General features: G+C 34.3%; 2 protein-coding genes and 1 long non-coding RNA gene across 4 annotated transcripts; 1 reads left to right on the top strand and 2 right to left on the bottom strand.

Moving 5' to 3' along the window:
- Nucleotides 1-16,592: 16,592 nt before the first annotated feature.
- LOC107861925 (flavonol synthase/flavanone 3-hydroxylase) lies at nucleotides 16,593-18,245 on the bottom strand. Its single transcript, XM_016707319.2, has 3 exons — nucleotides 17,740-18,245; nucleotides 17,275-17,596; nucleotides 16,593-17,045 (listed from the first exon to the last, which is right to left on the bottom strand). The coding sequence occupies exons 1-3, from the start codon at nucleotides 18,078-18,080 to the stop codon at nucleotides 16,794-16,796; spliced, it is 915 nt and encodes a 304-aa protein (XP_016562805.1). The 5' UTR covers nucleotides 18,081-18,245; the 3' UTR covers nucleotides 16,593-16,793.
- Nucleotides 18,246-25,537: 7,292 nt separating this feature from the next.
- LOC124897208 lies at nucleotides 25,538-37,057 on the top strand. 2 transcript variants are annotated; one of them, XR_007053896.1, is made up of 3 exons: nucleotides 25,778-26,445; nucleotides 33,443-36,264; nucleotides 36,764-37,057. It is a non-coding gene; the product is annotated as an uncharacterized LOC124897208 (long non-coding RNA). The 2 variants fall into 2 exon arrangements; XR_007053895.1 differs by lacking the exon at nucleotides 36,764-37,057 and having other exon boundaries at nucleotides 25,538-26,445; nucleotides 33,443-36,440.
- A 13,523-nt stretch (nucleotides 37,058-50,580) lies between these two features.
- On the bottom strand, nucleotides 50,581-52,354 carry LOC107861923 (1-aminocyclopropane-1-carboxylate oxidase 5). The gene is made up of 3 exons (XM_016707314.2): nucleotides 51,604-52,354; nucleotides 51,091-51,412; nucleotides 50,581-50,995 (listed from the first exon to the last, which is right to left on the bottom strand). Exons 1-3 carry the CDS (start codon nucleotides 52,026-52,028, stop codon nucleotides 50,726-50,728), a joined length of 1,017 nt encoding a protein of 338 aa, XP_016562800.1. The 5' UTR covers nucleotides 52,029-52,354; the 3' UTR covers nucleotides 50,581-50,725.
- Between the last annotated feature and the right edge of the window lie 16,446 nt (nucleotides 52,355-68,800).

The raw sequence follows: 68,800 nt of genomic DNA, 5'->3' as shown, positions 1-68,800 counted from the left end.
TAAAAGTCTCTACATTACTGTAAAATGTGAACACTCCATCATCACTCTACACCTTCCTCTCGGTCAACAGAATTTCTTACCCGACCTTTTATTTTCGCAGACCAAAATAAAGAGTCATTTTCTTTTGATTAGGGATTCAATAAGGTGACTTGGAACACCATAACTCAATTCCAAGTGGCGACTCTGTTAGTAAACTAATCTCTATTCAATATCGTCACTTTAATTGGAAAAATCCTTCGACCTCGAAGTCTCGAACGAAAAAGGGGTGTGACACGCACATGTCAAAAGCTACGCACGGAGTTGGGACTTGGCTATCAGGTATGTAAGGTGTTTTCAAATCTAGGGTCAAAATTAAGAGTAATATTAAAGTGGGTTAAGGTGATATGTTGGGTGCGAGTGGATTCTTTTTAATGGATCAAAATTTTAAAAAAATGACGTGGATCTCTAATAAGAGGCCACGTGGCAGAGCAGTTTTTAGAAAACCAACGTTAAAAAGTAATGGCATGGATGAATCGGTTTTATTACAGTGATGACATGAATGAGCCCAACTTTTAACGGATGACATAAATGAGTCATTTCTGATAGTTCAGTGTCATATTTGAGCCTTTTCCCTTAAAACAATTAAAAAAAAAAAACATACCCCTCCCCCCTCCCCCACCTATCATTGTAGCCCAAGGCTGCCATGACCATTGCCATTAGAGCCCCCTCACCATCACCAGCACCACCGCAGCCCAAGATTGCCATTGCCATTAGAGCCCCCCACCCCACCCTTTAAGTGTTTGGTATAGAAAAATGTTCTATTTCGCGGCGTAAACATTACATTTCTCTTCCTCAATTTGCCATCCACTCCTTCTGGAAATGCTATTTCCATGGCAAAGAGCCCCCCGGCTACAGCTCCTACCATTTTACTTTTTCAATTTTTTTTTTAGGATTAATTTTACAACTTTTACAAATAAACAACTTTTACAAATTATTAAAGATATTTAAATTTGAAAGTTGAAAATTCATTATGTTTGTATATGTGAATTTATAGTTAAAACTTTAAATTAATTGGAGAGTAATTTCAATTATTTGAAATGAATTTGATGTTTAATTTGTGAGCAAACATCAAGAACATGATTATTGAATTTTTTCTACAATTTGTAAAAGTTGTTTATTTAATTAAATTTATTTTAATATTTAATTTTTATGTGGCATTTAAAAATAACAGGTGAATTTAAATTTTCTTTCCCTTCGATTGAGATTTTTTTTTTTTTTTTGCAAACTAATTTCTCAATATAAAATTTTTCATGTTTTTTTAGGATTAAAATTTGAACTTGAATCGAAAGTGAGTGATAGTAGATATTGAAAAATTAGTAAACTCTATGCATAAGCTTGAAAAACTTGAAGTCCAATTTTGAAGAGCAATAAATGAATTTTTGTGATTAAAAATTAAAAAATTTATTGTGTTTGTGTATTTGAATTTATAGTTGAAAATTTAAATTAATTGAAGAGGAATTTTAACTATTTGGAATAAAATTAAATTTTTTCTATAATTTGCAAAAAAAATTTATTTAATTAATTTTTTAATATTTAATTTCTTATGTGGCATTTTGAAAATAACGTGGAATTTAAATGCAACATTTAAAAATGATGTGAAACCTGACGTGGCAGCAATTGTGTTACACACATCGAAATAGGGTTTAAAATATTGAGTTGAGTGGTTCAGATGACAAAAGTTTAAGTAGAGACATTCACGTTACAAACTCGGACACACCCTATGTATCCTCCTAAACAAGTACTAAGATGATATGTGGCCTTCTCAACCTCCCTTTTCCCGCGTAGGTTTTCTCCCAAAAACCTTCTGCTGTATAATAGTCTCCTCCAACAACCCATCCATATAAATTTAGACCAGGGAAATTTCTATTGGTTCTATCGTTGTTTGCTGCATTGCGAGGCTTCGAAGGCCTTTCAAGAAGTCCATTATGCCATTAAAATCGGTCCAATCACTATTGGATATTTACACTGCCGCCAAAAACTTGAACCCTTCCCCAAACTTGACACAAAAACATGAGCATAAACCGTCATTAAATTGTAACGGGATATCGACACCACAGTCTTGGTCCCTCAGCCTTGCCAGTTCGAACCTAACAATCTTAACTGTAAAATTTCATATCTTGTTTGAAGAATTATTGCCTAATAGATAAATAACAAACCTTCACAAAATCATTGTACTAGATGTGTGTTTTCATGATAAGTTGATCAGTAATACATACCTCCCACATATGAAGTGGTTCCATCTGCAAGCAGCTTATTCCTCCGAACCCATCTTTACTCTAGCCTTTAATGCTGGCCGGGCAAAAGTGGATCCAATTTCACTTTCTTTTGTCTGCAAACAAGAGAAATACATTTGATGTCAAACAAGAGAAGAACAAAAAGACCATTACAAAAGGGTAACACAAAATTGAGTGAATCAACAGATGACCAATATGATGCAACAGATTACCCATCTATTCAACCGATGAGGCATCGTTTGCAAAGGATGGATGACATGTTGCAACAGATGGGCCATCTGTTGGAATAAATCAAATCAGCCTTGCTACTGGTTTGATTTCTTCAAAAAGTTGCTCCGTCTGTTCTAACAGCTAATTCATCAGTTGCAACAGTTGAGGAAACTGTTGCAACACCACCACCAACAGCATCAACAATAAAGAAATAAACAAAATAACACCATATTTTCCAACACCATCCACAACACAAACATCATATGTTCCAACACAACCACCACCCCCAACAACAGCACCACTAAAGTACCAAACAAAAGACATAAAAAAAAAACTATACTGATAACAAGGCTTTTTAAGTTCTCCCAACAGATGACTTTTTTCGCATATTTTAATAAAAATAACGGTTCGTTCATTCAAGACTTAAAAGTCACCTTTCCTTCAATTTTCTCAATAAATAGCAAATTGGTAATGGGTAAATCATTGATAGCAACAGATGTAAATAACTAATTTAAATGACATACAAAGAAGAAGATGAGATAAAAAGAGCAGCTTTGAACCATACCTGCAATGTCAAAAAAGCAAACGGATCAGAACATCCAGTTCAGTCGAGAAAATATATTGATTGGTTGAGATCCCAAAGGATCCTCATCCGAAAGATGAGAGAAAAGAGAGGAAAAAAAACAAAGATAATTGAGAATAAAGAATAAAGAAGAGTTACGAGTTAAGTCAGATAATTGAGAATAAAGAATAAAGAAGAGTTATGAGTTAAGTCTAGTCTAGACTACTTTATGGCTGAAAGAGAGAGAGTTCTAGATATGGGAGGTTTTAAATATTCATTAATAACTTTTGAGGGGCACGAGGAGACGGTGACATTGATAATGTGACTGATTTATTCACCAAATCTTCTCCAATTGCAACTTTCAAAAAGATGCTGCACAAGATCGAGATGCAAAGGCCAAGCATGTTCTCATTAGGGGGAGTTAATACGCATTGTACTCTTTTTCCCTTACGAGGTTTTGTCCCACTGGATTTTCCTTGTAATGTTTTTAATGAGGCAGCCGAAATGCGTATTATTAGAGATGTGTACTCTTTTTCCTTCACTGGATTTTTTTCCTACTGGGTTTTTTTCTAGTAAGATTTTAACGAGGAACATTATCTACCACTTAGACATCCAAGGGGGAGTGTTATAAATGTATTTACATTATTGTGAATGTCTATCAAGATCTATCAAGATCTACTTTGATATCTATTAGGATTTGAAGCATCCGTCTTTTACTCAGACTAGGAGTAAATTTTTCCTATAAATAGAGGGATTTTGTTCATTGTATTAACAATCATATAATCTCTCATCCTTAAGAGAAGAAATAAGAATTACTCTCTCTTCTCTCTCTACTCTTGTTCTTTATTCTTTCTTGCTTTATAACATTTCCATCTTATTTTTTTATTTTTATTTTTTTCTTTTTCATTTTTTTCTTTCCACTTTATTTTCACTTTTCTATTTCTCTTTTTTTTTTTTTTTTTTTTTCTTTTTTTTTTTTTTTCTTTTTTTTTTCCATTTTTAATTCTTCTATCTCTAATTTTTATTTTGAAAAGACAAATATGTACATCACATGTACATATTAAAAAAAACAAACAAAATAAATAGTCATACAGATCTGAATATGTATTTCAGTACAAAACATATATATGTATTTATGAAATACATATCATATTCATATTAAACAGTAACAAACATAACTGTACTATATATATCTTCATATGTATTTGCGAAATACAAAGGTGACTCATATAAAATAAGAATATACATATGGATCAGGTATGTATTCTGTAAATACATATGTAGAGCTTATGTATTTTATACGGTGTTGAATTTGTCTTTGAACTCACATACTATGTTATTTTAGAGGGTAACATATGTACTTATTTGTTTTCTTTTACTGTTTAAGATTTGTTATAGAGATTTTCTGTCCTATATGTTTATATATACATGTGAGTCAGATATGTATTTTTGTAAATACATATGCAGATATATATGTATGTTTTTTTTACCATAAATACATATGCAGATCTGTATGTCTATTTATTTTGTATATTTTTTGAATATGTATATATGATATAGATGTGTCTTTTAAAAATAAAAGATAGAGATTGAAGAATAACAAAAAAAATAGAAAAAACAAAAATGAAAAATAAAAATTCAAAAAAAAAGAAGTGAAAAAGAAAAAAAAGAAGAAAGAGAAATAGAAACTAGAAATAGAAGTGTAAAAAAGAAGCGAAAAAAAAATTAAAAAGAAAGAAAGAAGAAGAAAACGGAAAAAAAATGAGAAAAGGAAAAAAATAAAATGAAAATAAATAAATAAATAAATAAAGAAATGAAAAAAATAAAAAACGAAAAAGGAAAAAAAAAGAAGTAGAAGAGAGAAAATAAAGTGGAAAGAAAAAAATAAAAAAAGAAGAGGAAATTAAAATAAAAAAAAGATTAAAAAAATGAAAAAAACTAACAAGAAAAAATAGTTAGAGATATAAGAGAATGATATTTTGAAATTTTGAAGATGATGGAAATAATAATATTCATATTTAAGTTTGATTGGAAAAGGAATCTACTAATTTAAATAAGAGTAATTTATGAGAATTTAATTAGATGGATAATTATTCCTTATTTAACTCAACTAATTTGAGTAAAACAGGGACAGTAAATCTTGTTGTATATGTATTTGTATAGCAACAGTTTAATTAAATATAAATTACAATTTGTTATTTTTCGTAATTATAAAACTATTGCTATAAAAGTTACAATTAAGGTTCTATAGTTGTTATTTCTGAAATTTTTCCTTTTTAAAATCATAATTAATAAATTTATTTATTATGTGTCACTTTTCTATTAATTATAAATTAAATTATTTAAAATATTACTATCTTATAACAAAATTTAGACCTAACTAAACCTATTCAATCCAAACTCGACAATACCTATCCCAACCAATTAAATAAAAGTGATCCAACTAAAACTACTCAACTCATAGCTGGAAAAGTGATCCAACTAAAACTACTCAACTCATAGCTGGATTGTTCTTTGATTACTTTGCATTGAATAAAACACCATGTGTATTTTGCTATGCTTGGTTTGTGGGTGTTTAGAGTGGACAACTAAAATATTCCTTCACTTTAAATAAATAATATAACTATGTCATGGATATAAAAAATAACTAAAATAGGCTTAGTATACTTTTTTTATACACTATATATATATATATATATATATATATATATATATATGTATTAACGGAATGAGGTTAACAACGTCAAAAATGAATAGTACACTATTTGTGTGCACCATCTATATTTTTTTTTATAAAAAGTAACATAAATTCCAACCTTATTAAAATTATTTACACTCCCTCCCACTTTCTTAATTACTTTACTCACTCTCCCGATTTATATACATAACAAGACCGACATATATATAGAAATTTTTGTATATAAGAAGGCCGACATATACATGACAAGACCGATTCATATACATAACAAGTATGACAAGATCGGCATATACATAACAAGGCCGACATATATATAACAAAATCGATTCATATACATAACAGGACCAACATATACATAGAAAGCTATGTATATGTAATCTTAGAGAAAAATGAGATTTTTGTAATATATTTGGAGAGATGAGATTTTTTGTAATAAGTGAAACTTAAGTTGTGGGTTTGTGTAATTTTTAATTATTTTATATAGTATACTATTTTTTGTGCATTGTGTAATTTATTTCATATAGTGTACTATTTTAGTTTATTATTCATTTTTTCATATAATATATAGTGTGCAAAATAAGTGCACATATATAAAAAAAGTTGATAGTGCACAAAAATAATGCAATATATCCTTTCTGCTTAATCCCTAAATCTCAATCTTCATCTTCTCACTGCCATCCCCGTTTAATTTGGTATAGAGAATGTACTAAAAAAAGTGTTTCTTATCAATATTTTCTTCATTTTCATCACTCAAATTCAATATTTTTTATTAAGAATAAAGAGATCTCATATTATATCACACTCGGTGGTATTAAAACATCAATACAATATTTTATAAGAGCTAAAACTTAGATCTAATTAAACCTTATATTTCTGACTTGATATCACGATAAGAAAAGAGAATGAGGTCGAGCTAACTCGACTCTAAAAATTGATTTAAAAAATGAGAATTGTTGAAAGGATCAAAGATGAATTTCAAGATGAATACAAGACTACAAGGCAGAAGGAGCCAAGAAACAGTGTTTAGATTCGTGGTCCTTGATTTGTCTGGAAATTAAGTCCATCCATTCTTTCTTCTTAATACCAAGAAACTATCTTCTTATAAGAAAAATAAAGGCCTTGAGGCAAGCACACTAAAATTTACCTTTTTATTTTTCAGAGAGGAAGTGTTTGTGTGTGGGAGGGGGCCGATGGTGAGAAAGATAAAGATCTGAGATTACCTTTTGTTTGGATTGTGGTTTCTCATGGTATGGTATGGTATGGTTAGTAATAGTACCATGTTTGTTTCGATTGTTTCTCAAAATATATGGTATAGTATGGTTTAATTTCACGGTTAAGGTACCATGAAAACCCTCACTTTTTTGAACCACCAATTTGATGGTATCTCATGATTTAGTTATTTTTTTCAGTTATACCCTTATATGAAATTATCTAATACTATTTTACCCTTTTACCCTATATTACTTTTAATCCTATTATATATTTATGACGGAATACATATACAGGCCCCTGAAATATTTCACTTTTTTCGTATAGGCACCTTAATTAATAAAGGTACCTATTGAACCCTTTACTCCTTAAGAAATGGTTTCAATTGAGCCCAATTCTCCGACGTGGCTGTTTGCGTGTACTCACGTCTGGGAGGCGCGTGAAATGTCATGGAACCAGCTTATGTGGCACCCAACGGATCTCCCTTTTTTTATACCCAATTTCTTATAAAAAAAAAACCTTAATTCCCACTTTCTTCCTCTTTTTATACTCAATTTTCCACCATTTTTATCTCCTAAATTCTCCTTGTCCTCTTAAATTCCTTTTCAAGCTTTTCTCTTTCTCCGCTTAAACTCTCCTACTCTTATTAATTTCTTCTTCTTAATCATTTTTAGTAGTAATGTCCAATTCATCTTTTTCATTGTCTTCATCTTCTTCAATTCCAAAAGGAGTATGTTTATGTGGGGTGAAAGCTGAAATTAAGACGTCGTGAACACAACTCAACACTGGTCGGAGATTCTTTTGCTGCAAAACTTCAAAGGTATTCATCTTTTGCTGCTTTATTGGACAAAATGCAATTACTTCGATTAGTAAATGCAATTTTTTAGTTTAATTTGTTCTTTAAACCTGTAGGAGAGAGGTGAATGCAATTACTTTGATTGGTATGATGATGAAATGCCTCCTCAAGCAAAGAGGGTGATGTGGGGTTTATTGAAAAAAGTCAAATCATTTGAAGAAGAAAGGAATCGATCAAGAAAATTTAAAGTGATATGCGTTGGGGAGATAGTGATTTTGGCTACATGGAATTTCTTCAAGAAATGTTCTTAGATTTTGGCAAATATTGGCTTAAGTTTCTTATATATGGGACTCTTTTGATTTGGCTAATTCTGAAATATATTAGTTGTATTGGGACTGTTTTGCTTTGGCTTTCCTGTTGTAGTAGGATTTTTGTGTATGAAACAATTAAGAAGGAATGAAGATAAGTTGCGAATTGTTAATCTCTTACTATGTTTTGATTTTGCTTTACTGTTGTAATTGGTTTAGGTAGATTACTGTACTCTGTTTTTTTAGAGTTCAAATGATTCATTTAAATGATTCAAAGCTGTCAAATGTTTAACACAAAAGAAACCACCATTCAATAATTATATAAAGCACAAGAGCATAAATGCAACTGATCGACATTTTACACATAATAATCTACCATTCAACTGCTCAAAATGAGCTCCAACCATACATCAAATGTTCATCCAAAACTATGTAAATAGACCACCAAAAATAGTTTAGAATTTTCAAAAATCCCAACAAAATACCAAAGTAGCCATACAACTAATCACCAAAATATACATTGTACTAAAAACACAATCAATTCAACAACTTCATATTCCTCCTGGTGCACTAGAACTTTCAAGTTGGCTTCTTTTTTGACTGACTCATACTCTGCACTTGAGAAGTTGTGACAGCATTGTTTCCCTCCCACTTCATTCCTCGAGGCTTATAACCAATATCAATATTTGTTTGAGTTGCATCTTTGTAAATACCCGAAGTGACAACTGTTTTACCTCTAGTTCCAGGCTGCATAAAATGAAGTAAAATTAGATTTGTCAAAAGATAATTAAAAATTACATGAATTGAAGTTGTAATTCACACTTACATTTAATGTTTTACTGTCACTCATTTGATCAGTGTAGATACCAAAACCTATTGTCTTTGACCTCTTTTGTCCTATTGATGATGTTGATGCTCCAATGGTCCTTTTTTTTTCAAGTTGCTGATCAGATTTACTTTCTTTTCCTCTACCTCTGCCAGTGCCTCTTCCAGATCCTTTGATTTTGCTAGCTTCCCTACCTTTGTCAGTGCCTCTACCTCTTCCAGCTGCCTGCACTCTTATAACTGTTGAGGTATCAACACACATAGAACTGTTGAAGCTTAGTTGCTGGCTGAAACTTTGTGGCATATTAAAGCTTGGTGGTTGGCTGAAGCTTGGTGGCCTGGTAGAGCTTGGTGGCTGACTGAAGCTTGGTGGCCTGGTAGAGCTTGGTGGCCTGCTAGAACTTGCTGCCTGGCTAGAGCTTCCAAGTTGTCCCATTCCATCCTAATAATAAAGGTTATTAAATATATATTATAAATATCAGAATTTAATTATTGATTTAAAAGATACGAGTGCATTACTTGAGCTTTACAGAGAGTTATGTTATGACCAATTTGATGACATTTGGAGCAAGAAATTTTCAGTCCTTTCCTGGATAGCTTCCCATACTTCTTCTTAGGCTCATTCTTCCCTTTTTTTCTATTCTTTCCTGGTCTGTCAGGCATTGATCTAGGCTCAGGAGGATCAATCACTACATCACTTGTGTTAGGCCACATTTTCATATTAGGTATTGGCTGAAGAAAGTAGTCATAAGCCTTCAAGAATGTATCTTTCTTATACCACTCTTCCACATAAAATTCAGGATCTATACCTTTATGCTGATAAGCCAATATAGCATGTTGACATGGTATGCCTCTCAATTGCCAGCTTCTACAAGTGCAAGTCCTTGCCCTAATATCAACTAGATGCCTATAAGGACCATTTAAAATTTCATACCCAATCTGTCCATTGAACCTAACTGTGGAATTTCTAGCCATATCTTTGTTTTCTTCAAGTACCAGCAGAGCCATAGGAGAGATGTATGAAATCCAGGTATCAACAAACTTTCTCATTTCAACATTTCTATCCATTATCTTGTGTCTAATCTCCTCTAACATACTGATTATAGATTTATATCTAGCAGCTAAAATCCATGAATTAAAAGTCTCACACAATTATTCTCAACAATGTCACATTTAGAATGCTCCCTAAAATATGTCCTGCACCATTATTTTTTTTCATAATGTAATAAGTCCTCACAAATATCCTTACCAAGTTGACTGAGTTTGCCCATCTCATCCAAAAACTTCACTTCAAAACTGGATTTAGCACACCTCCAAAATTATTTTCTTCTTTCTTCTCCTCTCCAGCTCTGATGCCAATTGGACCAGATATGTCTTGCACACCACCTCATTTCACAATCTGGTAGCAACTCAAGTATAGTAGGTACAAGACCCTACATCAGCATAAATACAAAATCAAAACACAAAATATATGAACATAGACTGTATAGTAAATAAATAGAAGACATCAAAATTAAAGTTTAGAAAGTAGGCTAACCTTTTGCATATCTGACATGACAATCAGTCCATGTCCAGTGCCTAAGTTCAAATCTTGAATCAAGTGGTTAATGAAGAAACTCCAGCTATGTTTTGCCTCTTGATCAACCACTGCCCAGGATATTGGATACATTTGATTATTTTTATTTCTCCCAATTGCAACTAACAATTCACACTTGTAAGAACCTTTCAAAAAACAACCATCTAACCCAATAATTTTTCTGCACCTTGCCAGCCAGCCTCTCTTTAATGCATCAAAGCACAAATAAAAATAAACAAATAGATTTTTTTCAAGTTGAGACTCTCTATCTATCCTCACCCAAAAAGAAGTGCCAGGATTAGTATATTTTATCATGTCTGCATAGTTAGACAACCTTGAAAATTCCATCTTCCAATCACCCAAGAATTCTTTAATGATTCTATGTTTTGCCCTGCTACAAACAGTTTTTTCCCACATACATACCCAATTTTTTTCTCACCAATTCCTGAATTTCCCACAGTTTTATATAAGGTTGTAAAGTTATTTCATCCTTGAACTTACTTGCAATAAACTTAGATGTGCACAACTTATTTTTTGTAGTAGTAGTGCATACATGTACAGGATAGTAGTGCTTGAAAAAAAGTCACCAGAATGCTTATCAATACTAGCAAACAACAACCATTTACATTTCATGTCCTCACACCTAACTCTAACTCTATGTTTCTCATTAGGCTTAAGCTCAATCTAACTTTGTATTCAACAGCATACTCAGCCACAACCTTTCTAAATTGCTTAGCATTTTCAAATATTATACCAAGCTCAAATATAGCCACAACACAATCAGGATCAAATCTTACCTTTTTACTTTTCCTTCTTGTTGGTAAATCAACACCCTTGACAGCTTCAGGTTCCATTCCATCAGTACTGTCATCACTATCAACTTTTGAGCTATCTATATACTCCTTATCTCCCCCTAATATTCCACTGTATATAGCAGCCTTATTTCTTCCAATATCTTCAAATCCCCTATCAACACCTGCTGATCCAAGTTTTATTTCTTCATTTTGGATAGGTTTCTTATGTTTCACACAGTTTCTCCTTTCATTTCTAAGAGTTCTTAACTCTTCATCAACCTCAAAATTATCATCTTCTGGTATATTAAACTCTTCAGAATCAACACTACTATCAAGATTTGTTTCAGCCCCTTCTAGATCTGAGAGTTCATCTGCATCTGTTTCAGCCCCTTCTAGATCTGAGAGTTCATCTGCACCAGATTCTCTATCTATGTTGTCAGTTTGGGTAGGTTCCTCATGTAACCCTTCAACATTAATATCATGAACTGTTGATATGTTCTCACCCACATTACTATTTTCACCAACCACATTACTACTTTGATCACCTACTGTACCACAAAGAAAATCAGATGGGACCCCATTTTCTACCACTTCTAACTCATCCACAACATGGTTCACATACAAGTCTAAAAAGTCCCCATCTTTTAGGTCTTCAACAAGACTTACCAAAGTCAAGTCATTTCCTACTTCAATAAAGACTTTCTTTTTAGGGTCTTTAAAGTAGAACCCACCAACAGTCATATACCCAAATTCTTTAGTATAATAAAGCAACTCGAATATATAAAAGTGGTCCTTGTCCATACTTACATATTCCACCTCACTTTCTCCTATGTAGCGTGGACCATATTCTTCATCAGAAATAAACTTGCCACCGTGGTGAAAACGAGTTGTAATAATAATATTAGCCATCAGATTTCTGAAACAAAACCCCAAAAATACCTGACAAGTTATGAATAGTAAAAACCCTAGCTTTTTTCAGATATTTCCAAACTACCATTATTAACGTAATATACTAACAAAGAACTAATAAACCGTTTAGAACTACAATACATGACAAAAATGTGACAATATTGACAATTAAACATACCTGAGTGCGATTCAAACACAAAACAACAACAATTCTTGAGATCCAACTCCAGATTCTTCGCAACCAGTAAAGAAATGTTGAAATCAGTGTCAAACTTGAATTAATCACTCAAAAATACTATGTAACTCTTCATTATACAACAAACGAAGCATAAATTAGTAGTATTAGGAATGAAATCGCGATTTTAGGGTTTCTGATAGATTTGGGAATGGGTATGAGGGATTTGACGTTATAGGGAGCGGGGGGTGGGGGTGGGGGTGGGGGGGAATGGAGTGGAAATTATATTGTATTAATTAAAATAAAAGGTGAGGTGTAAAATATAATTGGCTATAATTGGTCAAAATTTACACGTAGGCGGCGACTATATACACGCGCTTAACACGTTAAAAAAAAGGCTTTAAAAATGTGCCACGTCGGACAATTGGGCTCAATTGAAACCATTTGTGAAGTGGTAAAGGGTTCAATAGGTATCTGTATTAGTTGAGGTGCCTATACGGGAAAAGTGAAATAGTTAAGGGGTCTCTATATGTATTTAGCCTATGTTTATTTTCATGCTTTTCTGATTCTTATTCCAACTGTAAATTCCTCATCATAGAACATCTTGTATTTCGTATGTTTACCTAGTCAATCATTTGTTCTTTTGACATTCATTAGGCTTCTTGGTAATTCGAAGCATCTTTTCACTATGATATATTTTTTTTGAGGTAATAACTGCATACAACTTTGATGGACAACTCATGTGCCCTTTAGCAGCCTGCTAAAATATTCTGTGTAAATAGAAGGCGAAGGAAAAGAGAACTAGAACACGAAAAGTTCAGTTCTGAGTCAGAAAGGCAGCAAACATATTTTGTAGTTAAAATAACTTCGTTTGGTGACTAAAATTTTATTAATACCAAAGTGAATAGGACTGACCACTTGTTTCTCAAAACTGTAAAAAAGAATAGGACTCAATACTTGTAATTTGCAAGAGGGAGCTATCACAATGTAAACTAATTATAAGCCAATACATATCATTATAGAACAATTAGTTTAGCTAGATTATCAGTTTGTTCCCTTGTCTAAAGTCTCATGATATAACTAGTAGAAGAAAGGTGCAGGTTATACCTTTTAGAACTCTTTGGTAGATCAGGGTTGTACTGCACATGAAGATCTTCAATTTCAATTCTTCCTTTGGCCAATTAGTTTTTTTTTATTAATAATTTTTGATAAATTAAAAATTTATAATAATTAGGGGCATTTTAGTAAATTTACCTATTACGATACAGTACCATACCATCAAACCAAACAAAAAAACTGTTATTAAACCGCAGTAAACAATACAATCCATCCAAACATTGTATTGTACCATACTATACTGTACCATGCCATACTATACTGTACCGTACATTATGAAATCATAACAAACACCATCCAAATAAAGACTAGGGTTTGTCACTATTCAATTTTTATATAATGCACTTATTTTATACACTATATACTATATGAAAAAAAAAATAGATAGTGCACTAAAAAACAAATTAGATAATGTATAATTTCTTGTACACTATATGAAAAAAAATGAATAGTGCACAAAAATAGTGCACTATCCATTTTTAACGTTGTTAACCTCATTTTGTTAAAAGAAAAGTATATAGTGCACACAAAAAAAAATGCACTAAGTTTATTCTGATTACTTTTTATATCCATGACAAAAGAAAAGTATATACTGCACAAAAAAAAGTGCACTAAGTCTACTCTGATTACTTTTTATATCCCTATCATAATTATGTCATTATTTAAAGTGTCGGTGGGAACTTTACTGGTGACATAAATTTAATATCTAGTGTATCTCACTTTCAGAGAATGTTGACTGCCCTTTCTGGGAGCATAACTTCATTCTCTTTTGCTGCTCTTTTGGCTCTGTTTGCAATATCGAGATATTAACAATGACTTATTTTCAATAAAACATTACACTCCAACTAGGATTTTCTGTTGCTTTTAGTGCTACATCATTGTTGCAACTAGCAACACCTTGTGTATAGTGAATATCATCATTTTTGCCTTGTTTTCTATTACATCAATCACCTGAAGAGAATAAACTGTAGGGTTGGGGGCTCTCGGGTTGAGGTTAGATAGTTTTAGTTGGGTTCGAATTTGATTATAAGATAATAACATTTTAATTAATTCAATTTGCAATTAATAGAAAACTGTCACGTAATAAATAAAATTTTTAATTATAATTTACAAAAAAGGTGTTAGTTGTAAGAGTATATTTGAGTCGTAAAGGTGAATAGAGAGATATTTTTGACCTCATAGATAAATGAAGAATATTTTTGAATCAATTCAATACTTAAAAGATATTTCTGACCCAATATAATTTTCTTTACATCTCCGTGCAAGTTGAGCGAATTCCCTAAATAATCACTCAAGTTTTGAAAATCTCCTTCAAATATCACTTATATTTAATTTAGGACCACAATATCACTCAATTATCATTTTTTTTCCTCAAAAAATACTAAACATCTCAAAAGTATTCTTCAATCGGAATTGACATGCCATGTCATTAAAATCATATTTTTTATAAAAATAATAAATTATTAATTCATCAAACTTATAACCAAAATTATAATTTTTTTCTGTGAAAAAAATGCATTGGTTTAATTTTCATGCTTAGGAATTCTTTACCACACCTAATCTTTACCATATTATTTTACATGCAAATTAAAATCTCTAGATAGCTTATCCAATTTAATGATATTATTTTTTAAAAAAAATAGTTGATCTTTGTAGGCAATTATAAATGAAAACCTGAATGATCATCTAGGAAAATAACTCCAGAAAAAAAATATAAATAACTAAGTATGAGAATTTCTTTTTGGTAAATTAATCTATACCTTTTTTAAAACAAAAGATCATAATTTTAGTTAAATGAGTTTGATGAGTTACTATGTTTATTTATTTTTTTAAATGATAATTTACTAATATGACATGCTAATTAAAAGAGGAGGAACTCTTGCTTTTAGTGATTTTTGAGAAAAATATTGATAACTAAGTGATATTACTGTCTTAGAAAAGATAAAAGTAATTTTTATAAGTAACTTCAAAAACATGAATAACAATCTAAAAAATAACTTTAGGAATAATCAAAGTTTAATTAATGGTAAAAGATTTCTAAGCATGAAAATTCCTTCTTATTAAATTAATATATTTTTTTAAAAAAACTAAGAATATAATTTTGACTAAATAAGTTTGATGAGTTAAATGGGTCTATTATTAAAAAATAATTTAATGATATGATATACCAATTAGAAGAGAAAGAAACATATGAGATATTTAGTTTTTTTTTAGAATAATAGTGATAGTTTAATCATATTATTATCTCTAAAAAAAAAAATTAATTTTTGTAGGCAATTCAAAAAATATGAGTGACCATTCAGAAAAATAACCCTTGAAAAAATATATATCAAGCTTTAGTATCGATAAAATTTTTCTAAGTATAAAAATTTATTTTTAATAAACTATTGCATGTTTTCATAAAAAAGAGAATAAAACGATATTTTGGTTAAATGAGTTTGATGAATTCATTGGTTTATTATTTTTAAGAAAATGAGGTTTTAATGACATGGCATGGCATACCAAGTAAGAGGAAGAAGACTTTTGAATTATTTAGTATTTTTTAAGAAAAAAAGTGATAATTGAGTGACATTGTGGTCCTAAATGAAACATAATTGATATTTGAAGAAATTTTCTAAACTTAGAATGACTCTTCAGGGAATTCACTCTTAGAAGTTCCCATCTTTTTACTTCCTTGATGATTTAAATCCACAACCTTAGAGTTGGAGGTGTAAACCGGTTACCATCTGAGCAACCTCGCTTGTCCATTAGTCTGATATATACTTTTTGCACTATCAAGGATTTGTTCGAAAATATCTCAATACTCTAGATTCCACCTGCCTTTAATAGGGAACTAAAATTTATAAAACAGATGCTTTGGTATCTAAAACTAGAGTAAACAATATGACTGAGTACTAAACGATGTTCGAAGAAAGAAATAAAGAAGAGGAAACAAGATTGCAGTTACTACAGTTTGGGTATTTCAAACTTGAACGCAGACTAACTTTCCTTCGCATCTCACTCTTTGTGCAAAGAATCATTCTTTCTGACAGCTATCTAATACCGATCAAGAGCTGCCATTGGACGAACTTTCATCAATTCTCTTTCCGGTTTGATTTTCAAGAGGTGTCAACCATAAAAAAAGGACAAAACACAAAGCTATAAATCGAGGATTCCTCTTCAAAGAATCAGACTTGTACTATGAGAGACAAGTGGAACAAATTAAGAAAATAGTTGTGTGCTCTCTAATAGATGAGATTTTTAAATGCACTTCACATACCTAATATTGCTATATTTCTTTCAACATAGAGAGAAAATCTTTGATCACATAAGACTTGCTCTAACTAGAAATTAAGTATTGGGTTATATGGATGAGGAGAGATCTTCAGGTCTAGCTGGTGGATGAGTCACGTTTCTAAGTCTCAACTGCAGATATTCTTCGAAGAGGAATCCTCTGTACTTGGGCGACTCGCCAATTTCCTTGGTGAACTGTGGTAATGGATCGATCCACTTGTCTCTTTGCATGTCATAGAAGAACGCGTATGAGCAATGATTTGTTTCTCTTGCTCTGACCAACTTGTGAGTTGCACTCTTGAATTTATAGTTGCTTAGCACCTTTCATATGTCAACATCAAAAAAGAAAAGGTTGATTCATCAACTAAGCGGTTTCCTACTTTTAGAATCCATCTGGCTTTAATAGAGAGTTAAACTTTATTACTTTATAAAACAGATACAGTGGTGTCTAAAACTAGAGTAAACAATATGAAGGAGTAAATGACGTTATTCGGAAAAGAAAAAAGGTTAGAAAGAAACCAGATTAATAAAAAAGGTTATAAAAAATTACCTGGATCACATCACCAATGTTAACAACTAGTTTGTCTCTGGAAGGCGCTATAGGAATCCACTGTCCATCTTTTTGCACCTGAAGGCCTCCAACTTCATACTGGTAGACAATGGTGAAGCAGCCAGGATCTTCATGTGCGGGTTTTCCTGTGTTGTCATCTTCTTTCGCCGGAAAGTAGTTGAGGCCCATCAATGCATCCCGAGACCGCTCATTTGTGTAGTTTGCTAGGAAGTCAGGAGGGAGGCCCAAACACTCGCTGATGATTCTCTCCGACACAACTCCTAATTTTGTGAAATGGGAAGCCATCTCTTCCAATACTTTTCTAAGAATAGGAAGTCATATTTGAAGTCATACTAGTTCTTATTGGATACACCATAACAAGGATTTCAACTAAACTAGAAGCAGTTGATTTATGATGCAATGAAGAACAAATAGGCCTATAACAGATATAGATTAAACTATTACCTGAATTGAGGTGGATTGTTGGGGCAAACATCGAAGGCAGAGGATGATGAAAGACGAACCCACAAGTGCTCAAAAGTCCCAGCTGACTTCTGTGTGCTCTTTAAATAATTATGAGGTATAGAGAGTTTTTCTTCATCTGAAGAAGCAAAGAAAGTCTTATACATATCCATGGTTCTGCTCAACAACTCCAAAGGAATTCCATGATTCGCAATATGGAAGAAGCCATAGGTAACACAGGCTTCTCTAATTTTCTCCATAGCCTTCTTTTTCCCCTCTTCATTTTCCTGATCTGATTTAAAATAAGGAGAAACATCAATTGTTGGTATATCAGAACTAGCCATGATATTTTCCTTATTTCTCTTCACTCTCAATGTTGTTCTCAACCACTTAATATACAAAAATATCAAACGAGAAGTCCATTATTGATTTCCGCATCATGTGGCAATATAAATATTCTGGATTGTTAGCTCTTTCATAAATTAAAAAAATCAAGTGCGTATTGCATGCTATAGTTTAAGAATTTTATAGTTTTGTATTAATCCAAAAAAAGACCCAATAACGTGCTAAGACTTTTTTCTAATAAATATATACAGTATTAGTTAAAGGGTCTCTTCACAGCATTGAGGACGACAAGTATTATTATTGATGTTAGGTGTATATACCACAAAATAAATTACAGTTGAAAGTAACAAAATAAGATTAAGGGATAAATAAAAATTCAAGTCGAGTAGCAGATATCTCATTCTCTTTAATGAGTTTCATATCAAGCGCAATATAATTTACACTGATCCAATAGCATAAATTTGACTTATTCCCTGTAGGAAACATCAATCCAACAACGTCGTATAATTCAAACAACTCGAATTAATCGAAAAGTTCAAAGATTCACGAAAAGTATGCCTTTCTGCAAAATAAAATTACTCTCTTTTGTGGAAAATAAGTCGGGGAGATATAATTTTTTTGGTCTCAGCTCTCTCTTTCACTACACTAACCTCAAAATATAAACACCAGATAATACTCCTCATTTTTTTTTTTTCATGTATTTTAACACAAGGAAGCAAACATCTTTTATATTAGGTGTAGGTTTCTACAAATAAATGCGAAGAATATGAATAGTCATTTCAGGATTAATGAGACAATTAGTAGGAGAAAATGAGCAGAACATGTCATTATAGTTACATGAATCACAAAGAATCATAACACTACTTTATAATGAAAGACGCATTGACTTAAAATTTTTCGAAAAAGGGACAAATATAGTCTCAAATTATAATAAATGATACGTATATATCCTTCGTCATACTGCGGATACTCATATGCTTCTACCGTTAATGAAATGGTACATATATGCCCTCACACTAACGTTAGGGGCATATATATGCGTATCCAAATTATGATGAAGGATATATACATATCATTTATCATAATTCAGGGTATATTTATCTCTTTTTCATTTTAATTTTTTTATCTCATACAATTAACTCTTACCCACTACCGGACCCAGTAAACCCATCAAAATCGATTTCAAACCAACTCGATCAGACCTCTACATTTTGTTTCAAACCTAATATTTTCTCTATTTTTCTCTTAAACGTGAGCTCCAATCAAATTGCAGTGATTGGTCGTTGCTGCTACTTGATGTTTCCTGGTTGGAGGCAATGGAGATTAAACCGGAGATGGTCGGAGCTAAGGGTGTGACGAAGGTTCATTGGTGGGGGTATTTTCAAATTAACGGAGATGGTGGATATGTGGTGTTGACTGATGCTGGATAGTGTTTTTTCGATGAAATTTCGTTGAAAATTGAAACACGAGGAGTTCAATTTATTTGGTGTTGTTTTGAGGTGTTATGAGTTAAAAAAAAAAATTTCAAAAAAAAAAAATGATAATAGTGAGTGTTACAATATTGTGTGTACATCGATATAGGGGAGAAAAAATGCGTCTGTTAAATAGTCATCTCGGATTTAGGTTAATTATTTGGAATAAAAAAATTTAAAGGAAAAAGAGATAAATATATCCCTAAATTATGATAAATGATACGTATATATCCTTCAACATACTTTGGGTATATATATGGTCGTACTATAAGTGTGAAGGATACATACATAATTTCATTAAGGCTTAAGCCATCGACAGACCCTTAAACTTGTTTCGAAAATTCACTTAAACCCCTCAACTAAGACTTGTATTTATTAGGCCCCTACCCCCCCCCCCCTACCCCTCCACGAATTTTGATCCAATTGAACCTTTTTTACCTACATAGCACACCGCGTGTTATACACTCGCTTAGGCGTGTGATGAGTTTTTTTTACTAAAGCACGAATGAAAACGTGCCACGTGGCAGTGAGGGGCCAAAAAATATTTATTAAAAAAATTATATTTAAATTATTTTACTATTATAATTTCTTAATTTTCTTTTTTATAAAAACAACTCCTCCCCCGCACATCATCTTCTTCACAACACCCCACCCCCACCAACCCCCCGCACCTTCAACCCCACCCCACCCCCGCTTCTTCACAGCACCCCACCCCCACCCGTCATCGTCGTCTTCAATTCATTAATTAAAGTTTTTTATTAATGGAAATGATGGATTTTAAAAATTAATGAAAATAGCGGATCTGAACTCGTTCATAATGGATTTGATCAATTTGTTTTTGGAAAATCATTTATGGGCTGATGTAATAAAACAACTTTAGAATTTTGGAGTTGATTTTCCGGCGAGTCTTGCGGGAAAATGTTGACTGTGTTGCTGCTCTCTTGTGTGTGTGTGAGTGAACTCTGTGTGTGTTTGAACTATGTGTGTGTGAGTGAATATGTGTGTTTGTGTGTGATTTTTTTTTTGTCGATGAAAAAACATTATTTGCATTTAGGTTACAAAGCGTCCATCATCTTTATCATTCAACAGAAATCAACTTCAAATATAAATCCAGCAACTAGTACTTGACGATTCTCTGGATTACCGGAGACCTCTGACAATTTTCATCTCCCTAAGCAGTAGAAAACTAGGCATTTGCAGTTTTAGGAATGAGCGGAATGGATTGTGTTCCCTTTTGCTTCATCCGTGCTTCTTCTTCATGGATCTTTTGCAGTTGAAGCATCCTTTCAATAACAAGTTCATAGGCACACTTTTCATATGTATAACGTTCGTCTTCGCATTTCCATGGGAGGTAAAATTCGAATTGACGACACTTGTTCAATGGGATCAATAGGTGTGCGCACTGATCTCAATAAGCTAATGGCACTTTGTTCTCCATCATTTCTGCTTGTGTTGCTATCATCTTCTTCGATGAACCTAGTACCTCTATTTTCGTCTTCCAATTTTGCTTATGCGTGAGAGAACTATGAAATGTCGGAGGAGGGGTAGTGTGAAGATGACGACTGGTGGGGTGGGGGGTGCTTTTTTCTTTTTTAATTAAAATTATTATTAAATAAATAATTAAATAGAAAAATAGAAAAAAATAGTAATTTCACATATTATTTTTATTTGCCACGTGTTTTTTTCTAATTGGTTAATTTTGTCACGTTAGGCGACTGTATTACACAAACTTTATGCCTGGTGTTGATTAGGCAAAAAAGATCCAATTGAATCAAAATTCGGAAGAGTTTAGGGATCTGATAGATACAGACATTAAGACTTTTCGATGATTTAAACCTTTCATTAATGATAAAGAGCATATTTATATGTATGCTCTTGAGGCGGCAATACCTGAGAAGTATTCTGTACTCGTCTGAAGAGTATACAAATGAATAGAAATAGGAAACAATTTATTTGTCTATGTATTGGGCCGGTTCGGGTATTGGGCTTTGTTCCACAATGTAATAATGGACTGTAACGGAGTATTGATTGATCAGGAAATTGTACGACATAGATTCAAATATGAGTGACTTCAGCTATTTGATCCCAATAAGAAATGTCTTTAAAAAATAATCTTTCTTGGGTCAATAAGAAATGTCTTTAAAAACTAATCTTTCTTACTTTTTAAGTATAGTACAAGTATCATTTTACCCTTCTACACTTTAAATATATTTTTTAAACTCTCCATACTTATTTGTCTCTCAAATTTTATTTTTTATTATTTTCACTTTTTATTTTTTCTTTAATTTTGTTATTCTATTTTTTATTATTTTCACTTTTTTATTTTTTCCTTTAATTTTATTATTTTATTTTTTATTATTTTAACTTTTTATTTTCATGTTTTAATTTATTTGTCTCAACCTTTATTTTTTTCCCTTTTTCTCAAGTATTATCTATTTCTTTTTTTTTTTCCTTTTTTTAATTTATTTGTCTTAAAACTTTATTTTCTTTTATTTTTGTTTTTTATCAGTTTTTTTTTTCCCACATTTTTCTCAAACTTTATTTTTATTTTTTCCTCTCATTTTTTATTTTCTCATTTTTTTTAATTCTTCACTTTCTTTCTTAATCTTTATTTTTTTCTTGCCTCTTTTTTTCTCACTCTTTTTTTTAATTTTTTCTATTTTGTTTGATCGTTTTTTTCTTTTTTCAGTTATCTTTTTTCCCTCATTTTTTTCAAACTTTAGTTTTATTTTTCCTCTCATTTTTATTTTTCTCAATTTTTTTAATTTTTCGCTTTTTTCTTGATCTTTATTTTTTTTCTTTTCTATTTTTCTCAATCTTTTTTTTTATTTCTCTATTTTGTTTGATCGTTTTTTTCTTTTTTTTTCTCAACTTTTATTATATTTTGCTAATAAATAAAAAATTAGATAATCTGCAAAGGTATCTTTTTTTTTTGACATCAAAGCAAATTTAAGGGCATGAATTGTTGTTACGAAGTTCTTTGAAAATTCTTGAGATAAGTCATGTCTCTAAGGCGAGAGATGTAGAATATCTCAAAAATAAAGGTATAATGTGGTAGTGTCAACTCTTGCCCGTGGGGCATAGATTATTATTTGAAAGTCCTTGAGCTAAGTCTTGCCTTTAAGGCAACAGTTGTAGAACATTTCATAAATAAAGACATACCGTGGTAGTGTCAACTCTTGCCCGTGGGGCATAATTTTTTGTTTGAAAGTCCTTGAGATAAGTCTTGCCTCTAAGGCAATAGTTGTAGAACATCTCATAAATGAAAAAACATAACGTGGTAGAGTCAACTCTTGCCCGTGGGACATAATTTGTAGTTTGATTAAGTCTTGCCTCTAAGACAAGAGTTGTAGAACATCTCATAAATGAAAACATAACGTGGTAGTGTCTGTCACGCCTTGTTTTTGCCAAGGTTAAGCAAAACGTGACTTATTGACTCTAAAGAATTGGAATTTTGTATAGAGTCGCCACCTAATTTTTAAAGGAAAATAAGGAAACCTATTTATTTGTTAATACGTATAATTAATATTTTAGTCTGCGAAAACCTATTGAGACTCAAGGTAAGGGTTCAAATTATCCCAAAGAGAAGGGGTTAGGCACCCTTCAGGATTTCCGAATGTGGTACTCGGCTAGACTAAACTTATCAATGAGGGAGGAGGTATAATATTTAAATAATGTAAAAGGGTATATGCATTAAGTATAAAATCATTCTTTTGAAAAATGTAAATGTAAAACCATGTAAAAGTATATGTATATTAAATATACAAATAAAATTTATTGTTATAAAAATATGTAAAAAAGATATGTGTAAAAATGTATAAATTGTATGTGAAAAGAAAATATATTGAGATGTATGAAAAGAAATGTATTTTGATGTGCCATGAAAAGAAAAATATTTACAAGTAATATTTTTTATGTGATTAAAATTACGGAGAAAAGTAAAGGTTTATTTGAGAAGAAAAAACTACATAATATCTAAATTACTTGATTAACTCAATGCTTTTGTGTAAGTATTAACGGCCTAAGTTTTGCCTAAAAGCGATGAGAATTATGTAAATAAAAAATATCCTCGCCCAGCACCACAAAAAATAAAGTTTTCACTATATATTTTTTTATCTTTATGTACAATTATATAGATGAGAAATAAAAATGAACATAAATGTCAGGACCCCCTCTTCAAATAGCACCTCGGAATGTGTTACCAAGAACATGTACAAATATTTAATGAAAATATTAAAAATAAATAAATAGTCATTAAATAAATGGAATCATGTGCGCGTATATGTAAAAATAGAATTTTATTATAAGGTGGGCTCAAATTATATTTTAGACGCGCAACGACTACGAAGTGGTTGCTCGATTTATCAGCCATCCTAAATCGTCTTGTCAAGATGTGCATCATTAAACCCTTCGTGTTGTCGTGATATTTTTAAGATTTCATCATCGCCTATTATTTATTTTTATTACGTATTTGTATACGTAATGTCCGTCATTTTATTTATGAAGGCCTCGAAAATCGACGGCGAATTTCTTCATCGGCCATTGTATTGATACTTGATATGAATAAATAAACTTGAGAAAAATAAAATCCGTCTTTGTAATGGGGTGGCCTCAAATATTTGACGGAGAGATAATTTCATTGGTTGTTATCATATGGTATCCTGTTCTTTATCATTCAAATAAAGTGTAAATGACAAAAATTATCCAAAATCAATGTCTGATGCAAAACAACAGCAAACTCAGTGACAAAATAATCAGAACGGAGCAAAATAGTAGTAACAACAAAAGTAAGCAACCATCAGCAAAATAAATTATTTAAGGAAACTCATGGCCAACTCCGGTCGAATCTAAACAAATCAGACAAGAACAAGAATAATAAGAATATTATCAAGTATAAAAAATAAACAAAGGCACCAACCAACACCGCTACTTCGACGACGATGAAATGCCGGAGCAACGAGTCTTTTGTGCCAAGTTCGCGGCAATTCTACGAGTGAAGGGATGTCTCGCCGGAGCTCTTCCCGGAGGAGAAATAGCAACGCAAATGGAGGGAAAAAAAGGAGGTTTTCGTGGCTGGTGGTTTATGGTTGAAGGGGGTGGTGGCACATGAGATTGAGAGAGAGAAGTGAGGTATGGTGGTGGTGCTGTGGAGGGACGAAGAGAGGCTGTCACCGGTCACAGCCTCCGGCAAACAGCGGCGCGAAAGAGAGACTAGAGGGAGAGGAGGAGGCTTGACAGAGGGGGAAGAAAAGGTGGTGGAACGGCGGCAATAGCCGTGTTGGCCGGAGCCTGTTTGCCGAAGCTTCGACAGTGATGGCAGTGAAAAAGCATGCATGTGTGTGTATTTTGAAAAAAGAATCTAGATTTGATATATGGTGTTAGTGTGTATATTGGACATTTACCCCCTCTATTTATTTATATTAAAAATTAACACCCCTTATTATCCAATAAATAAAGGGGTGTTCTTACTTTTTATTAACATCACATTCTTTGGTCCTTGTCATTGAGCTGTTATTGTCGGATGTGATAAGGCATCAAATTATTAGACTGTATAAAAATAATTTATTCGACTTAGCATTTACGGACTGTAAAAAATATATAAAATGCAGGTATTAAATTGTAATTATGAAAAAATATATAAGAAAATTAAAAATATAATTAATTAAAAAAATATATATTATAAAAATGTGATTTCATATCGTGCACGTGTGCAGATGATTGTGAAAGCACGACAACAAATTGATAACAATCCTAAAGTAAGGATTATTATCAACAATTTATCAAAAATTATAAAAAAAATGTGAAAATTATAATTTGTGCAGGATGATTATCAATAATTTATCAAAAATTATAAAAAAAAATGTTAAAATTGTAATTTGTGCCCTTTAACGATCAGAAAACCGACGTTAATTTTAAGCATAGAGAGCAAAAATTGGGTGTCAACAGTTGCCCTTTTCGTTTGAGGATGATGTATATGTAGACACGTAATTTTGTCCCTCCTGATAACCCAATTCATCCATTTTTTTTAACCTCACGTTACCTTACACCCCACCCGTGTGATTATGCCCCACAAAAATAATAAAATTTTAATAAATTCCTAATATTTTCTTATCCTAACAAATTTTATCACAACACATCACTACCCCATACCACCTCACTACCATACTCCTCGTATTTTATTCCACTTTGTTGAGGACCTCACCATTTCCATTGATATACAAGACAACATTCACATGGGGGGACCCACATCATTATTATTATTATATTCTCACCATAGAAAATACATACAGAAAGAAAGGGAACAATTCTCCATCATCATCATCAATATTCCCCTTCACAAGATATACCAACACATAGGCTTTCCATCACCATATTCACATATAGAGCACACACAGATCTCTCAGATAACACTCACCAGTGACATTAATATGCAGAGACGCGAAAGAAAGAATAGATTATAGAGGGAGAAGATGACAACAAAGAGAGGAGAGGCAAAGAGGATGTGAGAAAGAGAATAGATTAGAGAAAGGGGATATTAGTCACCACCGTTAAGCTCGCCGAAGCTCCGGCGATGCAACAACAGTCACTGGAGAACTCCACTGGTAGCAAGTCCGGCGACCAAAGCCTCACGGAATCCCAAAACTCCATCACCATCGGCAAAATTCGCCGATAAAATCCCGTTAACCACCACTCCAGTCAGCTCAAATCACCGGCGAACAAATGCATGGCAGTTCGTCCAGCTCCCCTTCTCATGACCCACATAAAAATACAGAGAGAAAATGGGTCTGGGTAAATAGAATTTGGAGTCGAGATTTTCTAATTGGGTTTTGATGTCAAGGTTCGTTGGTTCATGTGCTCTGATCCATCGCTAATTGTTCGAAATAAAATTAAGGTCCATTTCTTATCCCGTTCTTGATTAATCTTTATCGTTTGATACCTTATGTGTTGAAATTGGTGATAGGTGTGAGCCTTGTTTTGTTTGACCATGACCTATTTGAATCATCATAAGTGTTTTTTGATATCGATTGATTATTTGAGGTGAATAATTGTATGATTGAGAATCGAGTAATTGCGTAATCGATAATAAATTAGGGAGGGATTGATCTTGATCAAGTGAACTCGGATTAATTTTGTTTCATTGATTGAGTTGATTTGAAATGTTTATTAACCTTATTGAATGTGGTAGTATCATGATTAGGACGTCAAATAGATAGGTAAATAGTAGGGTCGGTAAGGCAAATTTAGAACTCTTCAAATGTTGAATGTTGAAAAATGTGTGTTGAATGGCTTGTTTTTATGGTTTTTTTTATATCAAAGTATCATTTGGCCGAGGAATGCCCCGAAATATTTATGTTTATTCGCTGGGAAATGCCCCAAAGTATTTTATATCCGGAGGACATTCGTGATGAAGGCCCGAGGCATCGGGTAGAGCATTAGTCTAGGATTAGTTTAGAATAGGATTTATTTTTACGCATTTTTCTATTTTTGGATTGTATAATTGGACTGGACTTTATTTATTTTTTTTGGATGCATTTTGTTTGATTTGTTTATTGTTTGTTTTATGTGGTTTGTACACTCATAGTGTTAAATTAACCGATACGCTCTACCAAGTGACCGTGGTCGAACCACGGGATCGAGGGGTGCCTAACACCTTCCCTTCGGTCAATAGAATTCCTTAGCCGGAATCTCTGTTCGTAAACCAGTTTTAAAGAGTCAAAATAGTTTTGAAAAGAATTTTCCAAAGGTGACTTGACACACTAGATTATGCCAAGTGGCGACTCTGAGATTTGAATATAAAAAGTCCTTTTCGGAACAAATCTTCATTTTGTCACTTTAAATAAAAACCCTTTCAAACTTTAAATCAATCTTTCTTTTTGGTGTTAAAAAGTGGGTGTGACAGCTCTGGCGACTCTGCTGGGAATTTTTCAGAATTTGAGCTTATTTTGGAGTTGTATCGGCTTAGTTTGGTAATATAGGTGTAGACATTTTGTTTGTGTTGTTTTGTGTTATTGTTTATCATTGTTGAGTGCCTACGTACTTTTTGTTTACAGTTTTTACTTTATGTGTTACCCGCTTTATATCTGGCATCATATGCATAACTCGAGTCTTTTTTTTTCTGCAACAAGTCCGTAGTACACGTGTGTACACGACCTATAGTTGAGTCACCTTTATTTAAGGAGGGGGATCCGTTGGGTTGTATGGAGTAGGTGGACAGCTAAAGCAATCCACTATCAACCATACGCTCCCCCGAACAGCCTTGTTAGTGGACCCCAGCGTAGGTCAACCTTTAGGTCATGCTTATCTGCATCATATTGAGACCTAGCGAAACCAACGTGGCCTTTTGTAGGAGACTCATCTCTAAAGCATCTCTACGTGCTAAATGTTGTATCTTTGAGGGTAACGTGGTCATTTGATGGACTGATTTGGGGAAAGCATGTGTTAGAAGTAAAGTGCGTAGGCAAGAAATGTTGAAAAAAATAGAAAAAAAAAAGAAAGGAGTGAAAAAAAATAGTTTCGTAATTATTAGAGTTCTTTATGGCTTTTATTTTTTCACAATCCAAAAATTCAAAATGATTTTCTTACTTTTTCACGCATTTACTGAAAAACAAAACCTCAAAAAGATTTTTCCTTTATCTCCTTTAGCATGCAGTCACAATTTAAAAATTCCAAAAATCATTTTTTAGGAGCTTTTTATAAAAGGAAAATTCAAAAAAAAAAACATGGTAGAAGTTTTGTACATTTCATATAATGAAAATATCAAAAAAAAAAAATTCTTTCATAGTTGTTGATGTAAGTTTTATGTGAAGTGTCTGATTAAAACCCTAAAAAGATTTTATTTGTCTGTCTTTGGTCGTGTCTCTTAAGTTAGGGTCAATCTGTCATTTAATTCTTAATTGTCCTATCTGGACGAACTACGCACCCCTGATTCTCCTCTCTCGGGAGTGAGATACGTAGGCAGCCTATTGTTGGTTCGGGGACCCTATTTGAAAAATTCAAAAAAAAAAAAGATTTTCTTCACTCTTTATTAGAGTAGGTGTCATATATTTCTTTAAAAGAAAACTGCAAAAAGATTTTTCTTTAATAGTTTCAATTTTCATTTTCATATGAAATTCGAAATTGAAAATTCAAAAAGATTTTCTTTGGTAATCATAGGTTTTATTTTGTATAGGAATATGAAAAAAAAATCCTAAAAAGATTTTTTTTTCACTCTTCATTTAGAGTAGGTGTGTCATATACATCTTCGAAAAGAAAACCACAAAAAGATTTTCCTCTAATAGTTTCAAGTTTCATTTTCATATGAAATTTAGAATCGAAAATTCAAAAAATGATTTTTCTTTGGTTGTCATAGGTTTCATTTTGTATAGGAAATTTAAATCTGAAAAATGCAAAAATGATTTTCGTCAATTCTTTTGATAATTTGTTATTTTCTTTTCTTCTTAAAGTTTCAAGAAAAAAGAAAAAGAAAAAGATTTTAATTGGCCATTTTGGCAAGACTTCACGAACTACGCACACTTGATTCTCCCCTTTTGGGGGCGAGATACGTAGGCGTGCTTCTTGGGTTCGGTGATCTTATCAAGAAAAAAAAAAGGTTTTGAAAAAATGTTGAACTCTAACGCATTTACTATCTCTTATCCAGTTAGTTTAAGGTGGTTGGTTTATGGCATTTTGGATGGGCCTCCATATTGCACCAAGTCATAAAGAAATTTATGGCCAACAAGGATACCGAGTTTGTTGTCACTAATCAGACAGGGAGTTCGGGAAATGAGAATTTAGGAGCTAATGAAGAGATTTGGAAATTAAGGCAGCAAATGATAGAAATGCATCGAGCTTGGGCTAATACGTTGTCACCTCCTCCAGTTCCCACTGATAATTTGGAATATCTTTCTAGCTTTCCTCCCGTGTCATATGCACAATTTCCCATTTTTGTTGATATGCCACAATATGCATCAGGATCGACTCTGGGGCGATAATATCCAACCTTTTCCAATGTTCATTTCCTCACTCCCCAATCCAAGACTACCATATGCTCGGCTCCACCTGTTGTTCATATTTTTGCGGCGCAACCTCCACCTGAAGCTCCTACTTTTGATGTTCTTCCATAAGTTGTGGCTCACTACTCTACAAGAGAGCCTGCATTAAATATTACAGGTGATCAGCGTTACACTTCTGAGCCTACATTCAAGTTGACTGGTCTTTACGGTGATACTCGCCTGCCTGAATTTCCTCCTAACACTGAGAAGCCTGTTATGACAGAAGAACAAGAGGAAATGACCAAAAAATTAAGAAGTTTGGAACTGACTATGAAGAACTTGCAAAGACTTAGGGGTTACAAAAGTATCTCATATAAGGACTTATGCATGTTTCCAGGTGTTAACCTTCTTCCTGGCTTTAAAATACCAAAGTTTAAGAAATACGATGGACATGGAGACCTAGTGGCATATTTAAAGCGCTATTGTAACCAATTAAGGGGCGCTGGAGGAAAGGAAGAACCACTCATGGCTTATTTTGGGGAGAGTCTTTCAGGCCTAGCTTTGGAATGGTTTGTTGACCAAGACATTGACAAGTGGATTAGTTGGGATGGCCTAGCTAATGGATTTGTGCAACAATTTCAATACAATGTCGAGTTGATCCCTGACGAAAAATACCTAACTATTATAAAAAAGAAGAATACTGAGAGTTTCAGAGAGTATGCAATCAGATGGTGCGAACAAACTGCTAGAGTAAAACCACCAATGAAAGAAAGAAAAATAGTGGAGGTGTTTATTCAAGCACAGGATGAAACATATTATTAACACTTGTTACCTGCATTAGGTAAGTCATTTATTGAGGCCCTTAAAATGGGGGAGATGATAGAAGAGGGAATTAAGACTGGTTGCATTGTGAGTTTTGCAACATTCAAAGTGGTAACTCAAGTAATTCAAAAGGGTTCAGGAAGTGTTGGGGAGACACTGAATGAGGAAGATGCATCTTCTATTATAGTTGGACAGCGGGCACGGTCAAGAAGACCCCGTTGTCATTACTCTCAGGCTCAAACCCAAGTTCATGCCCAAGCTCCACATAATCACTCCCAAAATTTATTATACTTTGTTTCTCCACCCCCGTATCCAGTTTATAACGCACAACCACATGTTTAACCCCCATGTTACCCACAGTGGAATACACCAACTCCTCAGAGTCTTCCTCTAACTCCACAAATATACCAAAACTCTTCTAAGCCTGATTTTTGATCCAATCCAAATGATGAAATAAGGAAAAAGTCAAAAGATAGCTTCACACCAATTGGAGAGTCGTATGCCAGTTTATTTCAGAGATTGGTACAATGGGATATGATCACTCTTCTCCTTAGGTGTACTCTTAATCGGCGTTCCAGAAATTTTGATCCTAATGTACGATGTGCGTATTATTCTGATGCTCAGGCTCATAGTATTGAAGATTGTCGAGATTTGAAAAGAGAAATTGAAAATATGATTCAAGATGGATCAATAATGGTGCAGAACATTGATAGTGAGGGAAAATCTAGTCATGCTGACATGCAAACCAGTGGCTAAGATGTCAGGTTAAGCAATTGAGAAGTCATCCCTCTCCCTACTACGAAGAGGTCTGATAGTTTGTTTTGTTTTATTTTTTGTTATCCGAATTATTTCAGGGTTGTAGTTCGAGATCTATCTTATTTTGTCCTTTTGTCGTTTATGTTCAAACTCTTCTATCTTTTGTTTCAACTAAATGAAGTGTCCTATTTTCCTTTGTGTTTTAAATATGTGTTGTTTGTTTGTTTTCTTTACATTGTACATTTTATGTTGACTCTAGTGATATGACATGCTAGTGAAATTTTCTATCAGATCTTAAAATCCACTTTAAGCATGAGCATTGAATCAGAGGGTTAAAGTTAGAAAAAGAAAGCGTCTGAGAAAATAGATAAGTGTTGGGGCATTTGGTGATCAAGTTGAAGCCTTCTTTAAAAATTAAGGCAATTATTTTGAGAATCGTGAGAATAACTTGGTCAGCATTGAAAGACATGTCTCAATTAGGTCAAATAGTGGATGGTGATCCCACATAAAAAGGAATAGAAAAATTAGCTCCACGAAAGCATGAGAAATGTACAACAAAGATGGAGTTTGCAGAACAAGTAGCGACGCACAGTCTCAGTTAAAATTAGTGTTGTAAAAATATCACAAATGATCTTCATCTCTCACTTTTATATTGCATAATATGTACTTGCATTTTCAAGGATTGATATGACGAAGGCATTTCATTCTGCTATCCAAACATTGTGTCATCCTTTGTTTACCCCATTTGAGATTTAGTCCTATTTTCCTTCATGCCCCTCTTTTAGAATCAAGATAGATTCAACAAACCTCAAAAAAAAAAAAAACTATCGAGCAAAACAATAGAGTCAGAAAGTTTCAAAAAGAAACGAGAGAAAAAATGTGTCCAAAAGAAGGAAAAGAAAAGAGCGTCCATAAAAAAATAGAGTTAGAAGGTCCCAAAAAGAAAAAAAAAGTCAATAAAAGAGGCAATAAAAGAAAAAAAATCAGAATCAAGCAAAAGAACAAGCCACCGAAACTACGTGTGACCTGATTCTCCTCTTTCGGGGGTGAGATACATAGGCTGCCCTACTCCGGGCTTGGTCCAACCAAATAAATAATTTAGAATTGTGCAGTAAAAAAAAACTGGGGCATTAGTTAATCCTCATTGTTTGAGTTGATTCCAAAAGTTGTAAGTCCTACCCTACTTTAAGTGTTATTTGGGCCCCATGCCATCCTTTCTTTCTAACCCTATCCAAAAGCCAAGTTACAACCAAAGAAAGACCTCAAATCAATCTTTGAAGATGTTAAGGCTAAGCATGCAAGGGATATGGTGATGTATTTGGGAACTACTTGTCTTCCTCAGCATAAGAAATCAGGAGAGAAATAAAAATGAGAGAGTCTTATTGGTAAAAACTCTCACGGGTATCGTAAGATAATGATAAGTTGAGAGAGATAAAAATGAGAGAGTTTTATCGGTGAAAACTCCCACGGGCACCGTAAGACAACTGTGAGTTAAGGGAAATGAAGATAAGAGAGTCTCATTAGTGGAAAACCCTTACAGACACCATAAGGCAATGGTGAACTGAGGAAAAGAAAATGAGAGAAGCTTGTTGGCAAAAACCCTTCAAGGCGCCACTAGCTGAATGGGGTCTTAAATACAATTTACCTAAGGAAGAAACTCAGTTTCAAGGCCATTAGCTCAACAACAATGGGTAGAAAGTTTGGATGAAAAGATCAAGCTGCTTAATCCGAAATGCATGGCATAATCATTAGTGTTGACTGTCATTTTTAGATGAATTTTTTGTTTCTTTATTTCAAAAGGGGACATTCGTTGTCTTTTCTTTCTTCTTTTTATTTTTATTTTATCTTTCTTGAGTCAGTTATCCAAATAAAAATTGTCATTGAGTCAGTTATCCAAACAAAAATTGTCATTCTTTTTTTTAGTTTCTTGTCTTTGAGTCAAGTCCATGTCAAAACAAGTGAGAAAAGATTTCAAAAATGGCTACCAGCTTCTTTAATTGCACAAAGCAAGACAAAAGAACTAGCATATACAAAAGACATGATTGTGAGCCGAAATAAGGCATACAGAAAGTTCTGTCAACAGAAAAGTCTGGGCACTCATGGAAATACTAAAGTTCAAAGGGTTTATCTGAAGAGCATGGAAAAGCAAAGATACTGCGTTTGTTTCAAAGTCACTCTTAATAATCTGAGTTTGGGTCAATGATGCATCAAATCAATGATATATGTAATGGTTGGAAGCAAGGTTAAATGTGATGACGGCAAGAGCGTTTGCCATGAAAGCCAAAGCCACAAACCTGCCTTCATGTTTTTAAACTCACAACTTTTCTTTGCATAAAACAGGAACACATGTCACCTTCAAATCAAGGATTTCAAAGCCAAAACATCAAGGCCCCTAATTTCTTGCTTTGACAAATGTAGGAAGCAATGTTGCTGCACAGGTTTGATAATTAAATCATGGTAAAAATTCATCATCTTATATCCCTCGGAAACACACTTTCTTGTCCAGGGATTTTAGTTTTAATTTGCTGGGTGATACACTTCTTAAATTGAACCTTCACTCCTAGAAGACGTACCTTCTAGTCCAGTCATTTCCTTTGACTCTTAGAAGACGTACCTTTTAGTCGAGTCATCCCCCTTGATTCCTATAAGACGTACCTTTTAGTCGAGTCATTATCCTTGATTCCTATAAGACATACCTTTTAGTCGAGTCATTTTATTTGATTCCTATAAGACGTACCTTTTAGTCGAGTCATTCCCTTTGATTCCTAGAAGATGTACCTTTTAGTCAAGTCATCCCCCTTGATTCCTAGAAGACGTACCTTTTAGTCGAGTCATTCCTCTTGACCCCTATAAGACGTACCTTTTAGTCGAGTCATCCCCTTGATTCCTATAAGATGTACCTTTTAGTCGAGTCATCTCCCCTTGACCCCTAGAAGACGTACCTTTTAGTCGAGTCATCTCCCCTCGACCCTTAGAAGATGTACCTTTTAGTTGAGTCATTCCCCTTGAACCCTCGAATACGTACTTTTTAGTCGAATCATCTCCCTTGATTCCTATAAGATGTACCTTTTAGTCGAGTCATTCCCCTTGATTCCTATAAAATGTACCTTTTAGTCGAGTCATCCCCCTTGATTCCTATAAGACATACCTTTTAATTGAGTCATTCCCCTTGATTCCTATAAGACGTACCTTTTAGTCGAGTCATTCCCCTTGATTCCTATAAGAAGTACCTTTTAGTCGAGTCATCCCCCTTGATTCCTATAAGACGTACCCTTTATTCGAGTCATCTCCCTTGATTCCTATAAGACGTGCCTTTTATTTGAGTCATCCCCCTTGATTCCTATAAGACGTACCCTTTAGTCGAGTCATCTCCCTTGATTCCTATAAAGCGTGCCTTTTAGTCGAGTCATTCTCCTTGATTTCTATAAGGCGTACCTTTTAGTCTAGTCATTATCTTTGATAACTATAATGATGCGACTTTCACAAAAGTCCTTTGATGATAAACTAGGGCAAAATTTAATTCTTGTGTTTGGAACTTCACTTTTCTGGCAAGTGAAATCTCTTTATAATAATCTTTGTTTGGGATAATTTTCTTTTTAGTTTTGATGTGATTTCAGGAGCCCTCCTGATGAACGTGGTGAATAAAATGAAAGTCAAGAAACAAAGTGAAGAAATTGAAAGACAACATATGGAAATAGCTAGTCAGGAGCCCGCCTGAAGAACGGGGTGATGAAACGGCAAGCCAGGAGCCTGCCTGAAGAATAGGGTGATGAAATTGTAAGTTAAGAGTCTGCCTGAAGAACAGGGTGAATAACTGAAAAGTCAAGCAACATGAGGAAGAAATTGAAAACCAAGCAACAAATTGAAGAAATTGCAAGTCAGGAGCCCGCCTGAAGAACAGGATGATAAAATAGCAAGTCAAGAGTCAAAGAAACTGCATAGATAGGATTTCTGTAATTTCTTTTAAGTTTTAACTTATAATTTTCATTTTTGATGTAGTGATAGAGCCACGGACTGGAACCTCGACGGGACCTCACTCGACTCTCCAACTCGGTTGTCCTTCTTCCTTTTGTTTCTTTCTTTGAATAATGGTCGGGTCAAATTCTGTCTCATTGTCTACTTCTTTGTATGAAAATACTTTGTATTTACATGCAAAGAGAGGCATGATGTAGACACGTAATTTTGTCCCTCCCGATAACCTAATTCATCCATTTTTTTAACCTCACGGTACCTTACACCCCACCCGTGTGATTATGCCCCACAAAAATACAAAAATAATAAAATTTTAATAAATCCCTAATATTTCCTTATCCTAAAACTTCATCACAACACATCACTACCCCATACCACCTCACTACCCTACCCTTCATATTTTATTCCACTTTGTAAACAAATTAACAAAAAAGACAAACAAAGGACCTCACCATTTCCATTAATATACAAGACAACATTCACATGAGGGGACCCACATCATTATTATCATTATATTCCCACCATAGAAAATACACACAGAAAGAAAGGGAACAATTCCTCATCATCATCATCAATATTCCCCTTCACAAGATATACCAACACATAGGCTTTTCATCACCATATTCATATATAGAGCACACATCACCATATTCACACATAAAGCATACACAGATCTCTCAGATAACACTCACCAGTGACATTAACACGTAGAGACGCGAAAGAGAGAATAGATTAGAGAAGGAGAAGATGACAACAAAGAGAGGAGAGGCAAAAAGAACGTGACAGAGAGAATAGATTAGAGAAAGGGGAAATTAGTCACCACCGTTAAGCTCGTCGGAGCTCTGGCAATGCAATAATAGTTATCAAAGAACTCCACTGGCAGGAAATTCGATGACCAAAACCTCACGGAACCCTAAAAATCCATCACTACCAGCAAAATACGCCAGTTAAATCACGTTAAACACCACTCCAATCAGCTCGAATCGCTGGTGAACCAACAAGCACATGGCAGTTCGTCCAGCTCCTCTTCTCACGACCTACATAAAAATACAGAGAGAAAATGGGTCTGGGTAAAAAGAATTCGGAGTCGAGATTTATGAATTGGGTTTCGACGTCGAGGTTAAATTTTGGTCGAGGTTCATTGATTCGTGTGCTCCAATCCATCGCTAATTGTTCGGAATAAAATTGAGGTCCATTTCTTATCTCGTTCTTGATTAATCTTTATCGTTTGATGCCTTATGTGTGAAATTGGTGATGGGTGTAAGCCTTGTTTTGTTTGATAATGATCTGTTTGAATCATCATAAGTGTTTGTTGATATCGATTTATTATTTGAGGTGAATAATTATATGATTGAGAATCGAGTAATTGTGTAATCGATAATAAATTAAGGAGGGATTGATCTTGATTAAGTGAACTCGAATTAATTTTGTTTCATCGATTGAGTTGATTTGAAATGTTTATTAACCTTCTCGAATGCGGTAGTATCATGATTAGGACATCAAATAGATAGGCAAATAGTAGGGTCGGGTAGGCAAATTTAGAACTCATCAAATGTTGAATGTTGAAAAATGTGTGTTGAATGGCTTATTTTTATAGTTTTTTTTGGATCAAAGTATCATTTGGATGGGGAATGCCCCGAGATATTTGTGTTTATTCATCGAAAAATGCCCTAAAGTATTTTGTACTAGGAGGAGGTTCGTGATGAAGGCCCGAGGCGTCGGGTAGAGCATTAGTCTAGGATTAGTTTAGAATAGGATTTATTTTTACGCATTTTTCTATTTTTGGATTGTATAATTGGACTGCACTTTATATTTTTTTTTGGATGCATTTTGTTTGATTTGTTTATTATTTGTTTTATGTGGTTTGTACACTCATAGTATTAAATTAGCTGATCCGCTCCACCAAGCGACCGTGGTTGAACCACGGGATCGAGGGGTGCCTAACACCTTCCCCTTGGTCAATAGAATTCCTTAGTCAGAATCTTTGTTTGCAAACCAGTTTTAAAGAGTTAAAACAGTTCTGAAAAGGATTTTCCAAAGGTGACTTGGCACACCAGATTATGCCAAGTGGCGACTCTGAGTTTTGAATATAAAAAGTCCTTTTCGGAACAAATCTTCATTTTGTCACTTTAAATAAAAACCCTTTCTAACTTTAAATCAATCTTTCTTTTTGGTGTTAAAAAATGGGTGTGACAGTATAAGTTTTCAAATGAAAACATTGACGTGCAGCCAATTTTGCTCGATAAAAAATTATCTTTTAATGAGGATTCGACCGAATTCTAATTTAGAATTGCCTATATACCTCGAGTTACATAAGAATCAAGTCGGGTGTAGTTCAAATATTGGGAAAATTGCCATGCTATTAAGAGTGAGAGACCGTGTGAAGTAATTAATAAAATATGGACTATTTAGGAACAGAAGTGTTCATCTATTTTCGATGTTCTTTTCAAAATTGCCCCAGCATCGAGCTATGAGATTCTGGGGATGCAAGATTGTGTACTTGCTGGGGAGAAAGAATAATTGTGAGGTTGTGATGACCAAACTCTGCATAGAGCCTCCTACATATCTTAAGTATCATGAGAATCAGGTCAATGTAGTTCAAAATAAGGAAATGGGGAAATTTTGAGATGGTTCTCGAAATTTGCCCCAGTGTCTGATATATGGGATTTGAAAAAAAGTGTTGTTGTTCTGAATTGTACCTTTTGTTGAAAAGATGTATGATGTCTCTGATTGTCCATGGGGACTTGAGGATGAATGACAAGTGTCTTCGATTGTCTGCGAAGACTGATATTGATGGATGAAAGATGTCTTCAATTATCTACAAAGACTTAATGCATGACATCTCCAATTGTCTATGAAGACCGATGTTGAATGATGATGTCTTCGATTGTATACGAAGACTTGATGTATGACACCTCCAATTGTCTATGGAGGCTGGTTTTGATTGTTGTCTTCGATTATTTACAGAGACTGTGATAATGATGTCTTCGATTGTCTACGAAGACTTGATGCATGACGTCTCCAATTGTCTATGGAGATGGATGTTGATTGTCGTCTACAATTATTTACGGAGACTGTGATGAATGATGATGTCTTCAATTATCTACAAAGACTTGATGCATGGTGCCTCCAATTACCTATGGAGATGGATGTTGATTTACGTCTTCGATTGTCTACGAAAACTGATGTTGGATGATGGTGTCTTCAATTGTCTACGAAGACTTGATGATATTTCTAATTATCTATGGAGGCTGGTGTAGATTGTCATCTCAAATTATCTACAGAGACTGATGTGATTGACGATGTCTTCGATTGTATACGAAGACTTGATGACATCTCCAATTGTCTATGTAGAGTGATGTTGATTGTGGTCTCCAATTGTCTACGAAGACTATGTGATGGTCGTCCTCAATTGTCTATGGAGACTAAGGTCATCAACCGATGAGCTAATTGACTCTCGATTGGTGGAAAAACTAGAAGGTAATAGTCTCTTAACTGGCGGGGCTATGAAAATAAAAGAGCTCTCAACTGGCGGAGCGATTTGAAAAGTAATATCCTCTCGACTGGCGGGGCTATGAGAATGTAAAAAGCCTCTTGACTGGCGGAGATGTTGAAAGGTGATAGCCACTCGACTGATGGGGCTATGATAATGTAAAAACCTCTCGACTGGTGGGGATTCAAAAGGTAACAACCACTCGACTGACAGGGCTATGGAAATGTAAAAGCCTCTCGACTATTGAGGCTTTGAAAGGTAATAGCCTCTCGAAAGCCGGGACTATGGAAATGTAAAAGCCTCTCGACTGGTGGGGCTTTGAAAGGTAATAGCCTCTCGATTGGTGGGGCTATAAAAATGTAAAAGCCTCTCGACTGGCGGGGTTATAAAAATGTAAAAGTCTCTTGATTGATGGGGCTTTGAAAGGTAATAGCCTCTCGACCGGCGGGGCTATAAAAATGTAAAAGTCTCTTGATTGGCGGGGCTTTGAAAGGTAATAGCCTCTCAAATGGCGGGGCTATGAAAAGGTAGCAGCCTCTCGACTGGCTGGGCTATGAAAATTTAAGAGCTCTAAGAACACCTGATAGAAAAGCATAATAACTATGTTTGAATGTGAGAACTCGAAAAGAAGAATCAATTGCCTGTATTTGGAGGTGACCATCTTGCATGTAAAGTGTAATGCATGTATGTGAAGGCATATGTTTGAAAGGAAATAAAACTATTTTTTTGTGTTTTCATTGTAAAAATGTGTTGAAAGATGAAAAATGCAAAAAATTTCTTTGTGTTTTATTTGCAAGAAATGCTGAAAGGTAAAAATACAAAACATTGTGTTTTCTTTGTAAGAAATATTGAACAATGAAAATGTAGAAGATTGTTTTGTATTTTCTTTGTAAGAAATGTTGAACAATGAAAAGATATAATTGTGTCTTGACTACAGTTGGTACCAACAATTAGTAGTGTATACAAGAATCCCGCTATCTCTTTTCCATCTAATCGAGATCGACTTCAGGGTAACTCCTATAGCTTCGAGTGGTACCTCAGACATACCTAAGTATCGTCAAGATTTGTTCGTCTTGCTTCAAAAAAAGATTTTGAACTGTGCCTGTTCCCATGTTTCAAGTGCCCTCTCTAGAAAGAATGTCTCGTTCTCACACCTATTTGAGATTATTTTTTTCTTGAATTTGGATATGTCTAGAGATATACGCTCACACTCAGAAATAAATTCAATGAATGTAATTGTGATATCATAGGCTTGGCCTTCATGTAAGTATCCACTAATGTGAGAAAACTTAGAGTAGGATCTTGTAGGACTTGTTATTGGCTTGTAATGTAGGCTTGGGGTTGGGTAGGATGACATTTGGGATAAAAGTGACTAATTCCTCAATGAGCATTGCACTGTATCCGTGCTTTTGACATTTGTTGCTCTTTGATGCGCAATCTTATTTATTGTGCTTCTTTGCCCCTTGTTTTGTATTTGTTTCAATTTATTTTGAATCTTGTGTTGGAGTTTTTCCCCTTTTCGATATATTTTCCTTCTTTTTTCTTTCTCTTTGGGGGATGATGATTCCCCACCTTTATCATAGTTACCTTTTTTTTTCTTTGTGGGGGTTCTTGCTTCTTCTTTCTTTGAAGCTGTCTTTTCTTTTTGTTCTTCTAGGGATATACGTCCTTTGCCTTTGACAACTTTGATCTTGAATCTTCATTCAAAACTTGCACGTACTTAGTGCGCTCAAGGAGGTGGGCCAAAGAGGGATAGTGCATGTAAGCACTCAAAAGGTATAGGCTCAGATGTGGTTATTCCAAAGAAAAAGTTTCAGGCTTAAAGGAGGAAATACTAGGGATTGATGTCATTTGGTAGGCTGTGGAAGGCACAATCTAGTCAAGGAAGGCCTACAATCCTTTCCCAAACTAAGTGAACTCAGAATTTGGCCTTAACAGACATTTAGGCAAAGTTTTGGTTCAACAATACAGTGCAATGAACTAGTCTAAAGCTCATCACACAATGCACTTGAAACGATGAGGGTAGCTTCGTTCCTATCTTAGATGTATGCAAGAAAATTCTCGAGTGTCACTTAGGTTTGACTAAGAGGTACCAAAAGAATCTATAGTTTACTATATAGTCAGTCCTCTCCATTATACCAATTTATTCTTTCTGATGCACATTTCTAACTATGTTGGTAGCAATCAAGTCAAAATTTGAATTTTTTATTTATTTAGGAAAAAAAATAGGACCAAACCCAAATGAGGATTGCCTACGTATCTTCTGAAAACAAGAATTAGGTCTGCGTAGTTCAGGAGTTTTGGCACAACATGGCTAATCAAACTCTCTTTCTTTTTTTTTTTTTTTTAAATTTTAAGAAGAAAAGAAAATAACAAATTAATGAAAAATCTTTTTGAACTTTTAGATTTAACATCCTTATACAAAATGAAACTTATGATTATCAAAGAAATTTTTTGTTGGTTTTCGATTTTAAATTTCATACGAAAATGACACTTGAAACTAGTAAAGAATTATTTTTTTTGTAGTTTTCTTTTAAAAATGTATATGACACCTACTCTAAATGAAGAATAAAGTAATTTTTTTTGTATTTTTGAAATAGGATAAAAAGGTAGGCCGACTACGCACTAATGTGATTAAGATTTGAATTTGAGGAATCATTTATTTGCACTCTTGAAGACTTTTGGAAAGAGTCTTTGAACTGTTTCAGAAGAGTTTCCCAGTATGAATACCGAAGGAATTATTTTGAAACAATGAAGAGACCGAGCCATCATACAGGGCTGCCTACGTATCTTGTCAGGACAAGAATCAGGTCAAAAACGTAGTTCAAACCTTTTTATGAGTTTGTACATGGTGTGATCTATTTCTAGAACAGGAAGTTTCCTAGATGGTTGAGAGTAGAACTAAATAATTGCGAAAAGGCTCACTAACCTAAATGCACCAATTCTGAAACTAAAAAATTCAAAGAAAGTTCGGAGGAGTGCAGCACAGCCCTCGCGTGTTCAGTGTGTGAATTGTGTACGGCCAAAAACTCGATGAAATTGTGATTATTATTGAATAAGGTATCACAGTTTTTACAATGTACAGATAAAGTGTATTAGACAAGTATGAATAAAAGAATTGATAAATAGCAATACTAATTTATGCAAAAAAATGTGACGAATTTATGACCAAATAAACATAATTTGCAGTGTAAAACAAGTAAATAATCAAGGAATTTAATCATATGCAAAAAAGTAAAAATACCTCTCTCGATTGAAAAATTGAGTCTATTATAGTTAGAACCTGCTATTAATCCCCAGCGGAGTCGCCATTCTGTCGCGTCCTGTTTTTGCCAAGGTTAAACAAAACGTGACTTATTGACTCTAAAGAATTGGAATTTTGTATAGAGTCGCCGCCTAATTTTTAATGGAAAATAAGGAAACCTATTTATTTGTTAATACGTATGATTAATATTTTATTCTGCGAAAACCTATTGAGACTCTAGATAAGGATTCAAATTACCCCGAAGAGAAGGGGTTAGGCACCCTTCAGGATCCACGAATGTGGTATCGGGCTAGACTAAACTTATCAATGAGGGAGGAGGTATAATATTTAAATAATGTAAAAGGTTATATGTATTAAGTATAAAATCATTCTTTTGAAAAATGTAAATGTAAAACTATGTAAAAGTATATGTATATTAAATATACAAATAAAATTTATTGTTATAGAAATATGTAAAAAAGATATGTGTAAAAATAAATAAATTATATGTGAAAAGAAAGTATATTGAGATGTATGAAAAGAAATGTATTTTGATGTGCCATGAAAAGAAAAATATTTACAAGTAATATTTTTTATTTGATTAAAATTACGGAGAAAAGTAAAGGTTTATTTGAGAAGAAAAGACTACATAATATCTGAATTACTTGATTAACTCAACGCTTTTGTGCAAGTATTAACGACCTAAGTTTTGCCTAAAAGCGATGAGAATTATGTAAATAAAAAATATCCTCGCCCGGCACCACAAAAATTAAAGTTTTCACTATATTTTTTTTTGTCTTTATGTACAATTATACAGATGAGAAATAAAAATGAACATAAATGTCAGGACTCCCTCTTCAAATAGCACCTCGGAATGTGTTACCAAAAACATGTATAAATGTTTAATGAAAGTATTAAAAATAAATAAATAGTCATTAAATAAATGGAATCATGTGCTAGTATATGTAAAAATAGAATTTTATTATAAAGTGGGCTCAGATTAAATTTTAGACGCGCAATGACTACGAAGTGGTTTCTCGATTTATCGGCCATCCTAAACCGTCTTGTCAAGATGTGCATCATAAAACCCTTCGCTTTATCATGATATTTTTAAGATTTCATCATCGCCCGTTGTTTGTTTTTATTACGTATTTGTATACGTAATGTTCGTCCTTTTATTTGTGAAAGCCTAAAAAATAGACGGTGAATTTCTTCATCGGCCATTGTATTGATACTTGATATGAATAAATAAACTTGAGAAAAACAAAGTTCGTCTTTATAATGGGGTGGCCTCAAATATCTGACGGGGAGATAATTTCATTGGTCGTAATCATGTAGTATCCTGTTCTTTATCAGTCAAATAAAATGTAAATGACAAAAATTATCCAAAATCAATGTCTGATGCAAAACAGCAACAAACTCAGTGGCAAAATAATCAAAATGGAGCAAAATAGCAGTAACAACAAAAGTAAGCAACCAACAGCAAAATAAATTATTTAAGGAAACCCATGGCCAACTCCGGTCAGATCTAAACAAATCAGACAAGAACAAGCATAATAAGAATATTATCAAGTATAAAAAATAAACAAAGGCACCAATCAACACCGCTAATTCTACGGCGATGAAACGCCGGAGCAGCGAGTCTTTTGTACCAAGTTCGCAGCAAATCTATGAATGAAGCAAGGTCTGGCGGAGCTCTTCCAGAGGAGAAACAACAACGCAAATTGAGGGAAAATGGGGAGGTTGATGTGGCTGGTGGTTTGTGGTTGAAGTGAGTAGTGGCACGTGAGATCAAGAGGGAGAAGTGAGGTATAGTGCTGGTTTGCAGCGGTGCTGTAGAGGAACGGAGAGAGGTTGTCGCCGATCACAGCCTCCGGTGAACATGCAGAAGAGAGACCAGAGGGAGAGGAGAAGTCTTGACGGAGGAGGAAGAAAAGGTGGTGGAACGGCGGCAGTAGCCATGGTGGCCGGAGTCCATTTGCCGAAGCTCCGGCAGTGATGGCAGTGAAGAAGCATGCATGTGTGTGTATTTTGAAAAAAGAATCGAGATCTAATATATGGTGTTAGTGTGTATATTGGACATTTACCCCCTCCATTTATTTATATTAAAAATTAACACCGCTTATTATCCAATAAATAAAGGGGTGGCCCTACTTTTTACTAATAGCACATTCTTTGGTCCTTAGGATATTGACCAAAGGATTTTCATCCTTTTGACCAACGGATAAAGTTATTATCCAAAGAGTATTGTCATTGAGTTGTCATTGTCAGATGTGACAAGACATTATGTGTAGTCATTGTTGGATGTGACAAGATATTATTATGTAGTTATTGTCGGATGTGATAAGACATCAAATTATTAGACTGTATAAAAATAATTTATCCAATTTAGCATTTGTAGACTGTAAAAAATATATAAAATGCAGGTATTAATTTGTAATTATAAAAACATATAAAAAATTAAAAATATAATTAATTAAAAAATATATATTATAAAAATATGATGTCATGTCGTGCATGTGTGCAGATGATTGTGAAAGTACGACAACAAATTGATAACAATCCTAAAGTAAGGATAATTATCAGTAATTTATCAACGAATATAAAAAAAATGTGAAAATTGTAATTTGTGCCTTTTAACGATCAGGAAGCCGGAAGACGTTAATTTTAAGCACGGCGAAAAAAAATTGGGTGTCAACTCTTGCCCGTGGGGCATAATTTATAGTTAGAAAGTCCTTGAGCTAAGTCTTGCCTCTAGGCAATAATTGTAGAACATCTCATAAATGAAAACATAACGTGGTGTAGTCAACTCTTGGCCATGAGGCATAATTTATAGTTTGAAAGTCCTTAAGCTAATTAAGTCTTGCCTCTAATGCAATAGTTGTAGAACATCTCATAAATGAAAACATAACGTAGTAAAGTCAACTCTTTCCCGTGGGGCATAATTGTAGTTTGAAAGTCGACGAGCCAAGTCTTACCTCTGAGACAATAGTTGTAGATCATCTCATAAATAAAAATATAACGTGGTAGAGTTAACTCTTACCCGTGGGGCATAATTTATAGTTTGTAAGTATTTGAGTCAAGTCTTGCCTCTGAGGCAAGAGTTATAGAATATCTCATAAATGAAAACATAATGTGGTAGAGTCAACTCTTGCCGTGGGGTTTAATTTGTTGTTTGAAAGTCCTTGAGCTAAGTCTTGCCTCTAAGGCAATAGTTGTAAAACATCTCATAAATGAAAATACAACGTGGTAGAGTCAATTCTTGCCCGTGATGCATAATTTGTTGTTTGAAAGTCCTTGAGATAAGTGTTACCTATAAAGCAATAGTTGTAGAACATCTCATAAATGAAAACATAACGTGGTAGAGTCAGCTCTTGTCCGTGGGGTATAATTTGTTATTTGAAAGTCCCTGAACTAAGTTTTTCCTCTAAGGTAAGAGTTATAAAACATCTCATAAATCACAATACAATGTGGTAGTGTCGACTCTTGCCCATGAAACATAACTTGTTGTTTGAAAGTCATAAGTCTTGCCTCTACAATGTAGTAGTGTCAACTCTTGCCCATGAAACATAGCTTATTGTTCGAAAGTCGTAAGTCTTGCCTTTATAATGTGATAGTGTCAACTCTTGCTCATGAGATGTAACTTGAATGGAAGAAATCGAAGAAAAGAACAAAAATAATAAAAATTGCGAAAAAAGAAGAAAAATATTAAAAAAATAAAAATCAAAGAAAATGTAGAAGTTGAGAGCGAATAGAAAAAAAATAAACGTTGATAAAAATTTAAAAACTTAAATAAAAATAAAGGTCGAGAAAAATTTGAAAAGAAAAAAATCAAAGAAAAATAAAAAAAAGTCTTTTTTTTTAATAAAAGTAGACATTCAAAGGTGTAAAGAAAAAAGTAAGGGTTGATAAAAACTAAAAACAAAAAAAAAACAAAAAAAGAGGAAAGAATAAATAAAAAATAAAAATAATATAAAAAAAAAGTTGAGAGGAAAAAAGGAAAAAAGTAAAGGTTGAGAAAATTAAAAATAAAAAGAGAAAAGAAAAAATAAAAATCAAAGTAAAATTAAAAAGAGAAAAAAACAAAAGTTGAAGAATATAAATATGGAATTGTTATCAATTATGAGGATCATTTATGTAATTTACTCATTGATCAGAGGCAACTTTGTTCAAAAGAATATTAGTTACTAGGTAAAGGCTATTTTAAGAAAACTTTTTTATTTGGAGTTAAAATTTGAAAGCCACCCCAATTTGGGTATATTTTTGAGATTTACTCTTGATTGATTATTAATATAAGTATAAAGCACATAAATCCTGTGTATATTGAAAGTATTTACAGATAATCCCTTTAGACTTTCTCTCTCCCTATTTTGCAAAATATATTTATACATTCGGGTGTTTGTTTTACATTGTTGGGATGTATGATAAAATTATTTTGCCTATATTTATGGAAAGAGTAATCAGAAAATATCTTTCAATACCTTAAATAACGCCATTAATTACCTATAATTATATAGTGTATGATTAAATATAGTAACTGAAATTTAAATTCAAAAAAATTCTTAAACATCACTTTTAATTGTCTTCAGTGTTGAAATACGTTCTTGAAAAAAAAGTCAGTCGTCTTCTTTCTTCTAATTTTGGAGAAAAATATATGAACATCCCCATATTGTTGAAACCTTAACCGTTTTTCAATGAGTTAATCACCAAAAAGACACAAAAGGGAGCGATTTCGGGGCTTGTAGTGGATTTTTTTGATGGTTTTTGAGTGTTAGTCGCTGAATTTGATTGGGTATTGGAAGGAAGTGGTCGAATTACGTGATGTGAAGGCAATTTCGATTAAAACTTCACCCAAAAAACTCAGCCGGAGCCGAGTTTACCTTTTTCGTTCACTATCTATTTCCTTCAATGTTTTTCACTCACTTTTCCACTATTTTCTCTCGCCTTTCCTCTGTTTCTCTCTATTTTTCTCTATCTTTCTGAGTGTATAGATACTGTGTGTATATCCCTGTGTGTGAGTGTTGTGTATTATTGAGTGTGTGTGTGTGTGTGTGTTTATTTCTATGGGAAAAAAAAGGAAAAATTTTGAAGGGTAAAGAGAGGGGCACACGGGAAAGGGGGTCGGAGTGGTGGAGTGAATTTTTCAATATTTATTCGGTAATGTCAAAATATGTGATATCGAATGACTTCAACACCTTTGCTAAACGATCCAACAAACAAAGGTATGAACCAAAATATTATCTTAATTTGTTGAAGGTTTAATATATGTTTTTCTTTGTATAGGTGTTTTGAAGGAATTGTTGTTTGGACGTTGTTACTTGTTTGTTGAAAGATGTATAGATAATGTATAATATGTACTTATACATTAGAACGAATGTATAATGAAGCTGTAATAGGGGAAATTTTAGCATTTTAATTAAAATCATGAATTTTGTATCTATATTAATACATTGACTACCTGTTTATATTTGATGCATCTATGTACTGCACTGTTGTAACAAAGACTGCAAATGGGTCCTCAATGCACCTTGTATGAATCATTCAGAACTTCTCTATTAAATAATTCATTTCAAATTAGACGGCTTTCGAAATGCAGAATCAGTATTCATTATACGTTCCAGAATTTGAAGTAAAAAACTTCATTACTAATTTTAAGAACACTGAAATAAAGGTTAACCAACTTGAAATAAATGTGTCAAGATCCCAATTGGAGTCAAACTGCTACTCACAACTTAAGACTAGAAACAGTTGTTTTTTAGGACATTTTTCTAATTATATCCAAAAATAGGAGAAATTGATATTTGAATATATATTTTATATCCACGACTTCAATTGGCTATAGATTTTTATTTGTTAACTACTACTCGACTCAAAATAACTTACTCTTCATGGAGATGGCAAAATATGTAATGCCTCTTTGGATCTATCAATCATGCTTTAACAATATTAAACAATAATACGATACAAAAATTAGAACCAGCAGTTAATGTCTGACCTCTTCAACAGAGAAAGGATAAGAGAAGATTAAATTTCATCCAATCGAAAATGCATAATCATATTTTATGGTTGATATAGTGAATTACCCAACAAAATCAATAACATGCTCATTTATTTTTTTGCTCAATAGGTAATTATATAGTATAATGATTAAAAGTTAGAAGGCATACTAATACACTTATGGTGCTTAGCGCCTATAAAATCCTTATGTTTCCCTTTTATACTACTACTTGTCTGTTATAGAAAGAAAATTGTAAGAGACAACATAATTTTAATATTAGTTGCAGCAGTTTTCAAATGTCAATTCCTCTAAACATGATACATGTATAGAAATGTCATAATCATTGAAGTTCCATTTACTCTCTCCATTTCGGAATAAGTGAATTGTTGGAGTATTTATTGGTGTTCAAAATAAGTGAATCATTGAATCTTTTTTCAAATTTACCCTTATAATTTGACAACCAATTAACTTTTGAAAAGAATTACAAGGTTAACTTTTTCTTTTTTAGGGGTAAAAATGAAAAGTTGTGTTAAATTTATGTCTTTAATGTTGTTTCCTTAATATGTGTGCCAAAATCTAACAATTCATTTATTATGGAATGGAGGGAGTACTATTTAACAATACGTTGGTTTGGATCTCCATTAAACATTCATCACTGTAATCCAGACTTCAGTAAGGAGTTGAACAATCATTTTTGGGCTTGTAGGAATAGCTTTCTTCGGGCTTGAAGGAACAACTCTCCTCGAACTTGAAGGAACACTACTACTGAATTTACGAACCAACATTGTAAAACGGCGCAACAACAATACATAAACCCCTGCCAGGATGAATAGTGTAGCAACAAGCCAACCTAACAACTGTAAAATTAAAGAATCAGCAAAAGAAGAACAAATGTTTCCTTGCCTCTTGCTTAATCAAAAAAAGAAGAGAAAAATATGAAGAAATTGATGGGAAGCATACATCAGGATCAAAATTGTACAACACAGAACTAGTTTAAAACCCCAAAAATTATATTTCTAAATGCCCCAAAAATCTGTCTTATCAAATTGCACTGAGGCATGTCGAGAAAAACCCCAAAAGTTGTATTTCTAATTGCCCCTGAAACATCTTCTCTAAAATACTCCTTTATGTCTTCGCCAAAAGCACGGTTACAATAGCTATCCATATGTAGTGAGTGAGCCGGGACTTTGTCAATACTGTATTTAACTCTCTAAAAAAATAAAATCAAACTCTAAATCAAATTTAAAAAGATAGCAGCAAATAGATACATTATTAAAGATTACACTATACACAAGTTGCACATGTATGTGAATATATTGTACATTTATGAAAATATCTGCAATAATGTATAATGTCATTAAGACTTTCAAAATGTATAATATAAAATAATACATGAAATGTCTTTTCTATGTGATAAGAACATCTTAATATATAACATAATGAAATATATAGCAGAAGTTTTATATTGTTATTAAGTCTTTCAAAATAAGTAATGTATAATGACTAATATATTATAACTTATACGTTAAAATGTAATATTTCATCATGTATAATATCACATTATTAAGTGCAAAACTTTGGCCAAAGTAAGAATGTATAATGTCACCTTATACAATATTAAAAAGTGCAAAACTTTGGCCAAAGTAAGAATATATAATGTCACCTTATACAATATTCAGACAATCACAAAGTATAATTTCACTTATTACAATAACTGTCTCTTTTATGTACATCTTCTTATTGTATAATATAATGAAATATAAAGCATAAGACTAATATTATACATTAGTCTGATAAATAAAGTAATGTATAATCAAATAATATAAAATCTATACCTTTGGAAGACGTGATCGTGCGGAATCATCAACCTTCTTCTTACTTGTCGGTTTTGAAGCTGACTTCTTCGAACTAGAACTAGAACTAGCCACTTTCTTCAAATTTTTCATGGTTACCAGGTCGTTTCGGTGCTTGGAATGGTTCTCGGCGAAATTGGATTTTTCATAATCAAATATGAAAGGAACAAAACCAACGGAAATATTTTATTCTTGAGCATCTAACTGACTAAGTCCTAAACTAAAATTAGGACAAGAATCCATTACAAAATTTATACTATATTGATTAATCAATCGCAACTATAAACAAGAAATTCAAAGATCTGACTTGCATTATATGAAAAAAAAAAAAAAGAAAAAAAATCATCTATCAAGCTAGAATGGGATTGCAAAATAAGGTAATTTCATAAAAACCAACATGCAACCAAACAAGAATCCGAAAAAATTGTGATTCGATAAAGTTGAAAAAAAATTAATGAAGAAAATCGTAAACTTCAATAAACGGTTGAAAACTTACAAATTGGGAACCTGTAGGTAAACGAAGCTTGATTTGGGGCGTGAAAAAAGGATTTCAAAAACTGAGATAAAATCGAATTTGTAATGGGAGAGAGATGCGGAGGAGGAAAATACGGTAGAAAAATATGTATAATGGATAGGAGAGAGAAAGTAAAAAAAAGATGGGATTTAAGTAATTAGTTTGGGATTTATATAATTACTTTTCAAATATGAGATTTAAAGTAATTAGGTAAAGTTACCTTATGTATATATGTAAATTTTAGTTAATAAAAAGGTTCAATTAGGACCAAATATTTCAACTAAAAATATATATATTTATATGTATGCGTATCATTTATCACAATTCGAATGTATATTTCATTAATCAAAAGGATATATATATGCGTATCAAAAGTATGATGAAGGATGTATAAGTTTCATTTAATACAATCCGAGTGTATATTTAACTCTTTTGCCATAAATATTTTAATGAAATTGTCACACATTTCAAAACTCCACATTTCAACATAGTATTTGTTTCATTCAACATAGAAAAAAAATCCTCGATCACATAAACTTCAATTCGCCTCTAATTAGAAATTGAGTAGTGGGTTATATGGATGAGATCTTCAGGTCTGTCCGGAGGATGAGTCCTGTTTCTAAGCCTCAGCTGCAAATATTCTCTGAAGCGGAATCGTCTGTACTTGGGTGACTCTCCAATTTCCTTAGTGAACCGTGTCAATGGCTCAATCCATTTGTCTCCATGCACGTTATAGAAAACCGCGCACGAGTAACGGTTTAATTCTCTTGGTCTGATAACCCTGTGAGTTGCACTCTTGAACTTATTGTTGCTTAGCACCTTTTTTTATATCAACAACAACAGAAAAGAATTGATTCCTTATATTTTGGGATAATGGTAACTGCGAATTTAACCAACTGTAGAACTGTGAGTACCTGAATCACATCACCAATGTTAACAACTAGTTTGTCTTTGCAAGGCGCAATCGGAATCCACTGGTCATCTTTTTGTACCTGAAGGCCTCCAAGTTCATCCTGGTAGACAATGGTGAAGCAGCCAGGATCTTCGTGTGCGGGTTTTCCTGTGTTCTCATCTTCTGTTGCTGGAAAGTAGTGGAGGCCCATCAACGAATTCGGAGACCGATCACTTTTGTAGTTTGCTAGGAAGTCAGGAGGGAGGCCCAGGCACTCACTTATGATTCCCTCCAACAAAACTCCTAATTTTGTGAAATGGGAAGCCATCTCCTCCAATACTTGCCTAAGAATATCAAACATATTTATTTCACAAACAACATTCTTACAAATTTTATAAAGGGCAAAAATGCAAATCAAATTTTAAATTCATACTAGTTCTTATTGGGATGACTAGAATAGAGGATCGACTAAATTAGAACAGTTAATTTGAGATGCAATCAAGAGCTAATGAACGGACAGAGATTAAAATATTACTTGAAATGAGGTGGATTGTCGGGGCAGAAATCAAAGCCAGAGGATGAAAAATTAAACACCAAATGCTCCCAAGTCTCAGCTGAATTCTGTTTGCTTTTCATATAATTATGAGGTAGAGAGAGTTTTTCTTCATCTGAACAAGCAAAGAAAGTCTCATACATATCCATGGTTCTGCTCAACAACTCCAAAGGAATTCCGTGACTCGTAATCTGGAAGAAACCATAGTTAACGCAAGCTTCTCCAATTTGCTCCATAGCCTGCTTTTTCTCTTGATTGTTTTCGTCTGTGCTAAATAATGGAGAAAAATCAATAGTTGGAATATCAAAACTAGCCATGATGTTTTCCTTATTTCTCTTGACTCTCAATGTTGTTCTCAACCTCTTTATAAACAAAAAAAAGCATAGGTGTAAAGAAAAGTCAACCATTCATTTTCTTTGTTAAATTTTAATAAAGCAACATTGTTTTTCCATACAAACTAAGCCCACTGCTTCCGGCGTAGAATATAATGTTATACTAAAAACTCAAAAAAATTCAATGAATATTAGATATGAAGTCTGAACCGATAAATTCGAAAAATAGAATGACTTTAGTATTAAGCTAATTGCTGCTCCTTCTATCCATCTTTACTTGTCCATGTTCACATGGAGGAAGAACTCCACTTTTCAAATCTTCATGATGGTAGAGGCAAAGTCAGGATTATTTCGGAGTTTCTAGGATTCTCCGGCTTTGTCTATTTTTTTATTTGGTTTGTTTGTTTAATTGGGCCGGTCAGACTCTTTCTGTTTCCTGTTTTTTAAATATATAAAATCAATCAGCAAGTTGGTATGTGATGGCTAAAAGAATCTTGTTAGTATAAGCATGGTTAGATTAATTAAAGATGATAAAAATAATGGATCTATTAATTAATGTGTATTATGAATATCTTGTTTAGTACAATTTTTAGTCAATGTATAACTAATGCAAATATTAGTTATACACTTTATTGTGTATTAAGGTGTGTATTACTAATACCATCCATTTTCTATGTATTAGTAATGCAAATTCTTTAATACATGCATTAACTTATTAAATGACCTTAATACCCCTCAATTTTCCTCTCAAAATATTTCATCATTCTTTTTCCCGCCATTTTAATTTGCAATAGTGAATCTTTTCAAAACATTTCACAATTTTTTTTCCCACCATTTTAATCTACAATAATGAATAATTGATTTAAATAATTGTAACATATTTTTGCTTTCCTTCGAGGGTCTTTATAAAGATTAAAAAAGAAAATTGAGACTATTTCTTAATTTTACATCTTATATTTTATTTTTGTTTCGACTATGTTAATCCGTTGGCATAATATTTCATGCGCAAAGACGAAGGTCTTGCAATTAATCCGAAATCTCTATATACTAGTTCAACAATACTAATTATATTTGAGATGACAAAAAAAAATTATTGCAAAAAAGTGTATAAAATCAAAGAAGGGTATTCTTGTAAACAAACATTTCTTTTATAGAAATTATGTAAGATGTATTATTTCTTATACATCAAACCAAACAATGTATAACAAATAATACATGCATAACTAATACAAGCATAAGTAATACAAGCATTACTAATACACTATATTTTGCATTGATCTTATACACTCTACCAAATGACCCCTTATTGTCCAAAAAAATCTCAACACTTGGAGAGTTTTCGGATGCAGAACCAATGATTCACTAAGGATGTTTGCTCCCTTGCTGATTCAACCCACAACCTTAGGAGTGGAGGTAGAGATGGCTTACTATCTAAGCAATCGTTGTTGGAGTCCCGCATTGGTGGGTTAAAGGATCCTTAGTCTCCTTATATGGTCTTGGGCAATCCTCCCCTCATGAGCTAGCTTTTGAGGTTGAGTTAGGCCCAAGGTCCATTCCTTTATCATGGTATCAGAGTCAGGCCTACCCAGTTCATTATTTTCGATGTTGGGCCCCCCAACTTATATTGTCCACGCTCCAGATGTCCAGCGAAAAAGAAAAAGAAAGAAAGAAACAAGATGCAGTTTGAGTATTTTAAATTAGTAACAACAACAAACCCAGTGTATTCCCACCAAGTGGGGTCTGGGGAGGATAGAATGTACGAAGTCCATACCGCTACCTCCAGAGAAGTAGAGAGGTTGTTTTCGATAAACCCCCGGCTCAAAATTAGTAACAACAAACAACAGCAAAACACATATCTTGAAATAAGGATTCCTCTTCAAAGAATTAGGCTTGTACTATGAGAGACATGTTGAACATAATTAAGAAAATCATTGTGTGCTCTCTAGGTTTAAATTTTTAAATGAGATGGTCACACACTTTAATATACACAATGAGAGACATGTTGAACATAATTAAGAAAATCATTGCGTGTTCTCTAGATAAAGCTCCCAATATGTGCGGGGTCTGGAAAAGGGCCGCACCACAAGGTCTCTTTCTTGTTTCTCTGATATATATTCTTAGCATTATCAAGGATTTGTTCAGAAAAGATCTCAGGTGTCAACACATGTATCTGAATTTTTTTAACCCCTCCCTAGAACCTGTTATCTCCCACAATATATTCGGGTACGCAGGAATCTGTATAGTAGAACAATAACTTCAACTCGAGTTCAAGTATAAACAAGAACACAGTGAAGTATCAAATACCCTCAACACAAGATCAAAATGACCTTTCCAAGAGGTGTATTTATTTTTCCAGAAAAATAAAGATGAAACAGAAATGACTAAGGCCAAGTCGTCCGAATTCACGGACTTTCCTTAAGGAATAATTCCCCTCACTGTACCTAAGGTTATGGAATCTTCCTTCCAGGATAAAATGTCCTTCAATCCGACTATAGCGGTACCTCAAATAGGCATATTCTTCGAACGCACTCAACGGCTTAATGATCACACACAGAGTTTTCGTTAAGACAAGAAGAAGTTCGTAATCTGAAAAAAAAATTCTATTCCAAAACCTGTGGATGAAATCAGGTTTTTATAGCCAAGAAATGCCTCTTCTGAAAAGAGATAATGGTCCATCTTAGAGGTGCGATGTTTCTAAAAATGCATGTCTGTTTACCCAAAACAGTGTAGTATTTTGCTGAAATAGTGCACCAGTTCGAAATAGTGCATCACTTAATTGAAGAGTTGCATCTGTTCGAACCAACGTATTAGTTCTAGAAATATTGTTTCGAAAATTTGCACCAGTTCAGAAATAGAAACACAGAAGCAATGTATCAGTTCGCAAAAAAGTGCAATGATTCATTGAAATAGTGGCACCAGTTCACTTCGAATATTACATTCGTTATTTCTGCATGCATGTATATTTAAATGAAGTTTCAAAACACTTTTTGGATTGAATGTATTTATTTTATTTTTGTCAAATAAAATTTGTCCAAAATTTCCAAATCCAAATCCAAATCTGAAGCTGAAGCCGAAGCCAAAACTGAAGTCGAAGATGAGCCGAGCGAGCGACGACAACGGCGGGGTGAGGCGTTTATTATTTATTGTCTCACTTTCCATGTGGAGTAAGTATTCATCAATATAAACACTCTCACGTTCTCTTCTTCCACCAATGTGGGAGAAAGAGTAAACTTGCCAATTTGGGAGTACACTTTCCATTTTAGTGTCTCCTTACCTCCACCCTTTTACTCTCTATTTTTCCACTCACACTTCTTTCATCTACTATGAACCCAACAATCCCCCACATGAATGGAAAATGGCTAATTTTCGTAAAACTTTTATGGACAAGTATGTGATCACCAAGCAAAGACTGATTGCATCTGGATAAGTGGGTTTCCCTTTGAACTTTCCGTAGTGAACATGCATCGGATGCACTCGATCAATCGGTAGATTTGATATCATTGAACCGTCGAGCTTTAATGTACACCTAGAACACATATGTTAGACAACCAGCCTTTTACCGTTTATGGTTCTTGCGGGTTTTTTCTTTTCAGCCATGAACACGTCCCGATTTCATGAGAGCTTAGAGAATAGGCCTTTACTAAAATTCTCTTTGAAGAGGCTTCCACTTCTCCCTCACATAGGTGATTTTTAAACGTTCAATCCTGTAGATTAAAATGTTTGGTCAAATCTGCCAAATTTAGATAATCATTAAAAGACTTTTCACCTTAAGTCTTATCCTTATTTACTATACATTGTCTACATCATGAGAATGGGTTGGGTAATTGACAATGTTGAACCTGTTAGACACAACTTTGTTTGATCTCCTTGAACCTAGCTCTTGGGATCTCTAGTCTGCTAGGTAGAGTTACCACCATGCTGATTCGTCTTAGGCCTTAAATCCATTCCCTTAGATGTTCTTTCCACTCCTTCTCTATATAGGCCTTTTGTAAGTGGATCCGACACATTATCCTTTGACTTTACATAATCAATAGTGATAATTCCACTAGAGAGAAATTCCCTAACAGTATTATGTCTCCGTCGTAGGTGATGAGATTTACCATTGTACATCATGCTCCCTGCCCTACCTATTACCGCTTGGCTGTCACAGTGTATACATACTGGTTCCACTGGCTTGGTCTAATACGGAATATCTTCCAAGAAATTTCGAAGCCATTCTACTTCTTCACCGGCTTTATCTAATGCGATAAATTCATATTCCATTGTAGAACGAGTGATACAAGTCTGTTTGGATGATTTCCAAAAAATTGCTCCTCCACTGATAGTAAATACATATCCACTTTGGATTTTACTTCATTCGATCCGGTGATCCAATTTGCATCACTATATCCTTCAATTACCGCAGGATATTTATTATAAAGCAAAACATAGTTTTGAGTATATTTAAGATACCCCAAAACTCTTTTCATTGTCATCCAATAAGTTTTGTTGGGATTACTGGTGTACCGACTCAATTTACTAATAGTACAGGCCCAATACTCTTACAGACTCCAATAGTGAGTCACTTTAACCTTCATTTTTTCGAAGTGCAACGTTCATATCCAATGGAGTCTTGGCAATACCGAATTCCATATACTTGAACTTGTCAAGTACTTTTCCGATATAATGAGACTGTGACAATGCTAACCCTTGTGGAGTTCAATGAATTCTTATACCTAAGATCATATCTGCAACTCCAAGGTATTTCATATCAAAGTTGCTCTCACGCATTCATTTTGTTGCATTTATGTCAGAAATGTCTCCACTGATGATTAACATATCATCCACATATAAAAAAACAATGACTTGGTGATTTAGAGTGTCTTTAATGTAAACACATTTATCACATTCATTTATCTTGAATCCATTTACCAACATGGTTTGGTCAAACTTTGCATGCCATTGCTTAGGTGCTTGTTTTAGTCCATAAAGTGACTTAACAAGTTTACACACCTTATTTTCTTTTCTTGGAACCACAAAACCCTCAAGTTATTCCATGTATATTTCTTCCTCCAAGTATTTCTTCTTCCAAGTCTCCATTTAGTAATGCGGTCTTCACATCCATTTGATGGATTTGAAGATCATATACTGCCGCCAAGGTAATTAACATTCGAATCGAGGTTATCCTTGTTACTGGCAAGTATGTATCAAAGTAATCAAGGCCTTCCTTCTGTTTGAAGCCTTTTTCTACAAGTCTTGCCTTGTATTTGTCAATAGTACCATTCGCCTTCATTTTCCTTTTGAAGATCCATTTAGAACCTAAAGGTTTATTTCTGGTAGGAAGGTCAACCAATTCCCATGTATGATTGCTTAAGATTGAATCTATTTCACTATTGACTGACTCTTTCCAAAAGGATGAGTCTGACAACGACATCGCTTCTTTAAATTTTTTAGGCTTATTTTCTAAGAGAAATGTTACAAAATCTGATCTAAACGAAGATGACGTTTTTTGATGTGTACTACATATTGGATTTTCTTCATTGTGTACATTCTCACTTGGTTCATCTCGAGGTCGTTGAGATCCTCCACTAGACTTTTCACGTCTAGTTTTATACGGGTAAATGTTTTCAAAGAATTCAGCATTGTCTGATTCCATTACCGTATTTTCATTAATATCCGGATGTTCAGATTTATGAACCAAAAATCGACATGCTTTACTACTTTTTGCATATCCTATGAACACGCAGTCCACCGTTTTAGGTCCTATCTTAACCCTTTTAGGTATAGGAACTTAAGCCTTCGCTAGACACCTCCACACTTTGAAATATTTCAAGTTGGGTTTCCTTATTTTCCATTTTTCCCAAGGAATTGATTGTGTATTACTATGGAGAACTCTGTTGAGTATATGATTGGCCGTAAGGATAGCTTCTCCCCATAAGTTTTACGGTAAACCAGAACTTATAAGTAAGACATTCATCATTTCCTTCAAAGTTTGGTTTTTCCTTTCCGCAATTCCATTAGATTGAGGTGAATATGGGGCCGTAGTTTGATGGATTATTCCATTCTCTACACATACTTGCGCAAAGGGAGATTCATATTCTCCGCCCGTATCACTTCTTATCATTTTGATCTTTTTGTCTAACTGATTTTCAACTTCAGTTTTATATTGCCTAAATACATCTATTGCTTCATCCTTACTATTTAGCAAGTAGACATAACAATATCTAGTGCAATCGTCAATAAAAGTTATGAAATACTTTTTCCCACCACGTGATGGTGTTGACTTCATATCACAAATGTCAGTGTGTATTAAGTCTAAGGGATTGGAATTCCTTTCAATGAACTTATAAGGATGCTTTTCATACTTCAATTCCACACAAGTTTGACACTTTGATTTATTGCACTCAAAGTTTGGCAAAACTTCTAAGTTAATCAGTTTTTGTAATATTTTGTAATTAACATGGCCTAAACGTTCATGCCACAAATCATAAGACTTAAGAAAATAAGAAGAATTTAAACTTTTATTTATTTCAACAGTCATTACATTCATCTTATAAAGACCTTCGGTTAGATAGCCTTTCCCTACATACATTTCTCCTTTGCTAATTACAATTTTTCAGAAACGGTTACACATTTGAATCCGTTCTTATCTAGGAGTGAAACAGAAATTAAGTTCCTATGTAAATTCGGAATATATAACACATTGTTCAGTGTCAAGACCTTTCCGGAAGTCATCTTTAAACAAATTTTTCCTGTTCCCTCCACCTTAGCAGTAGCGGAGTTAGCCATGTAGATCATTTCTTCTGCTTGAGCCAGAGCAAATGATGAAAACAACTCCTTGTTGGCACATATATGGGGGTGGCACCAGAATCCATCCACCGTTCGCGAGGATTCCCCACCAAGTTGTATTCTAAGAACATAGCACACAAATCATCGCATTCTTTGTTGGATTCAATCATATTTACTTGATCCTTTTTCTTGCATCTCTTCGGGGCTCGACAATCTGTGGACTTATGGCCAATTTTTCCACAATTGAAGCATTTTCCCTTGAACTTTTTCTTGGGTTGATTTCTTCCATGTTCAACTTTCTTTCTTTTCTTCGAATTGTTCTGGTCATCTTCTACGATATGTGCTCCATTAATTGTAGAATTCCCTGTGACCTTCTTTCGGCAGCTTTATTATCCTCTTCAATACGAAGTTGGACAATAAGATCTTCAATAGTTATCTCCTTGCACTTATGCTTTAAGTAGTTTTTGAAGTCTTTCCACAAAGGTGGTAGTGTCACGCCTCAAATCCTATTGGGGCGGACTGGCACCCGTAACCGAGGAGGTCCGAAAGAACCATCTTATAACCTTATACTTCACATGCATACCTCTATGACAACCCGAAATTCGGACAGCAACATGTCGCATATAAAAGGAAATAATCACCTGTATAAGCTTGAGCACACATATATATGTATATACAATACTTGGCCGTTGGATCCATCACGTTTATTAACAAAACACCACCTTGACTGTACATTAGGTCTACAAAGCCTCTAGATAATAAACAGAGTTTAACTAAGGTCGGGACATACCCCGCCATATAACTAACTTCTATACAATACCAAAAGTGGCTGGATATGACACGGAAAGCCCCGAAGCATACTGGAGCTCACCAAAAGCAGCTAGGTATCCTGGCTTCTACTTGTGCAGTCTATGAGCTGAGGTACCTGTGCCTGCAGCATAAAATGCAGGTCCCTCATGGGGGACGTCAGTACGAAATATGTACTGAGTATGTAAAGCTGTAGATAATCACATGTGATATAGGAGCTCAATAGAAATCAGAAACAAGTGAATAAATCGTAATAGGAGTGGACCACACTTACTAGAACTTGTGACAACCTGTACATTGTATTTATTCAATCACTTTACCTTTGTTCTTATCATCTTTGTAATCATTACTGTACTGTGACCATTAGGCTGCCTCCAGTACATATCAACTGGGATCGACCTATGCTAGGCTTATGCCCCTGGGATACCACCCATAAACACATAACTAGGGATCGACCCATGATAGGCTTATGCCCCTAGGATACCACACTATAAGAGAGAACTTCAATCACTTAGTTCAATTAATCTTTGAGATTGTTATTTCGGTCGCCATCACATTTTTTATACTTTGAAACAATGATACATCAATAAGAGACATATAAATAGACCATCAATGCAATAGCAATGAAGTAAGAACTCATTGGCACATCAATAAAGTATTTTGGGGTCATCAATGCCATAACAGTGAAGTAGGAACTTATTGGTATATCAATGAAATGTTTTGGAGTCATTAATAGCACATGGATATTGTTTGAGTAACCGGATACCTTCTGACATTCATTAGTGCAATAAATATGTAAGATTTGGAAAACAAGTAAGTATTGGAATGTCTTGACATCTTGTAGGGTGGAAACAAGTTCATTAGTAACGTAGGACATCATACAAAATCATTATGGATCACATGTTGCTGAATAACTTTGGAAACTTTCTTAATAGAATAATTGTTCACTTTCATGCCAAAGATATGGTATAAAGTATGCTTTACATACCTGACTGTCAACCTTCAATACTAGTCCCAAATGGACTTCTCGTCTTTTCGGATTACTTATCTACAATGAACATACATAGCAATCTAGTATTAGCGACCAAACGTCACAATTCAATTATTTGAATTCACCAAACTAGTGGTTAAGTAGTAAACCTTAATTACACCATAAAGGGTGTCACTTTAACCTTCTTATACTCCAATTACATTTACATGTCATGCATATTCATACAACATCCTCCAATATCAAGTTTGGATTCATTTATCCTTCCAACCAATCCATTAAACCAAATTGAGCCATAGACATAAATAATCATCAATTCAATAGTATATCACCATATCCACCTTCCATAACTCAATTACCATATCCACCTTCCATAACCCAATTAACATATCCTCCTTCCACAATTCAATACAACCAAACCATGCAAAATAGTCCATAACTCTATTTCCATCACCTTTCAATAACAACCAATACATATAATCCTCTATTACACATATACATATGGAAGAGAACAAAGGCAAACCATATTCATACCTTAGAATTCACCTCTTGATTACGCAATCCTGTTTGCACAAATAATTGGTGCCGTTCGAAGCTCTCGAGATAAAAAATGCAGTTATCGGATTACTTTGGAATTTCTACGGTTGAATCAAAAGTAATTTAAAGGTCAAATTTGGCTAGGGTTTGTTCTTTCTCAATGATTGATGATGAAAATGAGTTTTTTGAACTCATATACATGTATATGTACACATATTCCCGTCCATAATATCATAGGGAATGACCAAAGTGCCTTTAAAATTTAAATAATGTCAAATATGTCCTTTGGTGGACTGTTTTGATAAGCTAAAGTAGATCGACCATAACTCTTTGCTCCGATATTGGATTTGGGTGAAATTGGTATCGTTGGAAATATAATTCAAAGGGATTTCATTTCATATAAAGTAGGCCACCCAGTTCGTCCTGTACAAGTATTTATGGTCGTTTGAAGTTGACCCTAAAAATCTATTTTGAGAGGCTGAAGTAAAACGAGTATAACTCCTTACTCAGATGTTGGATTTGGATGAAACCAATTGCATTGGAAAGAAGACTCAAAGATATTTCTTTTCATAGGTTGCAGCTCTCCCAGTTCATTATATTAAGGGATTTATGATCATTCAAAGTTGACTCAAAAAATTGGCTGGCCTCAGTAGTTTGTGTGCAGGAAATTTTCCTGCACATTTACTATTCCCAATATTCCGGCCACCGTTTTATTGTTTCGAACGTGCTCGATTATATCCGAAACCTATCCGTTTTTGGAAATCTTTATATCGTTGGAAAGCTTATTTAATAACCTTCGTATGGAACCATCGACGGGCAAATTTCGGTATAAATAAATTAAAAAAATTGATTCCATATAAATAAGACCAATACACGTACTTGAATACGCCAATATATGTACTTGAATATGGGGTGTTACATCCTCCCCCCCTTTAGGATATTCATCCTCGAATATTAGCGTAGTTATTCAACCGAAACAAGTTCAAGTCCATCATTAACATTCACATCATCACATAAATAATATGCATATATAAAAAAAAACTTACTTGTTAATGTTCTAACTCCGTTTCTTGAACTTCCGCTTCATCTTTGAACAAATGAGGGTACTTAGATTTCATTGCTTCCTCAGCTTCCGGTGTAATCTCTTCCCTTTGACGATTTCTCCAACGTACTTTCACCGATGCTATCTCTTTATTTCTCATCTTCTTAACTTGGCGATCTAGAATAGCAATAGGCACCTCCTCATAGGTAAGATCTTCCGCAACTTGCACATCCTCAGTAGAAGTGATTACTGATGGATCTCCGATGCACTTTCGAAGCGTTGACCTATGAAATACCGGATGTACTGATGAAAGCTCTTGGGGAAGCTCTAATTCATATACAACTTGTCCAAACCTTCGAGTGATCTTATATGGGCCGATATAACGTGGACTCAACTTCCCTTTCTTGCCAAATCTCATTACCCATTTTATTGGTGATACCTTCAAAAATACCCAATCACCTATAGAAAACTCTAGCCCTCTCCTTCTACTATTCCCATATGACTTGTGTCGACTTTGGGCTGTTTTCAGTCGTTGCTAAATTACTTTAACCTTCTCTATGGCTTGATAAACAAGATCCGGTCCGAACAAAAGAGTTTCACCCACTTCGAACCATCCTATTGGTGATCTACACTTCCTTCCAAATAAAGCTTCATATGGTTCCATTTTGATACTTGAATGATAGCTATTATTGTAGGCAAACTCAATAAGAGGTAAATGATCATCCCAGATGCCCTTAAAATCTATTACTCAAGCTCGTAGCATATCTTCAAGTGTTTGGATGGTACGTTCTGCTTGTCCATCTGTTTGAGGGTGAAAAGCTGTACTCAACTTCATTTGTGTTCCCAAACACCTCTGAAAAGACTTCCAAAAGTTTGCGGTAAATTGGGTTCCCCGATCTGATATAATAGAGATTGGCACTCCATGTAATCGGACTATCTCTTTAATGTACAGCTTCGCATACTCTTCAACTGTGTAAGTGGTCCTAACTGGTAGAAAATATGCGGATTTAGTAAGCCTATCAACAATCACCCATATAGAATCAAACTTCTAGGATATACGGGGTAAACCAATAACGAAATCCATGTTGATCATGTCCCACTTCCAGCTTGGAAGATCAATGCATTGCATATAACCTTCGGATTTTTGGTGCTCAACTTTAACTCTTTGACAATTTGGACATTCAGCTACAAATTCTGCAATGCTCTTCTTCATATCATTCCACCAATACATATCTTTCAAATCTTGATATATTTTGGTTGATCCTGGATGAATGGAATACCTTGAAAAATGTGCCTCTATCATAATCTTCTTTCTTAGCCCGTCTACATCCGGCACACACAATCGGTTTTGGCACTGAAGTACTCCTTCTCGCATAAGCTCAAATGCCTTGGTCACACCACTCTGAACGTTCTCCTTAAGCTGTAATAAAATAGGATCTGCATATTGCTTCTCTTTCACTTCAGCTACTAATGAAGATTCCGCAGCATTATGAACGATAAGCTCTTTATTCGGAGTTTCAAGAAGGGGAACTCCCAAACTAGCTAACTGGTGAAGATCTTTAACTATCCCTTGCCTTTCTATAAGCGCCATCATAGCCTTACGACTTAACGCATCAGCTACCACATTTGCTTTCCTTGGATGGTACAAGATATCAACATCGTAATCCTTTAATAGTTCAAGCCATCTCCGCTGCCTTAAATTTAGATCCTTCTGATTAAAAATATATTGCAAGCTCTTATGGTCAGTATATATATATCAACATGAACCCCATATAAGTAGTGGCGCCATATCTTTAAAGCAAAAATAACTGCTGCCAGCTCAAGATCGTGTGTAGGATAATTTTTCTTATGTGGCCGCAGTTGTCTAGAAGCATATGCTATTACCTTACCATGCTGCATCAATACACATCCTAAACCAATTCTGGAAGCATCACAATACACTGTATACCCTTCGGTGCCTTCTGGAAGTACCAACACAGGTGTAGAAATCAACTTGTTCTTTAAATCTTGAAAACTCTTCTAACAGGCATCATTCCATTGGAATTTGGATGCTTTATGGGTTAGCTTGGTTAAGGGTGCTGAAATGGAAGAAAAGTATTTAAAAAACCTTCTATAATAACCGGCCAACCCGAGAAAACTACGAATCTCTGTAGGTATTGTGGGTCTTGGCCAGTTCTTCACAGCTTCTATCTTTTGAGCATCAACCTTTATCCCTTCACTAGATACAATATGACCCAAAAATGCCACCGACTTTAACCAAAACTCATATTTAGAGAACTTTGCGTAAAGCTTACAATCACGAAGAGTTTGCAATGCCTGTCGTAAGTGATTGGCATGGTCCTCTTCTGATCTAGAATAAACTAGAATATCATCTATAAAAACTATCACAAATACATCCAGGAATGGCTTAAACACCCTATTCATCAAATCCATAAAAGTTGCGGGTGCATTTGTTAGCCCAAATGACATAACTAGAAACTCATAATGACCATACCGTGTTCGGAAAGCTGTCTTGGGTATATCCTTCTCTTTAACCCTCACTTGGTGGTAACCTGACCTCAAATCAATCTTAGAAAAGCACTTGGCGCCCTGTAACTGATCAAATAAATCATCAATTCTTGGGAGAGGATATTTATTCTTAATAGTCACCTTATTCAATTGCTGATAATCAATACACATCCTCAGCGAGCCGTCCTTTTTGCACACAAATAACACTGGTGCTCCCCAGGGGGACATACTAGGCCTTATGAATCCCTTCTCTAGCAAATCTTTCAATTGCTCTTTCAATTCTCTTAATTCTGCTGGGGCCATTCTATACGGAGGAATGGAGATTGGTTGGGTGCCTGGTATTACATCAATACCAAACTCTACTTCTCGTTCAAGAGGCAAACCTGGAAGATCTTCAGGAAATACATCAGAAAATTCATTTACCACCGGAACAGTGTGAAGAGTTGGTGGCTCCGCTTCTGTATCCCTTACTCTAACTAAATGATATATGTATCCCTTGGAAATCATTCTTCTTGCCTTAAAATAAGAAATAAATCTACCTCTTGGCGCGCTAATTTCACCTTTCCATTCAAGGACTGAGTCATTTAGAAAATGGAAATATACCTTTTTCGTGCAGTAATCAATTGTGGCATAACAAGACGCCAACTAGTCCATACCCATTATAACATCAAAATCTACCATTTCTAACTCTACAAGATCAACCATCATATCACGACCACAAACAGTTACTATGCAGTTTCGATAAACCCTTCTAGCTATAATAGATTCCCCAATCGGTGTGGACACTTCAAATAGATTAACTAACAGTTCGGGTATTCTTTTGAACTTTCCAGCAACCAATGGAGTAACATAAGATAATGTAGAACCGGGATCAATTAAGGCATATATATCGAATGAAAAGATAGACAACGTACCCGTAACCACATCTGGGGAAGCCTCTAAATTCTATCGATCCGCTAGAGCATACGTACGATTTTGAGCCCCGCTAGAACTCGTGGCTCCTCTATCACCTCTAACACGGCCCATTGGTTGTGCACCCCTTCCTGAATAAGGCATCGATGATGATAATGCAACAAATAACTCCGTAGGTCGTGCCATACCCCCTATGCCTCTTCGTGGGAATTTCTCATCATATACCCCGACATACGGCACCAAAAGCAAACATTGGTCCCCAGCCGACATGCGCCCAAATGATACCTTCCACATTTATTGCATGGCTCTCAAGGAGGTCTCGATTGGCTTATATTCCCTTGCCCTTGGTACCCCACTATCCGCGAACTCTCACTCTCACTTCTGTGTCCAAATTGATTTCCTATGAACCCTTGGAACTGTGGTAGGGCACTAGTTGCAGAATAAGAGGATAATGGCCTAGGTGGTCTAGCAAAAAATTGTGGTCTGAACCCTCCTTCGAATGCCATGAACTGCCCTGTAGATCTGGCCCTCTTGGAATATCCTCTTTCTGATTCCTATGTTCTTCTCCTCTGCCTCTGATCTTCCATTTTCGGTGCAAAAGCTTGGATCCTCACTATGTCCATATCTTTGTTCAAAGCGGCAATAGTGCAATCTCTAACCAGATATGGATCTAGCCTATCCACAGATTGATGAACTCTATCATCCATAGTAGCTACAACATTAGGAGCATATCTCGACAAGGAATTAAATCGGAGATTGTACTCCCTCACGCTCATATTCCCCTGACGAAGATTTAAAAACTGATCTGCACGGGCCTGACGAATCTCGAATGGAAGATAATGATCAAGAAATGCCTCTTTGAACTCTTCCCAAGTAGCTGGGGGTGCATCAATACCCCTAGATCGTTTCCAGTCTTCATACCAATATATAGCCTCCCCTTTAAATCTATACGCCGCTAACTCTACTGTCTCTCTACCCGTTACATGCATAACATCTAAGGCCCTTTGAATTTGATCAATAAAGTCCTGTGGGTCCTCGTTAAGATCTGATCCAGTAAAAGTGAGAGGATCCATCTTAAGAAAATCCTGTGTTCGAAGGCTAGCCGCCCTATCTGTACCACTAGGACCCGTGGTAGGAATGGCTTGCCCTTGAGCTTTCCCAGCAACTATACGAGTCAAAAGTTGCACTGCATTTCTATGATCTTGATCAACAGCATTAATAGGTGGCTCTACGGATATAGTTCTCCTCCCCCTTATTTCTTTCGGACTGGAGGAAGTTTCTGATGCATGCTCAGCTGGAGCCTCACTTTGATTAGCTGGTATAGTGGGTGACTTACTAGTCCCTTCTCCGGCAACCACATCTACTTGCTTATTGGTATTCTTACTTCTGGTAACCGGCATCATTACTATAATAAGAGAAACAAACGGATTCAGTGGTCAACTATGACTTCATATACAATATAGGCTCTATCGCACGATCTAAGACATGAAGAAAAGAAACAATTCCTAAATGTCCATAGCCTCCTGTTTATAGATGCGGTGCACGACACACCGATAAACAAGACTCTACATAGACACTGCTTTGTAGACTCACTAGGACGAACTTCTCTGATACCACTTTTGTCACGCCTCAAATCCTATTGGGGCGGACTGGCACCCGTAACCGAGGAGGTCCGGGAGAACCATCTCATAACCTTATACTTCCCATGCATACCTCTATGACAACCCAAAATTTGGACAGCATCATGTCGCATATAAAAGGAAATAATCACCTGTATAAGCTCGAGCACACATATATATGTATATACAATACTTGGCCGTTGGATCCATCACGTCTATTAACAAAACACCACCTTGACTGTACATTAGGTCTACAAAGTCTCTAGACAATACACAGAGTTTAACTAAGGTCGGGACACACCCCGCCATATAACTAACTTCTATACAATACCAAAAGTGGCTGGATATGACACGGAAAGCCCCGAAGCAAACTGGAGCTCACCAAAAGCAGCTGGGTATCCTGGCTTCTACTTGTGCGGTGTATGAGCTGAGGTACCTGTGCCTGCAGCATAAAATGCAGGTCCCCCGTGGGGGACGTCAGTACGAAATATGTACTGAGTAGGTAAAGCTGTAGATAATCACATATGATATAGGAGCTCAATAGAAATCAGAAACAAGTGAATAAATCGTAATAGGAGTGGACCACACTTACTAGAACTTGTGACAACCTGTACATTGTATTTATTCAATCACTTTACCTTCGTTCTTATCATCTTTGTAATCATTACTGTATTGTACTGTGACCATTAGGCTGCCTCCAGTACATATCAACTGGGATCGACCCATGCTAGGCTTATGCCCCTGGGATACCACCCATAAACACATAACTAGGGATCGACCCATGATAGGCTTATGCCCCTGGGATACCACCCTATAAGAGAGAACTTCCATCACTTAGTTCAATTAATCTTTGAGATTGTTATTTCGGTCGCCACCAAATTTTTGATACTTTGAAACAATGATACATCAATAAGAGACATATAAATAGACCATCAATGCAATAACAATGAAGTAAGAACTCATTGGCACATCAATAAAGTGTTTTGGAGTCATCAATGCCATAACAATGAAGTAGGAACTTATTGGTATATCAATGAAATGTTTTGGAGTCATTAATAGCACATGGATATTGTTTGAGTAACCGGATACCTTCTGACATTCATTAGTGCAATAAATATGTAAGATTTGGAAAACAAGTAAGTATTGGAATGTCTTGACATCTTTTAGGGTGGAAACAAGTTCATTGGTAACGTAGGACATCATACAAAATCATTATGGATCACATGTTGCTGAATAACTTTGGAAACTTTCTTAATAGAACAATTGTTCACTTTCATGCCAAAGATATGGTATAGAGTATGCTTTACATACCTGACTGTCAACCTACAATACTAGTCCCAAATGGACTTCTCGTCTTTTCGGATTACTTATCTACAATGAAGACCAAACGTCACAATTCAATTATTTGAATTCACCAAACTAGTTGTTAAGTAGTAAACCTTAATTACACCATAAAGGGTGTCACTTTAACCTTCTTATACTCCAATTACATTTACATGTCATGCATATTCATACAACATCCTCCAATATCAAGTTTGGATTCATTTATCCTTCCAACCAATCCACTAAACCAAATTGAGCCATAGACATAAATAATCATCAATTCAATAGTATATCATCATATCCACCTTCCATAACTCAATTACCATATCCACCTTCCATAACC

This window comes from Capsicum annuum, chromosome 3 (genome assembly GCF_002878395.1).
Source record: "Capsicum annuum cultivar UCD-10X-F1 chromosome 3, UCD10Xv1.1, whole genome shotgun sequence".
Classification (NCBI taxonomy): Eukaryota; Viridiplantae; Streptophyta; class Magnoliopsida; order Solanales; family Solanaceae; genus Capsicum; species Capsicum annuum.
Note: the sequence above shows the minus strand (reverse complement) of the source record. Positions and strands in the feature narration are given on the sequence as shown.

Excerpts from the sequence above, each read along its gene's own strand:
- LOC107861925 (XM_016707319.2), bottom strand. The coding sequence starts at position 18,080 with ATGGCTAGTTCTGATATACCAACAATTGATGTTTCTCCTTATTTTAAA. Across the intron at positions 17,597-17,739 it reads AACAATCCACCTCAATTCAG|AAAAGTATTGGAAGAGATGG; the intron begins GTAATAGTTTAA and ends TCCTATTCTTAG. Across the intron at positions 17,046-17,274 it reads ACATTGGTGATGTGATCCAG|GTGCTAAGCAACTATAAATT; the intron begins GTAATTTTTTAT and ends GACATATGAAAG.
- LOC107861923 (XM_016707314.2), bottom strand. The coding sequence starts at position 52,028 with ATGGTTGACTTTTCTTTACACCTATGCTTTTTTTTGTTTATAAAGAGG. Across the intron at positions 51,413-51,603 it reads GACAATCCACCTCATTTCAA|GCAAGTATTGGAGGAGATGG; the intron begins GTAATATTTTAA and ends TGATATTCTTAG. Across the intron at positions 50,996-51,090 it reads ACATTGGTGATGTGATTCAG|GTGCTAAGCAACAATAAGTT; the intron begins GTACTCACAGTT and ends ATATAAAAAAAG.